The 68,648-nt window shown below is 58.4% G+C and overlaps 4 protein-coding genes across 6 annotated transcripts; 1 reads left to right on the forward strand and 3 right to left on the reverse strand.

Moving 5' to 3' along the window:
* The first annotated feature begins 9,577 nt into the window (after positions 1-9,577).
* On the forward strand, positions 9,578-15,880 carry LOC144278950 (peptidoglycan-recognition protein SC2-like). Its single transcript, XM_077840347.1, is given in 6 exon segments — positions 9,578-9,602; positions 12,409-12,480; positions 14,024-14,225; positions 15,247-15,264; positions 15,266-15,363; positions 15,702-15,880. Coding segments are annotated over 6 exon segments (594 nt in total).
* On the reverse strand, positions 15,592-23,302 carry QPCTL (glutaminyl-peptide cyclotransferase like). Its single transcript, XM_077840346.1, has 7 exons — positions 23,105-23,302; positions 21,797-21,943; positions 20,207-20,494; positions 19,792-19,944; positions 19,495-19,594; positions 18,875-18,991; positions 15,592-18,074 (listed from the first exon to the last, which is right to left on the reverse strand). Exons 1-7 carry the CDS (start codon positions 23,300-23,302, stop codon positions 17,929-17,931), a joined length of 1,149 nt encoding a protein of 382 aa, XP_077696472.1. The 3' UTR covers positions 15,592-17,928.
* Positions 23,303-33,446: 10,144 nt separating this feature from the next.
* On the reverse strand, positions 33,447-52,987 carry FBXO46 (F-box protein 46). 3 transcript variants are annotated; one of them, XM_077840291.1, is made up of 2 exons: positions 52,849-52,987; positions 33,447-37,486 (listed from the first exon to the last, which is right to left on the reverse strand). In XM_077840291.1, the coding sequence occupies exon 2, from the start codon at positions 37,400-37,402 to the stop codon at positions 35,408-35,410; it is 1,995 nt and encodes a 664-aa protein (XP_077696417.1). In that variant the 5' UTR covers positions 37,403-37,486; positions 52,849-52,987; the 3' UTR covers positions 33,447-35,407. The 3 variants fall into 3 exon arrangements, with proteins under 3 accessions (XP_077696417.1, XP_077696416.1, XP_077696418.1); XM_077840290.1 differs by lacking the exon at positions 52,849-52,987 and adding an exon at positions 42,548-42,822; XM_077840292.1 differs by lacking the exon at positions 52,849-52,987 and adding an exon at positions 42,342-42,486.
* A 1,990-nt stretch (positions 52,988-54,977) lies between these two features.
* GIPR (gastric inhibitory polypeptide receptor) lies at positions 54,978-67,953 on the reverse strand. The gene is made up of 13 exons (XM_077840359.1): positions 67,897-67,953; positions 67,428-67,527; positions 66,310-66,417; positions 65,804-65,925; positions 65,315-65,418; positions 64,414-64,570; positions 63,525-63,684; positions 62,832-62,892; positions 61,367-61,436; positions 60,844-60,932; positions 57,626-57,764; positions 57,150-57,191; positions 54,978-55,346 (listed from the first exon to the last, which is right to left on the reverse strand). The coding sequence occupies exons 1-13, from the start codon at positions 67,951-67,953 to the stop codon at positions 54,978-54,980; spliced, it is 1,578 nt and encodes a 525-aa protein (XP_077696485.1).
* Between the last annotated feature and the right edge of the window lie 695 nt (positions 67,954-68,648).

The raw sequence follows: 68,648 nt of genomic DNA on the forward strand, positions 1-68,648 counted from the left end.
TTCAGCTGTGTTATTGACTACAAGCCGGCCAGCGTGTTGTGATCGGATTTTCCCCGCTGACCCAGTGGCGGACCACTCCACTGCTGTTTAGGGCCCTGGGTGGGGACGCAGTGGGGCGGGAAGGCCTGGGTTCCCCTACCACCGCCACGCCACTGTCAGGAGTGGCAGGCTCCGCACCTGGTTGTCAGGAGGCCTGCTTGGTCTGGCACCCGCCTGAATCAGGACGCCAGACGGTTGTGCTGACTCTCCCACCAGAGAGCTAAGCTCCCCTAGACGGCGACGGCTCTGCCGGATTGTAGGCCAGAGCCCCCCTACTTGATTGCTGCCCCGCCCTGATCAAGGGCCAGGCAAATGGACCATCTGCTGCTCTGCCTGCCTGACTGTAGGCCAGAGACCCTACTTGACTGCAGCCCTGCCCTGAATGAGGGCCCCGAGCAAACAGACTCTCTACCATTGCTCGGCTTGACTGCAGGCCTGAACCATTAACACTGGGCTAATTTTCCCCTGAACCAAGGTACCTCTGAAGTATTGTAGCGAGGGGCGTGGTCTCCCGCCCTGATGGACGGGGAGGGAGCCGCGAACCCCTTACAGCCTTTCTTTCTACTTGTTCATACTTTTTCTCGAAATATGTCAAAACACAAGAACACAACCTTCCCCCGGCCAAACACAGAAAACAATACAAAAGAAATGTTCAAAAGGGCCGACGGCGCCAAAAACATACACGACCGGAAACGGGGACGGAGGGTGGGATGTAAATCCTACACAGGGTGCAGAAACCTGTCAGAAAGTACACGGTGATGAAAGCTCTCGAGCAGTTAACTAGTCACGTGCAATCCCCCCTGTACATAGCAATCCCCCCTGTACATAGCAATCCTCTCTTTCATTTTGATGCTTTTTGATGTATTGTTCTGCTTTTATTTGATATATTAAATAACTGTATTTACTGTGATCCATTGAGGTATAAATGATCTACACGCCTTGTCCTGTACAGAGCACACAGACGGCTCCCCTGGATCCCACAACCCACACAGGGAGAAAGCTGTCGCAAGCGTCGGCATCTCCAAACTCGTATCAGGGCAAGAAAAGGCACCTGCTATTTCCCACTCTCGTACAGTGTAGACACGGGGTGAGGGCAAGACCCAGTGACCCCGGTTAGTCCTGCTCCATCTCTCCTGTCTGGGTTTCCATCGACAGCTGTTCACACTCGAAACGCAGGGCGGGGTGAGGTTCGCCCATCAGCCAAAGAACCTTAATGTAAAGCAACGCGCTCCTGCCAGTGCCCGTGGCAGATCCTCCATTCGCAGGGTGTGATCATTTCCGCCCTGAGACGGACGAGACCTCGTGTCCTGGTGTGAGGGGGCGCTGTGCTCTGTACCCCACATATCCCCCCTCTCCCTGCCCCCCAGCCTGGTGTTAGGGGATGCTGTGCTCCGGATCCTACATATTTCCCCAGCTTCCAGGCCCCCTGGCCGGTGTTAGGGGGCACTGTGCTCTGTACTCTACACCCCCCATCTCTCAGCCCCCCTGCCAGGTGTTAGAGGGCGCTGTGCTCTGTATCATATGCATTTCCCAGCCCTCCTACCCGGCCTTAGGGGGGGCTGTGCTCTGTACCCTACACATCCCCAGCCCCCAGCCTGGCGTTAGGCAGTTTCTAGTGTCTGTGAACTTACTGCATGTACCGGAGTCTATCAGCGCATGCTGGGTGCCACGCGCTGTGGGTATGGACAGGGCCCGACGCTGGAACCTGACCTGAAGGTGGGATTGGCCACTGTCCTGGTGGTTAGGACACAGGCAGGAAATACAGGGGCTCTGTGCGGGGACCCGATTCTGCCTTTCTGTCTGGCCGATCCCTTCTAATGAGACTGAACCTGCCCATCTCCCCAGACTCAGCATAGCACAGGATTTGGGGGGCACCTGCTGGCAAAGTGGCCTCAGTCCCCACCGTACAGGCAGGGGTCATTCAGCTGGTGATAGCCCTTCTCTCAAGCCCCCAAGCACCTGTGTGTCATGGCTGCCTGCAGGAGTTCAGGGCCAACAACTGCCTGGGGGGAGGGAAGAGGGCCTGGCTAGGCAGGGGCTCAAACCGGGGAGTGTCAGTTTGGATCCCCAGCTAGCCGTAGGGGTGCAACACGCTGGGGGGGAGGGGGGGAGATCAACTCCAGCCGGTTCATCATAAATCCTGTCCCTGAGGCCTCAGTAGAAATGGGGATGTTCCCCTGGCAGTATGCAGGTGCGAAGGACTTGAGAGGGAGGTGGCAGACGTGCCCTTTTGATGGCGGTCCCTGAGCACACGGGGAGAGCAGGGGGCAAACGTCTGTTGGCAAATGTTCGTTGGCAAACGTCTGCGACTCACGGGCCCTGGGTGCACACACCCCGACAGGGGAACGTGTACAGGCCCAGCCCAGCCTGAAGAACACCAGCTCCTGTGTAAGGGAAGTCACCGTTTTTTTCACAAGAGCGGGAAACTGACGTTGCATAAACCAGGAACTCCTGATGGGCACTTTCGTCCCCCCGGGAGACCAACCCATCTAGCACAGAGAATGGGGGGACATAAAGGCTGAGCTGAAGCTAGATTCATGCTCTCCAGGATGCTGGGGTGCCCTCATGCTTGAGCTGAAGATGTTCTGGGGGTTCCCAGCATTGCCCTCCTGCCGTTTCTCGCTGGGAGCCCTCGCCCTGCACCCTGGCCTGTGTGTTCTCAGGAGGCTGCGTGCTGCCAGGTGCACATCCCCAGTGCGGAGTCCCTGGATTAATGCCAGGGGACGGGGACTGGGAAGGAAATGTACTGCCATGCCAAGACTGGGAACGGGCTGGTGATAATGCCCTGGGGTGCCTGGCCTGTCAGTGCCCAGCGGGGCTGGGAGCCAAGCGCCCCCTGGAGCCATCTGTCAGGCCCTGGGTCTGTCCTGTGCTGGGCTCGCTCCTGCCTGGCATTGGCAACAGTTTTAGGCTGCTCCAGCCCTGCTCCTCGTCCTCCTCCAGCCCTGCTCTCGCTCCAGCCTCGCTCCACCCACGCCCCGGCCTCCTGAGTCCAGCTCCAACCACGAGGCCTGACCACCTCCAGCACCTTTGCTAACACCATCACTTCCAGAGGGAATGGCTGGAGGATTTATAGGCTCCATTTGAGGAGGGCTGGTTGGGTTGAGCCAGCAGTGAGTCCCCAGTAACACAGAGCTCCGCTAGTGAGGGAAGATCTGTTTCATCTTCCCTCCCTAGCACAGTTCACAGCTTAGCACTGACCAGCTGCAAGGATCCTGGCGGGCCCTGGTAAGGTTGTAGCAGCAGACTCAATGTTCGGGAAAAGAGAGATCTATGCAATAGGCAATGTAGCTCCATCTGGGCACCAGCCAGCTCCTGTGCCCCAGAGAGCTCCCACAGCTCCCACTGAACCAGGGACGAAGGGGGCAGGAAGTTGGAAGAGAAGGTGCCATCCCGGGACCCAGGAGACCCATGTTCATTTCCCAGCTCTGCCACAGATGCTCTGTTTGTCTTCAAGCAAGTCCCTTCTTCCCTCTGTGCTGTAGTTAGTTCCCTGTCTGTACAGGGGGAGCAGCCAGGCCCTGCCCTGAAGGGGGCAGTTAGAATAAATGCAATTGAGGTTGGGCAGTGCTCAGATGCCAGGGGGATGAGGGCCAGGATGGTGCCTAAGACAGACCGAAAGCAAGGGGGAGCTACAGAGCCGGTGGTGAGAGGGGTTTGGCCTTTGACAATCGGGGTGTCTGGGCTCCCAGACCCCAGCCAACCACTGACATTACCAGACCTCCCTGATCTACAGTGCTGCTGCTTTCCCTGCTCCTAGGAGTCACTGCCTCCCCCTGGCCCGAGACCCCCGCAGCAATCATCTCCTGGGGCTGCCGTGGCACTGAGCGGCGAGCAAGGCCTGAGACTCAGTTGGGCAGGGGGGACTGCTACTAAAGCAGCTTCTGCGTCATTGCAGCGGTGGGAGAGGAAGCAGAGACGGGACCGTTTTACATCCCATGGCCAAAGCACCCGGCAGCTTGGGACTGTTGGGTTCTATCACCAGCCCTGGGAGGGTAGTGGGGTCTAGTGGTTAGAACAGGGGGGCTGGGAACCAGGACTCCTGGGTTCTATCCCAGCCCTGGGAAAGGGTTTAGGAAACCCCTACCTAGATACGTCACCATATCACAAAACCCACTGACTGTGGCTCAGATTGAGCGTCCCAGTGTGGATGCTGCCTTGGATTTGCATCACCAGGGCGCCATCTCGCTATTATTTTGCACCACTTGCATTTCATAGAATTACAGAATATCAGGGTTGGAGGGGACCTCAGGAGGTATCTCGTCCAACCCCCTGCTCAAACCAGGACCAATCCCAACTAAATCATCCCAGCCAGGGCTTTGTCAAGCCGGGCCTTAAAAACTTTTAAGGAAGGAGATTCCACCACCTCCCTAGGGAACCCATTCCAGTGCTTCACCGCCCTCCTAGTGAAATAGTGTTTCCTAATATCCAACCTAGACCTCCCCCACTGCAACTTGAGACCATGGCTCCTTGTTCTGTCACCTGCCACCACTGAGAACAGCCGAGCTCCATCCTCTTTGGAACCCCCCTTCAGGTAGTTGAAGGCTGCTATCAAATCCCCCCTCACTCTTCTCTTCTGCAGACTAAATAACCCCAGTTCCCTCAGCCTCTCCTCGTGCGACATGTGCCCCAGCCCCCGAATCATTTTCATTGCCCTCCACTGGACTCTCTCCAATTTGTCCACATCCCTTCTGTAGTGGGGGGACCAAAACTGGATGCAATACTCCAGGTGTGGCCTCACCAGTGCCGAATAGAGGGGAATAATCACTTCCCTCGATCTGCTGGCAATGCTCCTACTAATACAGTCCAATATGCCTTTGGCCTTCTTGGCAACAAGGGCACACTGCTGCCTCATATCCAGCTTCTCGTCCACTGTAATCCCCAGGTCCTTTTCTGCAGAACTGCTGCTTAGCCAGTCGGTCCCCAGCCTGTAGCAGTGCATGGGATTCTTCCATCCTAAGTGCAGGACTCTGCACTTGTCCTTGTTGAACTTCATCAGATTTCTTTTGGCCCAGTCCTCCAATTTGTCTAGGTCACTCTGGACCCTATCCCTACCCTCCAGTATATCTACCTCTTTCCCCAGCTTAGTGTCATCTGTGAATTTGCTGAAGGTGCAATTAATCCCATCATCCAGATCATTGATAAAGATGTTGAACAAAACCGGCCCCAGGACCGACCCCTGGGGGACTCCACTTGATACCGGCTGCAAACTAGACATCAAGCCGTTGATCACTACCCGTTGAGCCCGACAATCTAGCCAGCTTTCTATCTACCTTATAGTCCATTCATCCAATCAATACTCTTTTAACTTGCTGGCAAGAATACTGTGGGAGACCATAACAAAAGCTTTGCTAAAGTCAAGATATATCACGACCACCACTTTCCCCATATCCACAGAGCCAGTTATCTCATCATAGAAGGCATGATTTGCCCTTGGTGAATCCATGTTGACTGTTCCTTATCACCTTCCTCTTCTCCAAGTGGTTCAAAATGGATTCCTTGTGGACCTGCTCCATGATTTTGCTGGGGACTGAAGTGAGGCTGACCAGTCTGTAGTTCCCCGGGTTCTCTTTCTTCCTTTTTTTAAAGATGGGCACTACATTAGCTCTTTTCCAGTCGTCCGGGACCTCCCCCGATCGCCATGAGTTTTCAAAGATAATGGCCAATGGCTCCGCAATCACATCAGCCAACTCCCTCAGCACCCTTGGATGCATTAGATCTGGACCCATGGACTTGTGCACGTCCAGCTTTTCTAAATAGTCCTTAACCTGTTCTTTCACCACTGAGGGCTGCTCACCACCTCCCCGTACTGTGTTGCCCAGGGCAGCAGTCTGGGAGCTGACCTTGTCTGTGAAGACCGAGGCAAATAAAGCATTGAGTACTTCACCTTCTTCCACATCATGTGTCACTAGGTTGCCTCCCCCATTCAGTAAGGGGCCCACACTTTCCCCGACCTTCTTCTTGTTGCTAACAAACCTGTAAAAACTGTTCTTGTTACCCTTCACATCCCTTGCTAGCTGCAACTCCAATTGTGCTTTGGCCTTCCTGATTACACCCCTGCATGCTCGAGCAATATTTTTATGTTCCTCCCTAGTCATCTGTCCAAATTTCCACTTCTTGTAAGCTTCCTTTTGGAGTTTAAGCACCAGCACATGGGGGCAGCCCAAGCAGAAATCCCCTCACTCCCCCCCTCCCCCCGACACACACGAGAGGTGCTAGGGGCCGTGCTAGGGGCGATGACAATGGGGTCAGGCATCAGGACATGTGGCTGTTGGGTGTGTTGCTGGATTCTGAAGAGACCTCCCCTTCTGCCACCAACCTGCCCCATAGGAACCCAGCACAGCGCCCTCTGCTACCCTTGTCTGCCACCGTCTCTCCGCTACGCGGAGCTCCCACGATCTGCTAGCCTGGGGCAGTGACAGACCCTCTTGCTCCCCAGTTATAATACCTGGCCCTGAGCTATCCCCTTTCTCCAGCAGATCTCAACGCCCTTCACAAAGGAAGTTGGCATCACTATCCCCACTTTATAGATGGGGAAACTGAGGCACGCAAGGGGGACGTGACTTAACCAAGGTCACTCCGCAGGCCGGCCATGTCTGTATGCAAAAGCCTGAGGACTTTAACTGGACGGGTCTAGTTAAAACATTACAACACCCTCCACCCCCTCCATGGGGATGCCGTTATACCAGTGTAAGCAGTGTCAGGATGAGCTCCACCCTGACATCTGGTGGTGAGGTGTGGCAAGTTGTGGAAAAGAACTTCAGGGGCCGATGTCATTTGCATAGGCACACCCACCACGCCTAGAATGAGGCCATAGCTGCTCAAATGGTCACTTTGGCTGCTGTGGGATCCCCAGCGTCTCTGTTATTGGGGCAGGAAGAATAAATTGTTATTACCCTGATTATGGGAACTGTGCTTGGAACTGTACGTGGCCTTTTGTTATGATGGAGGGATTCACCATCAACTAAGTAGCACTCGCTAGGCAAGGGTCATGGGTTCCTAAACTGTGTGAATAAAGAGAGGCTGGGGACAAGTATGAATACTTGGTGGCATGGGCCCCTTGGTGAGGGCCTTACATGCTAATTGCACTTCCTCCTCTCTCCACTGTGGAATATCAGAGCTAATTTTGATTTTATTAGAAGTCTAGTTATAGGCTGCTGAGCTCACTTTGGGCTGACAGTGCACCAGCACTGGGGCTCCCCTACTACAAGCTGAATTCACCTAAGAGCTGAAATTACTGAGTGTTGTGTTAAGTAGTGGGGGAGCCTGAAGATATATTGTGGAGCAGTTTGTGGGACGGCTGGTGAAGCAGTTCGACGCGGAGCAGCGTGTGGATGGCAGGAGCTGCTTGTGGGCCGTGGAGCTGAGCGAAGGAGTTCGTGGGGCGGCTGGCGGAGCGAAGGAGTTTGTGGGGCGGCTGGCGGAGCGCAGCTGAGCGAAGGAGTTCGTGGGGCGGCTGGCGGAGCGCAGCGCAGCGGAGCGAAGGAGTTCGTGGGGCGGCTGGCGGAGCGGAGCGCCGCTATGGAGCTATGGGGCGGTCAGCTTCAGATCATGTAAGGTGCCTCTTACCCCCGTCCCATTTCCACCCAGGTTGGGAGGTAAAGCTCCGCAGATAAACTTTCGAACTCTGGGGCTGCCCTGACCAGGGACAGAGACTTTTGGGGCATTGGACTTTTGGGACTTTGGGTGATTTGGGGTTGCTGGACTCAAGAACCAAAGGGAAAAGGGCATGCCCCAATTTGCCTGGGGTGGGTTTTTTTTTTGCTCATGGGTTGTGTTATGAATCCTGTTGGTGGTGTTTCCCCAACATAATGCCACATTGTTTCTCTCTGTTATTAAAAGGCTTTTGCTACACTCAGACTATGTGCTTGCGAGAGGGGAAGTATTGCCTCTTGGAGGCGCCCAGCGGGGGTGGTATATATTTGTCCCAGGTCACTGGGTGGGGGCTCGAGCCGGTTTGCATTGTGTTATTGGAATGGATCCCCTAGATATTGAACCCGGCCCTTGTTGCTGCCAACTCTGACGGGCAGAAGGGTTACACCAGTACAAAGGTTTGTTGACTGGTAGGTCAAATTACGATCAGACCTCAGGCCTACTGGTGACCCAAACTCCCAAGATGCTTTGGGAATGCTGCTAAACTCTCACAGGCTGTGAAAAATGCCAATCTGCTAAAATTTTTGGCCTCGTGCCCTGTTATTTGCGTTGCCACGCGACTGTGCGAGAAATGTACCAACCGCAAACAAATGGAAATGTATAAATAACATATTGATGGTAGGTTTCAGAGTAACAGCCATGTTAGTCTGTATTCGCAAAAAGAAAAGGAGTACTTTTGGCACCTTAGAGACTAACCAATTTATTTGAGCATGAGCTTTCGTGAGCTACAGCTCACTCATCGGATGCATACAGTTTCCACAGTATGCATCCAATGAAGTGAGCTGTAGCTCACGAAAGCTTGTGCTCAAATAAATTGGTTAGTCTCTAAGGTGCCACAAGTACTCCTTTTCTTATAGTGATGGTAAAAGTTTATGCTTAAGCAGCAGATGTGTGATTGTGTGCTGGGAAGTCTATGAAATTTACCAGACACAGATGGATTTGTAGCTTTGCATTGGGAAAGAGGAAGTGATAAGCTGGAACTAAGTTACCTATAAGTAGTCCAAGCTGTATGCAAGCAGTGGCAAAAGACATCACGGGGATCAATGTGTCGTTTACGTCAACAGCTGCAAGGTTTGGTTCAGCAGACTCGGTAATGGATCTGCCTTTCTGTTTTGGCGCTGTACTAATAACTAATAAATACTGGCTGGGGCTTGGGTCCTTGAGGTCTCTTTAAGTAGGAAGTAAGATTGAAGCTGAATTGGTAATAAATCTGCTTTCCTGGGGGATCCTCTGACCCAAGTTTACCGGCTGGAACCGGACCGGGCAGGGTCACAACCTCTGTGTCGGGAGTAAAGACCTAGCCGTGTGTGGAGACTCTGGCTGGGACGGTCTAGGGGCCTACAGGGGAGGGGAAAAGTTTGAAGAAGAGATGTAAGACTAGATCCAGAGAAACGTTAACGCCATCAAGAGTAAAATGAGGGGTTGGATTGTTTGTAAAGAAATGTGCTGTTATGCATGGAGGTTCTGGGGCCGCACCGCGTCCGGCCGGCCCGTGGGATCACACGTGTGCGCTGCTTGTCTCTGAGGCTGACCAGAGAATGGAGGGGAAAGCGTGACCCGGGGCGGCAGCTCAGCATCGGGCGCGCGAGGCTTTTAATCAGCAGCTTAAGGAAGTGACAGAAAATGCTCAGAAAGGAAAGCCGCAGAATGGGGAAGTCAATGGGCGGCTGGTGAGCGCCGCAAGGAAAGGGTAAGGCAGGCGAGAGGGAGGAGACGGTGGAGACGTGGGGTTGTCAGAAACGGGCGGAGGACGGTGAAAGCGGTTGCAGTGATGCTGGGAGCACCGGGGAAGCCAGCTGAGTGCAAGGAGGACCCGGAGGATGTGATGGAGCAGGACAAGCCTCAGCGTTAATAAGGCAGCCGAGCCGTGTCGCAAGTTAAGAAAATGAACTGCGTGCTCGAAGGAAAAGGTTTGGGGGCACCCAGGGTAAGGAGGGGCGTGGGAGAGATCAGCCCAGGGGTTCTAGAGAGAACTGGGGCAGGAGGCTGCCAGCTGACCGGGCGGGTTTGTGAAGGCCGGGTGCTGGCGTGATGGCAGAATGCTTCTTAAACGCAACGTTGAAACGTGACATTGTGACAGGCCATGGCAGAAAGGCCAGGCAGGGGAGAAACCTGTCCAGGCACTAAGTCAATGGGTTCCCCAAGGGTGCCGAACAGCACCTGGTTCCACCCAGTTCTGTAGGGGGAGATGGGCCAGAGACGGCGGTTCCCTCCCAGACCCTGCACAAAGCTGGTTGGACGAAGTGTGGGTATTTTAGGAGTTCATTGTATTACAAATGCGACTGGGTCTGGAGTTTGGGACGTGATTCCTCTGGGGGAGACGTGACTCCATCAAACCCTGGGAAGGGTCAGGAATATCACAGGACACTTGTAAAACAACCGACCGGCCAAGGCAGGGATGCAAATTCCCACCTCTGCCCCCGGCCTTTCGAAGCGATGCCCTGAGGAGTGAGCCACTGGCTGCGAATACCTGTTCCCAGATCGAGGGACCGGCCTGCAGCACTCACAGATTCCCAGGGGACGTGTTCACAGAAGAAGCTATGCTGAGCTTGGAAGCACTGAAAAGCCCCTGGGTGGGTTTGACGGGCTGCACCCCGGCCGGAGCCCTGGCTGGAGTCGGGGGAGGGATCCCTGGTAAGCCTAGTAGCAGGCGGGTGGGTTCGCTGATTGGTTTAACCCGTGTTCTCGGCAGTCCTGTCACCGTAAGCACCGAGGTGCTTCTTGGGGGGAGCTTGGTGGGGACGGAGCTGTGGGGCTCATGGGGCTTGTAGCCTCGGAGGGGGCAGGAAAGCGGCCGGCTTGGCCAGTCTGACTTGCTGGGGATATCACAGTGCCAACAGGAAACCGGGAAGCCTGGAGCACCCGGCAGGAGGGAGAGCAAGGCGGGTCCTGCCCACGAGAGGTGGCGGCTGGCGTGCCAGGAGCCCAGGGCGGGTGCCCTGGCTGGGCCACGGAGGGGCAGGACCAGTGCAGTTGCCCTAAGCGGTGACACCATCATCGCCCCTTCCTCAGCTACATGGAGCTCCGGCCATCTCCTAGCCTGGGGCGGCTACAGCCCCCCCTGCTGGGCCGTGAGGCTCACAGCACCTGGCACTCGACTGCCCTTCTCCTCAGCAGATCAAGGAGCAATGGTCTCAAGTTGCAGTGGGGGAGGTCTAGGTTGGACATTAGGAAAAACGTTTTCACTAGGAGGCTGGTGAAGCCCTGGAATGGGTTCCCTAGGGAGGTGGTAGAATCTCCATCCTTAGAAGTTTTTAAGGTCAGGCTTGACAAAGCCCTGGCTGGGATGATTTAGTTGGGGATTGGTCCTGCTTTGAGCAGGGGGTTGGTCTAGATACCTCCTGAGGTCCCTTCCAACCCTGATATTCTATGATTCCCCACTTCGGAGAGGGAAACTGAGTCACTGGGCAGGGCCGGGACTTGGCCAAGGTCACCCCGCGGGCCGGCCACTTCCCACACAAACGCTGTAGGAGTGTAACTGTACCAGGCTAGTTAACACATTACAGCCCCGGTGGGGGGTACAATTATAGCCCTGCAACCGGGCTAGAACTATTCCCGGACGAGAAGGGTCGACGGGTCTGACCCTGGTACCAGGCACCTGCATCCTGGTGTCACCGGACACACACTGCTGTTGTACTGGTATAACTATATCATCAAAACCGACCCCCCCACCCCACAGTTACATCGGGACAAAAGCTGTGCGTAGGGTAGACTGGAAACTTTGGGGCAGGGACTGGCTCTCGCTGCGTGTGGCTGCAGCATCTGGTATGACAGGGCCCCAAGCTCAGTCACTGGGTGTCTGTGGAGCACTCGGCACGACGGGGCCCCGATCTCGGTTGGGATCTCCAGGCGCTGCCTTAGTGCCCTGCAGCTGGAGTTCAGGGGAGCTGGGGCAGGCGGCGTGTCTGGATCGGTCGGAGCAGGAAATGGCGGCCCGGACGGTGGCTGACGTGCTGTCCCCCCGGTGCGGCGTTCCCCAGCTCCCCAGGCTGGGTTGTGCTCTGTGCCCAGCCTTGCCCACGTTGGGATGAAGGTTCTGCCCCTGGGGTTGCGCTGCCAGGCCAGAATCGCTCCCTCCCCTCGGCGCGCAGTCTGTCAGCCCCGGTCGTGCTACGGACCCCTGAGCCCTGCTGCACGAGCTCTGCTGGGTCTTCAGCAACTGCAGCCCCCTGGTGAAATCCCCCCCGACTCCTTCCTCCTCGGTGGCTGGGCTCCCAAACAGCATTGGCAAGACAGTTTATTAACCAGCTACCTGGCCCCACGCCCTGTCGCCTGCCTAGGTGCTTATAGAGAGAAGCAGGTGCTGGTGCCCGGAGCTCACTCTGCTCCCAGCTCTGCAGGAACCCAGGAGGGCACATGCCAGCCCCTCTCTGCACCCCACGGGGCACCGGTCTCCATGGACCAGCTCTGCCCCCCAGCACGGCTCTTCTCCCCACAGCTCCAGCTGGGCAGGGGGCTGTTAGTACAGCCAGAGCCACCCCCAAGCCTGCTGCTCAAGGGGCTGCCATAGGGACCGGGGAGCTCATAGGGAAGTGGGTGGGGGATCTGGACGGGGATGGGATGCTGCCATCAGGCAACAGTCTGGGCTTGGAGCCCGGGGCAGCCTGAGCACAGGGGGATCTCCTACCCAGGGGCTCTGGGGGTGTTTGGCTCCGGCCCAGCAGCGCCCCCTCCTGGGGGTGGCAGGCCGGCTGTGACGGGCGCGTGTCCCCACAGGACTGAGCGAGAGGAAGATGTTGCTGCTGACGCGGGTCGTGTGGCTCTCAGTGCTCTGCGCCGTGGCGCTTGGTGAGTTCGGATCCCCCCGGGCCAGGGGGTGGGGGGCAGGGCTGGGAATCCCTGAAGCAGCTGAGAACGGAGGGAGGGGGGGAAATCAATGATGGAGTCACCCATCAAACCTGCCCCCTGGCCTGGTGCCTTGGGCTGGACCTGCCCCTGCAGAGCTGGAGACGCCCCTCAGCTCCCGTCCAGCCCATCCCTCCACGTGGGAGGGTTGGGTCATCCCCTGTCGCCCGTTCCCCAGAGCCCTAGTGTACATTGGCCCAAGGGACAAGGCCCCTGGCCCTGCCCGTGGGGAGACGATCCCAGAGTGTCGCACACCCCCCCCGCCCAGGCCGTGTCCCCTGCCAGCCCAGCGCCATCCGAACTGCCCTGGGGCACCCAAGAGCCAGAAAGTGCCAGCTCCCAGCATGCAGAGGGGCAGCGAGCTGAGGCTGTGTGGGGAGGGCAGGGAAATGGGGGCTGGGGAGGGGGGAGCAGGGGCAGAAAGAGGGTGGGGGAAAGCACGGACAGAGGGGTGGGGTGGGGGGAGCAGTAACAACACTAGCTGGTCCCCGGCTCCCACCAAGGCCGTTAGGAGGATTCGTGCTGGGAATGTCCCTGCAGCCTAGACGTCGCCCCCTGGATCGGAGCAGGGCCCATCTACCCCGGTGTCCCGGCTCCAGCAGCGGCCAGTGCCAGATGCTCCAGAGAGAGCTGCCAGACACCCCCTAGTGGCCCATGATGGAATAACCCAGCCACAGGGGAATTTCCTTTCTGTTCCCATCAGTTAGTGGCCCCAAGTCCCGGGGCGGGAACCCGTCCAGTCCCACCCACTGTGACGCTGGCTGTCCTCGTTCTCCATAGAAACCTCTGATCCGTTGCTGGATCCTGCTCTTGGCCCAGTGACAGCCAGTGGCAGGGAGTTCCCCAGGCTGATTGTGCCCAATGAGCCTTTTCTCGGAGTCAGATGTTCTGACCTTCCAGTTTCTGGGGCACTGGACTCCATCCTGTTTGTCCCGTCTCTGAAGGGACCTGGCCGAGGGGTGGCGGGGGGGTCAGCAGTGGGAAACCAGAATGATCAGGGGCCTCCCGGATGCAGAGAGACCAGAAAGGCAGAAAGGCTGCGGAGTGGAGGGGAGGCTGGAGGGATCCAAATGACCGGAGGGGGCCGACGAGACAGACAGGCTCAGAGCCGCACAACCTGGGCAAGAGCTTCCCCAGCCCAGGGTGACTTTGGAGCACCAGCCCCACCCGCCATCTCCAGCCCAGCCCTTGCTTGGCCTCCCTCCAGCCTGGCCTGGCTCCCCGTTCACCCCTTTGCTGCCACTGGCTGGTGGTGCTGCGGGGCGAGCAGGCTCCCGGCCATGCCTCTCTCCAGCCCTGTCACATTTAGCGCAGGGCTGCGCATCCCCCCTGCACCATGCACGGCCTTTGCTGGCCCCCACCCCACCCCCACGGCTCCAGCCCCACTCAGAGCACCAGCTCTGGGCCCGATCCTGCTGTGTGGGCTGGGGCCGGTGGGGGCACCCCCATTAATCCAACCCTTTCTCCCCTCCCCCGCATGGCACAGGCTGCCCCACCATCGTCTCCCGCTCCCAGTGGGAGGCCCAGGTCCCAAGAAGCAGGGACCCGCTGGGGACCCCAGTGCCCTACGCCATCATCCACCACACGGCAGGGAACCATTGCACCTCACAGGTCTCCTGCAGCCGGCAAGTCAGGGGCATCCAGAGCTACCACATGGACAAGAAGGGCTGGTCTGACATCGGCTACAAGTGAGGGGGCAGGGTGCGACTGGGGCCTCCTTTCAGCAGATAGACAGACTCCAGGCCGCTGCCCCGAGGTAGCCACGGGGGGGCAGCCGAGACCACACTCAGGGGGACAGCTGGGGGAGGGGGGATTCTTAGGGTGGCCAGATGTCCCGATTTTATAGGGACAGTCCTGATGTTTGGGACTTTTTCTTATATAGGCACCTATTACCTCCCACGCCTGTCCCCATTTTTCACACTTGCTGTCTGGTCACCCTAGGGATTCTCCAGAGAAGAGATTTGATTTTTATATTTAATATTTTGGGCGGAAAAGATGGAATTGGGGAGGGTGCGCCCAGAGACCCAGCTGTGGGGGGAGATTGGGACCCTGGCAAGAGGGGAGGGGGGCGGGGGCACAGAGCCCCTAGCAGGGGGAGATTGGGGGGGCAGTGACGGAGCTGGTGGGGGGATGGAGGGCCGCAGGGAGCCCCTGGGCTGTGCCAGGAGCTCAGCCGACAGACGCCGCGGGGCCTGCGCCCTCCTCGTCTGTGACATCACCCCGTGCCGGCGTTATTGACACGTTTCCCTGCAGCCGGCCTGACGCCCCGCAACGAAAACCTGGCCAGAGATTTTGCTCCGTGAAATGCTTTGAGATGGTGATGTCGGGAGATGGAAACCCAGCTGGGAATTTCCTGCAGGGCAGCGGCTCACAGCGCTGTTCTCCTGCCCCACATCTGGGCCCACTACAGCCTCACTCGACCCCCAGCTCTGTCCAGGTGGGGCCCTTGGTGCCTTCCATAAGGGGTGTTACACACAGCGCCACCTAATGGCCAAACAGTGCAATACAGGTTAGGGCCCCTCCATTCCAGTCCTTTTCCTCAGTGGGTCTTTAGCTCCATGGCAGAGGATTGAGCTTCTAGCTCTGATGGTCCCAGGTTCAAACCCAGGCGGGGCCAGCGACGACCCTGGGGGAGCTGCCAAGAGTGATGGGGAGGGGAGGGTGCGGCCGACGTGCCCATGTGGGTCTCACACTGCGCTCTGCCTGCAGCTTCCTGATCGGTGAAGACGAGAGTCTACAAGGGCAGAGGCTGGAGCACCATAGGGGCCCATGCCAAGAACTGGAACGATAAGTCACTGGCAATCAGCTTCCTGGGCAGCTTCTCCAGTACCTGATTCTTCGGTCTGTACAGATTTCCCTGCTAGGCCCCCAGGGGAACTAGGAAGTTCACAGCTGCTCTTGGTTCCACCACGGTGGGGCACTGGGCTGGGGCACAGGGTCAGGAAAGGGAGGGGGAGGGGAAGCGTGGCGAAGCAAATGTGTGTGTGGAGGCGGGGAGATGCATTACCAAATGCAGTGGGGTGGGGGAGAGAGACACTGACATGGTCAATCAAGAACGGGGCTAGAGGGTGTTTATTTACTCAGACCACATTCACATCCCCTGAGCAGCAGAGAGGGGCCAGGGGCGTGTGTGAAATTAACAGGGGGCTGCTGGTGTCCTGCAGAAACAGCCCCTGACAACACCACCCTGACCGCTGCCAAGAGCCTGATCCAATGTGCTGTCTCCGGGGGCTTCCTGAGCGAAAGCTACACCCTGAAGGGGCATCTAGACGTGAAGTCAACCGAATGCCCCGGGGACGCCCTCTACGACGCCATAAGCCAGTGGCCTGAGTTTGAAGCCTGAGTCCCTGCAGCCTCGAGGCAGCCCCTGCGCCCATCGCTGACCGCTGCCTGTGACTTCTGCCTGCTCAAGCAGCACCTCTGCCCCCCAGCAGGGGGCAGCCTCCCGCTTCTCGCCCACCTGCTGCCTCCTCGGAGAGCAGGGCAGAGTTGGGGTTATGCTCCCGTCTCCCCTGGGCTCTGCTGCCCTCCCCCGGGGCTCAGATTTCTAATAGCACCTGGGAGCCACCTGCCTCCCCCAGACTGCTTCCTTCGGCAGACGCCAGGCCGAGCCCCTCGCTCCCGCCCGCAACGGGCATGTCAGCTTAGCCCGGGTCCACACACAGCCAGGCCCAGGGTCTTACAGCGTCCGGGGGGTGGGGCCAAGCCTCAGCCGAGCTCCGTGGCAACGGCCCTGCCAATCCCTGGGCAGCTCAGGAAACGTCACCTCCATTCCCGTGTGAAACGACCGAGCAATTCTCAATCCCAGAGTCAAATCCGCCTCTGCCCCCAGCCCCCCAAGCTCTGCAGTGAAGATTTCATCTGGAATCCCCCAGAAACCGGTCGCTAGTTAACCCCCCACAAAGGGAACCCAAGTGTCCCCGAGCCCTGACACTCGGCTCTGCCTGGCCCCCGCAGGGTCTGGCTCTCAAAGCTTTCAGCCCTCGCCCCTTTCGCCCCGACAGTCCGTTCCCGCGAGCCTCTCGCACCGAGGGGGGCAAAGTGTTGGATCTTCACACAGCAGGTGCCGGGGAAGGATCCGTCGGGTGGGTCGCAGAGTCCCACAAAGGGGTTTTTAGTTCAAGTGCAATTTGCCTTTACCCCAGCGCCCCGCGGCTTAGTGCTTGCTTTGCTTGGGAGCTACTGAGCAGTGACAATAAACCAGCTTCTAGCACATGAAAAGTTGAAGCGCCGGGAATCATTTCATCTCCTGTTAAACCATCACCACCACCACCCTGCCGCTGGGCTGGGCGAGCTCAGAGGGTGTGATTATGGTCTGTCAGATTAGCACTAAGAGGCCCCCTTGGGCTAGGTGCTATACACACAGAACATGAGACAGACAGTCCCTGCCCTAAAGAGCTCACAGTCTAATTAGACAAAGGATGGGAGGGGAAACGGGTTTTACCCAAACTCACAGGGCCAGTTAGTGGCAAAGCGTGGAACAGATCCCATGGGTGCAGTCAAGTGCTCTGCCCACTAGGCTGTGCTGCCTCTCAATCCAGAGGGAGGAGGTGGAGAGAAACCAAGGGAGCACTGGTTCCGCATGGGTCACACACAGTCAGGCCGGCAGCCCTGAGCTGAAGGAAGGGGAGGGGAGCTGGGGTTTGCGCCTGCTGATGGGAGCTGGGGCTGCGGCTGGAGACTGGCAGGAGGGGCCGGAGCGGAGGGAACAGCCATGCCAGGAGCAGTGTCCCAGCCCCACAGTGCCCAGGGCTGCCCAGCATGTGGGAAGGGGGCAGCAGCACTGAGGGGGCAGCTCTTTGTTACGAGAGTCACTGTGGAGCAGCCCCCGAGCGAGGCTGGGAGCCCGGCACCCCAGGACTGGATGGGCCCCGTAAACAGGAGCAACCCCTGGTGGGCCGGCAGCTGGAGGCCGCGCTGCCGAGAGTGCAGGTCTGGCCCCCCCGCAGCCCCCGGTGTCCTGCCCCTGGCACAGTCCAGGTTCAGCCCAGTTATTCCGGCTTCTGAGCCGTGGACCCCGGGGGACGCGACCAGCTGGGATCCAGGCCCCGCACTAGGAAGAGGCTATTCCAGGCCCCAGCGGCTGGAGCTGTGGAGGGCGTGCAAAGCCCAGGAAGGCCCAACCTCAAGGGGCTCAAGCAAGAGGTTTCACTCCTGGGCTGGCCACAGCCCCAGAACAGACTCAGCACAATCTCTCTTCCCATCCTCCCAGCATTGTAACACCTCCCCAAGCCCCTGCGGGGCTGCCACAGCCTGGGCCCCCCAAGCCACCTTGCCTGGTTCCTAGGGTGTTTTGGCTGCTGGCCCCATGGAGCTCGGCCCAGGAGGGGCAAAGGATCCTGCGAGGCCCAGGGAGGGGTTGGTCCCCTCACCAGGAGAGGCTCTGGGCAGTCACAGCCACAGGTACTCAGCCAGGAAGGCAGCCAGGATCTTGCAGAGGTTCTCCACAGTCGGGGGGTGCAGGTTCTGCTCCGTGTCCTCCATTGTGTGCCAGACCCACGGGAAGGGGGTGGCGATGAGGTGCAGCACCGGCACTCCTGTGGCCGGACAGATACATGGGTAGTCAGCAGGGATCCAACCCAGGCTCTGCATCACTGCAAGCACCAGCCTCTACTGCTGGAGCTACAGGAGTAATTCCACTATTGTCAGCAGTAGTAGACTATTATCCCTGTGTGGCCCAGCCACTAGCGGGCGACGGGCGACATTCTAAATGCGCACACTGTCTCAGTAGATGGAGCCAGGCCCTCAGGCACGACCTGACCTTACATCTAGGAGCCGTGTGCTCCCCTGACCTAGCAACAAGCAGCTGGCCCAGGTGCATTATGGGAACCAGATTGGCCAGAGACATCAAGCGAGTCAGGGCCAAGTGGCTAGATAGCAATGATATGTTTATAAAGTCTTTCACCCCCAAGGATCCCAGAGCCTAAGTTCAAAATGCAGCCACCTCTGGGGTGAAGCGTGCCAGGCAGGCAAACATCATCTATAAAGCATTTTACCCCTGTAAATAACACCTAGCTCTTGCATAGCCCTTGTCCTCAGGGGATCCCAAAGCACTTTACAAAGGGGGTCAGAATGATTCCCCCCACTTCACAGATGGGGAAACTGAGGAAGACAGCAGCAGAGTCAGCCGGCAGGGCAGTGGCAAAGCCAGGACCTGAACCCAGGTCTCAGTCCCTTGCTCCACTCACGAGGCCAGGCTTGTGTGGGAGCCTGGGGGAGTCTCACCACGTTTTGTCTGCACACATTCTGCCCTGGCTCCTCTGGGGAGGCCTCCCCAGCTGTCCATCCCACACTGCTCTGCACCTGGACGCCCAGTAGCAAGGGGCAGGACTGGTACCTTTGCGAAGGAAGGGGACGTGGTCATCTTCGACAGGCCCATAGGCAGGCTCCCGCTGGAAGTACATCTGCTCCTGGGGGTGAGACTGCAGCAGGCCCAGCCGGTGCAGACGCTTCTCTGGGCGACACAGAGCAGAGGGTGAGGAGTGAGCTGGTTCCTGGGACCTGCCCGGCTGGGGGCGCGGCAGGATGAGCCCAACAGGGGGCCACACCTGGCCGCTCACAACAGAGCTCCCTGAGGACACGGAGACGCTGCTGTCTCCGGGAGCAGGAGAAAACGCCAGGGCGGGAGGGAGGGGGGATTTCAAACCTGACAAGTCGTGTTTGAGAGAAATAAAGTGTTGGTGAAAGATGCCAGGTCAACAGCCCCAGGGACTGAATCCCCAACTCCCAGCTCTTTCCCACAGCTGAGGATAGAACCCAGAAGTCCTGGCTCCCAGCCCCCCTGCTCTAATCACTAGACCCCACTCCCCTCCCAGAGCTAGGGCTAGAACCCAGGCACCTTTATTCATTGTCAGACAGATGCAGGACCATCAGGACTGGCGGGGGGTAGCTATCCCACTACAGGTGCCTGGGGGGGCAAGCCCCCTCCCACCCCTGGAAGAAAGGAAGGTTTGGTACCGATACCGACGAGCCGGTCGAACCAGGAGGCAGTGAGGGGGAAGTGGTTCTGGATGGTCGGGTGGCGGGCCCCCAGCAGGTCCAGCAAGACAAACAGGCTCTGCAAGGAGGCAACAAGGGGTTAAATCTGTAGGGGCCCAGTCACCCCAGGAGGATCTGAGGTAGGGATTGGTACAAGATCCAGTGCAGACAGATTGAGCCCCCCGCCTACCCCGGACAGGCACCCCCACCATCTCCCTCCAGCCTGAAAGATCCCCCAGGCAGAACTCCCCAGAGGGGCAAGCGGGCGGCTCTCACCATAGCCTGGAGCTGGCTGGTGCCCGGCTGGTGCTGAGCCTTGGCCATGTGCTCAGCCAGGTGGCGCGCCCCGTACAGGGAATCCCTCTCACTCCACTCCCCGAAGGCCTCCTCGCCGTCCAGGAACAACAGCTGCAGTGTCACCTCGGAGCCCTGGGGAGAGACACGGGGCTTGCTCAACACCTGGCACTGCTGGACAGGTGAGGGGACTGCACCCAGGACAGCAGCAGAGCTAGGGATAGAACCCAGGAGTCCTGGCTCCCAGCTCCCCTGCTCTAACCACTAGACCCCATTCCCCTCCCAGAGCCAGAGATAGAAGCCAGGAGTCCTGGCTCCCATCCCCCCCGGTTTTACACACTAGACTCCATTCCTTCCCCAAGCCAAGAGTAGAACCCCCAACCTGGGAAGCTCTCACCTGCTTCTTGGCCTTCAGCAGCTCCGCGTCCAAGGCCGTGGCCAGTTCCAGCAGGATGGCACAGGGCATGGCCGAGTCGGTGGCCCCCAGGAAGGTGCGGCCCTGCCGGTCGCGGGGGAAGTACTTGGAGTCATAGTGGCAGGCCAGAACCAAGCGTCGCCCGGCAGCGGGGTCCAACGTGGCCACCACATTGGCAAAGCCTACGACACCCCGCGGTGTCCGGTCCTCGAAGGCATCCAGCTCTACCCGCCAGCCCGCAGTCAGCGTGGCCAGGCTATCCACAACGAACTGGGACAAGACAGAGAAGGCTTCAGGGTGCCGTCTGGGGGGAGCGTCAGGGGCAGCGGTTTTGGGGATATCAGCAGGGAGGCCAAGGGGCTGCGGGGGGGTGGGAACTGTCTCACCCTTCTAAGGCAAGGGGCAGGGTCGGAGAGATGCTCACCATCTCCAAAGGGATCTGCCCAGTGCAATGGGGCTAGGTCAGGTTCGACAACACTCCCGCCTCGAAAAAATGTTTCGACTGTGCAAATGAAACGTTTCGATCGCTTCAAACAGTCCCGTTTTCTGGGTCAAAACAACAACGTTTTGTTCTGAAATTTCAGCTAAACAGACTGAAAAAAGGTCAAAACTGAAATTAAACATGGCAAACTGACCAAAACGAACCGTTTCCATTGAGCCGAAATGGCAAAGAAAAGGTCTTGGGGTATTGCCAATATCTGAAATTTTTGTCCTGATTTGAGACAGGAAAATATTTGGAACTTGCAAAAATATTTGCAGAAGGGGAAAACCAATTCTCAAGGGCTTGAACCCCCGCACGCTGGGTCTGCAATGGACATGTCTCTGGCACAGACGCTTCCAAAATGCACTGAGCTTTCGGCACCCACTTCAAACCGGGTGTAGCTTCCCCAAGAGGTCCTGCAGACCCAACCCCAAAGATCTCCCGCATCCCTAGTTCAGGCCAGGGCTACTCCACAAACCCAGCACAGCTTTGTTGTTTGGGGTGTGGAAAGAAAAAACACAGCCCCTAGCTGCCATAGCTACACTGGCAAAAAACCCCGTGTAGATGCAGCTGTCCATGGAAGAGCACTTCTGCTGGCACAGTGCCGTTCAGGGAAATTGTTCCTACACGGGCAAAACTCTTCTGTCAGTGTCCATTGGGTCTACACTAGGGGCGCTGCTGGGACAGCTATATCAGCACAGCGATATCCACAGGGCTTGTGTAGTGTAGACAAGACCGCAGACTAACCCTGCCCCCATTGCAGCCAGGGCCGTATCCGTGCAGATACCGATTTAGCTGGTCTCTCGCGCCCACTTCGCACCAAAGGCAGTGACTGCCCAGGGTCCCCGGTGCAGGGAGGCAAAGCCGCCGTTTGCACTGGAGCCTGAAACCAGACAAAGCTGCCTCAGAGCAATTCCTGGCCTTGAGCCACTGGCTGCAGCTGGGGCAAACCTCTTGGGTTTTCAGGGCCCAAGCTAACTCTGGGGTCCCACGTTCCAGGGTGTCCTCTGAGCCCAGGATGTGCCCCAACCTCCGGCACAGCACAAGGACCGCACACCCCAAGGCTTCGCCCGGCCACAGCCCCCACTCACCTGCCGCACCTTCCTGTTCCCTGGGCTGCCCGGGTACCGCTCGATCAGCATGGGCTTCAGGAAGGAGTTCCAGAGGCGCCGGAGGTTCACCAGGGAGGCCAGCCGCTTCACCTGGCTACTGGAGAGGCTCCGGGGCTTGTGGCCAAGCTGCGGAAAGGAACAGCGCTGGAATCCAATGGACCGTTCAAAACACCCCCGGCACCAGGAACGGACCCAGGGCATCCAAGCGAGAGCAGAGGGGTCCTGCGGTCCGGGTCTTGAGCCAGCGGTTACCTCCTTCCTCATGTTCGTACAGCACCCAGCACAATGGGGCCCTGCTCCGTGACTAAGGCTCCCCGGGCATCCTGTCCCCAATACAGGCAGTGGATGCGAACTGGGGGGTGCCCTCCCGCTGCGTCCCCCTGTGCTGCACGACCCCGCTAGGGTGACGGAGAACAGAGCACAAGAGCCAGTGAGAATTCAAGGGCCTCTTCCTGCCCCCACTAGTGTCAGTGGAGGGAGGGGTTGGGGGTAGATGCCAGCGCTGGTGTTCCTACTGCCTCTCCGAGGGCTCTGGGCACCCAGGGCCTCCCCCCAGCCCACCAGCCCCAGACGAGCATCCTCCTGGACTCAGCGACACTGCACCCCATCTTAGCTCTACACAGCCGTACCGTCGCCCAGCCCCCCCTGCCCATTCCATGCCTCAGTGCGACACCCCCCTCACCCCCGGACACCCTGCCCCCACACCCCATCCCTCCCAGGCACCCTGCCCCTTCCATGCCTCACTGCAACCCCCATTACCCGGCACCCTGCCCCCACGCCCCTCCCCCAGGCCCCCCCATCCCTCCCAGGCACCCTGCCCCCACGCCCCTCCCCCAGGCACCCCCCATCCCTCCCAGGCACCCTGCCCCCACGCCCCTCCCCCCAGGCACCCCCCATCCCTCCCAGGCACCCTGCCCCCACGCCCCTCCCCCCAGGCACCCCCCATCCCTCCCAGGCACCCTGCCCCCACGCCCCTCCCCCCAGGCACCCCCCATCCCTCCCAGGCACCCTGCCCCCACGCCCCTCCCCCCAGGCACCCCCCATCCCTCCCAGGCACCCTGCCCCCACGCCCCTCCCCCCAGGCACCCCCCATCCCTCCCAGGCACCCTGCCCCCACGCCCATCATACTCCCTTCCCCAACTCCCCTGCCCCCCCATGCTCCCTACCCCAACTTTCCTGCCCCTCCCTGGGCACACTGCCCCCCATGCTCCCTACTCCCGCGCCCCAGACACCCTGCGCACCTGCCCCCACGCCCCCCGTCCGCACCCCGTGCCCCGCGCCCCTCACCTGCGCGCTGGGCGGGCCCCGCGGCTGCCCCCCGCCGGCCCCGGACCCCCAGCCCAGGTACAGGCCGGCGCCGGCCGCCAGCAGCAGCAGGAGGAGGAGGAGGAGCAGGCGCGGGGGGGCGCGGCGCGGGCGGGCGCTGGGCTCCGGGCCGCCCCCTCCCCGGCCGCGCCGGGCCCCGGCACCCGGCCCTTTCCGCATGGCGCCGCCGGCCGAGAGACAGCGAGCCCCGCCCACGGGGCGGGGCATGACCAGGCCCCGCCCACGGGGGAAGGACCTGAGGGGAGCGCACGGCCAGAGGGGCGGGGCGAACTGAAGCCACGCCCCCCGCGCGGCGCGTCCCAGATAGAGTCCCCAGCCGCTTGAGGGCGGGGCGATCTGCAAGACCCACCCACAGGAGGCGGAGCCACGGCGTTGTTACGGCCTGCTGGGGCGGGGACTCGCCCTTAGGGGTGGGGTTACCACAGGACACACCCACAATGGGGCGGGGCCGGGTAAGGACACCTCATCACATAACGGCATATTGAAAAGGACAACCCCTCCTCCCCCATGCACCCCTGGGTCCAACACCCCCCCAGCACAGCCCAGGGTCTGACCAGCCCCAGCCCTAACACACCTATGGGTCTGACCCCCACCTGGGCACCTGGGTCCTAACCCCCCCCCCACCATACCCTTTGGTCCGACCCGCCATTCCCCTAACACTCCCCTGGGTCCTACTCCCTCACTGCACCCCCTGCCCTGGCTCAGACCTCCCTTCCCATAAACCACCTCTGGATCTGACACCCCCCCCAACACACCCATGGGTCTGACCCGCCTTCCCCTAACAAAACCATGTGCACAACCCCTCCCAACACACCCTTGGGTACAACCCCCCACACACACACACACACTGAACCCATGAGTCTGACCCCCCTTCCCCTATTACACCCACTGGTACAACCCTGCCGTGCACCCATGTGTCCAACTCCCTTTCCTGTAACACACCCCTAGGTCTGACTCCCCCGCACCCATGGGTCTGACCATCTCCAGCACACCCCTGGATCCAGTGCCTCATTCCTCTAATACACCCATGGGTCCAACCTACCCCATACACCCAAGGTCTGACACCTCCCCCCGCCCGCCATGCAGCTGACTCCTCCCAACACATTCCTGGGTCTGACCCCCTCCCTACACCCAAGGGTCCAACTCCCCCCCAACGCACCCATGGATCTGAATCTCCCCTTTCCAGTGCACCCAAGGGTTCGACCCCTCTCCGCACTGGGCCCCGATGACATGGGGATGGGTGCACATGGATGACAGGTCCATATGGAGAGAGCAAGCACATGGAAGGACAGACTGACTATTGCAGCTGGGCCTGGAAAGCCGGGGGCAGGGGAGCGTACAGGGATCAGTGGGTGACTAGATAGAGAGTGCCCCTGCCCCCTGTGTCCCTCAATATACCAGCGAGGAAAACAATGCTTAGAGCCCACCTGGCAGCAGCTGGAGTGACATCCCCCCGCACCCTTTGCAGCTGGCACAGGGCCCATCTGCAGCACTGATGTCACTGGGTCAATAGTGCTCACGTTCTAACCTGATGGGTCCTGCCGAGGGTGGTCCCTGCATTTGACCTTTTTCCTGGGCTGTATAATAGGGTTTATCACAGGATTTGCCCCTCACTTACATGGCCAAGAGCACAGTGTGTGAGGTTGTGTGACACAGACAGGGTGTTGCCAAGTGGCCAATGCTTGTGGTTTCATCACAGTTCCCCTGGTATTTGGTGTGTCTCATAAAGCACCAGCTCCCAGAGTCATGGGATGGAGTGAGATACTCAGCTTCCATTGAAATGTAAGTTTCTAGCCCTAAAGGCTGACAACTCCCTGACACAGTGAAATGTCCCAGGCAGACCGGCTCATGGATCCAAAAGTGCCAGAGAACAAGGGGAGGGGGCAAGTGGAAAGGAAGGCTGGATATCCTGGAGCTCTCCGGGCCCATGGGCAGGCTGTCCCTGGCTAAGGCCTTAGTACCGCACAGCTTGGTTCTGAAGCGGAGGAGCATGTCCCTTGAATAACCAGACGTGGTACGGTTCGGTTTACACTGCAGACCAGAACCGTGCCGCAGCCAACCCAAGTGCAACCAGCTGCCTCCTTGAAATCGTTATTTATTATACAGATTATTGTAGTGCCTTAGAGCGCCAGTCCCAGGCTATGACCCCTTGCGCTAGGCGCTGTACAAACACAAAGAGTCTCTGCCCCAAAGAGCTGGCGATCTCCAGATAAGACACGAGCTGACAGGTGGATTCAGTCCTTGCTGGGCAGCACGACAGTCCATATGCTTGGAGCCTTTCTGGCTGCAGCGGCATCTCCCAAAGGGAGCCCTGGTGCTGCTGGGGGATTTAAACCCAGGCTGGACGCTGGGGAATGGATTCTCCCCTCCTGTAGGCTCTGGGTCCCCGCACTCGGCCCCGCAGCAGTGTCGCCCATTGGCTGGCAGCAAGCAGGGTTCCCTCAGCTTCATGCGTCCTAGGGGCAGCTCCTCGGATGTGCTCAGGGACTGACTCCCGCTTCAGCCCTACACGCTGCCCTTTCGTTTCTCCTTCTTACGCCCACTGTGCCACCCAGGGCCACAGGGTGGGGGAATCAACAGCTGCCGCTGTCCACAGCAGCAGCTCCCCCCACACGCACGGTGGGAGGAAAGCGAACAGAGCAGTCAGGATGGGGCAGAGGAGGAATAATGGAGCGGGGAGAGACTGGGGCTGGGGGGAAACAGGGATGCGTGGGTGAGACCCAACAAACTCATCCCACCCAATTTCCAGCTTCTGGCCCTTTGGGCTGGAATCAAACCAGAAGAGAGGCAAGGTCTCCTGGCCTCTGACCCTGCAGGATTCATCACGCCCTTTGGAGGCCTTGGCTCTGGCTTGGAGCCATCTGTCATGGAGCCCCAGGGGTTGGGGCTACACCCCAGCTTTGGAACAGCCTCTCGGAGGAACCTGTCAGTGGGCCAGGCTCCCCAGAGGTCTCACTCATCCTCCAGGGCCATCCATGTGGCCTCCCCACCTCTGAGACTGAACCCCCGGGCTCCAGGCCTCCGGCCGCACCCCACAAGCTCTGCCTAGCCGGACCAGCCAGGCTCCTGGGAGAGTCTTGTCCCCTGTGGGACTGACACCCCGGCAGCACTTGCAGGGATGTTTGGCAGCGTTGGCAGACCAGTCGGGTTTATTGGTCCCTGGAGCCCAGCACGGGATGGCACCAGGTTAGCGCCGAGACATGGAGGTTAAAACATCGTCCAGCCTCTTCAGTCCAGGGCCAGCCAAGCTGGAGTGACCCCCCCATGGCCAGGCTCTGTGTCTCTCCCCATCTGACCTCCTTGGTAAGTTCCCAGGTGTCCCTTAGCCTGCCCCGAGGCAAACAATCCCTGTCCCCTCAACTAGGTAACCATGCACATGCTAGGGGAAACGGAGGCATGCATAGGCTTCATACCAATATTACAGGAAATCCCCACTTTGTCACACCATCACTACCCGCCATGCCCGGATGTTGGGAGGATGAGCACGCCGCCCCCTGGTGCCAGTTTTGCATTCCCACTGCCGCCTCTCTCTACTTATGTGGCTGGCGTTTAAATGCCCCCAAGCCACACTGGCTTTGGAGAGGATAGCAGCTTCCACCTGCCCTGCTGATACACAGCAACCAACAAATGCTCTGGCTTCCCCGGACTCATCCCGCGCAAGGATCATGAGTTTCAGGGAGATTTGGCCACGCACAGCCACACCTCCGAGTCCTGTGTCACTGCATTCTTGTGCTCAACAACATCAGAGCAGCCAGACTGGGTCAGGACAAAGGGCCAGTTGGCCCAGTATCCTGCCTCTGCCAGTGGCCAGTGCCAGATGCTTCAGAGGGAATGAACAGAATAGGGCCATTATCGAGTGATCCACCCCTGTCGTCCAGTCCCAGAGGTTATGGGATGCCCAGAGCATGGGGCTGTGTCCGTGACCATCTTGGCTAATAGCCACTGATGGACCTGTCCTCCAGGAGCTTATCTCATTCTTTTTTGAACCCTGTTGTACTTTTGGCCTTCCCCTGGCAGTGAGTTCCACAGATTGGCTGTTCATTGGGTAAAGAAGTACATCCTTGGGTTTGTTTTAAACCTGCTGCCTGTTAATGTCCTCCAGTGACCCCTGATTCTTGTGGTAAGTGAAGGGGTAAATAACACTTCCTTATTCATGTTCTCCACCCCAGTCATGATTTTATAGACCTCCGTCATATCCCCCCTTAGTCGTCTCTTTTCCAAGCTGAATAGTTCCCGTCTTTCTAACCTCCCCTCGTCTGGAAACTCTTCCATCCTCCTCGTCATTTCGTTGTCCTCCTCTGTACCCAGGTGTGGGAAAGCTCAATCCCTGCACGCCCAGCATGGGACACCACCAGGGGAGCCCTAGTTACCTCTTCTCCCACCGCACACCCTGGGCCTACACGCAAGAGCCTCTTCTCTTCGGCAAAACGGTGGGGTTGGAAAGTGTGATCTCTCCATGCAAGGGAGCTAAGACGCACCTCAGAGGTGGCTGCCTTTCAGTGGCTGGCAATGTGAATTGTGTGTTGGCTGCTAATGCTCCATCTCAAAGCACTTTTAGCCAAACAATACTGACCAGTGGGTACAGATGACACCTGCATGTTTAGGGATTGCTCCCCCACCCACTGATATGCAGCCACCTCTATGGGATGGCACATCTCTATGTGAGATGAACCAGCTGTTTAGATGGACATCCTTCATCCAGCACTGAAATGCAGCCACCTCTGGAGTGGAACACAGCAGCTGTTTATACAGGGCACAGCAATGCTACATTGCAGTTCTACAGTTTGCCATTCTCTTCCCAAAGTCTGAGGCGCTTCTCTCCTCCCAGATCTTGAGGCTCATACCAAGACTTCCCTTGAGGCAGTGGGAGAAGTTTTTTCGAGTCATCTGGAGACGACAAGGTGCAGGTTATGTTTGTGGCTTGGGTGTGTGGGGAACAGGCAGGGCATTATACAAAGCAGAAGAGCCCTGAGGGCTGATTGAAACAATTCTGCTGCTCCCAAGAAAAGCCCCTAAATCCCCTTGGCCTTTATTGCCCCAGAAAAGCCTAAAATCAGCCCATGTAGGAAAGAATAAACCAAGGTGAAGGGCAGGCTGGCTCTGACGTGCCTAGAGGGAATGGCAGATCTCTGGACCCAGCTGCTGTGGAAGGCTAATTGCCACAAATGGGGACTTAGCCCCAAAAGGGGTGTGTAGGATGGCTGGGTTAGGACCCAGCAGCCATGGATTCTAATCCTTACTCTCCTGCACACTCCTTTTGTGACATTGAGCCACTATATTGCTCTGAGCCTCAGTTTCCCTGTGTAGAATCACCCAGCTCATAGGGCTGTTGGGAGGGAACCCCGCCCTCCCCCCTCCGTGTGTGAGGCTCAGTGACAATGATGGGGGCCCATACAGAGAGGGGAGCTGAGAGCACCTAGGAGCTTGGCAATGCTCTGGGGTGAGGGTCAGGGCCCTGTGAGGGCTAGAATGTGCCATGCTCAAGGGTGAGCCAAAGGGTCCCCTGTTCTTTGCAAACTCTCCCCTCAGACCAGACACACTCATTACATCAAATACATTGCTTGCAGGGTACTTGCTCATAAAGGGTAACATGGGAGGTCTCTACTAAAAGCTGGCAACTTATCAATGCTCACAATCCTGGCATGATGTGCATAGGGACAAGAGGGATAAATACCAGGAAGGGAGAGGAATTATTTAAGCTCAGTACCAATGTGGACACAAGAATAAATGGATATAAACTGGCCATCAGGAAGTTTAGACTTGAAATTCGACGAAGGTTTCTAACCATCAGAGGAGTGAAGTTCTGGAACAGCCTTCCAAGGGGAGCAGTGCAGGCAAAAGCATATCTGACTTCAAAACTAAGCTTGATAAGTTTATGGAGGGGATGGTATGATGGGATAGCCTAATTTTGGCAATTAATTGATCTTTGACTATTAGCAGTAAATACGCGCAATGGCCTGTGATGGGACACTAGATAGGGTGGGATCTGAGTTACTACAGAGAATTCTTTCCTGGGTATCTGGCTGGTGAATCTTGCCCACGTACTCAGGGTTTAGCTGATCGCCAGATTTGGGGTCGGGAAGGAATTTTCCTCCAGGACAGATTGACAGAGGCCCTGGGCATTTTTCGCCTTCCTCTGCAGCATGGGGCACAGGTCACTTGCTGGAGGATTCTCTGCACCTTGAAGTCTTTAAATGACAATCTGAGGACTTCAGTAGCTCAGACATAGCTTAGGGGTTTGTTACAGGGGTGGGTGGGTGAGATTCGGTGGCCTGCGTTGTGCAGGAGGTCAGACTAGATGATCATAATGATCCCTTCTGACCTTAAAGTCTATGAGTCTAAGAGTGGAGGAGCAGTGTCACTATACTGACATTTATGCCCTTCTGGTCTTACAGTGAAAAAGAGGATGGGGGCAGTGAGATCCCTCGGTGAAGGTCTGTTGGGGGGAGCTGCTACCCTCCCTGGCTCACTGCTGGTGATGTAGCGCAAAGTTTGATGGTCTGCCACTGCCCCATCCCAGAACAGTCAATAGAAAGCCACCGAAAACAACTGCAAACAACCCATACCATGTGGAGGTGGAAAGGAACATTGCACCAGATGGGATCTGCCGGTGAATAGAGACAAACAATTGTTCAGTAGAACACCGCGTGGGGAGATGCCCTCTGCATCCATTCACTGAGGAGAGGCTTGGGGAGAGAGGTTTTCCTGCAAGTCTGGATCTCGGGAAGCCAGCCAGCTCTGCAATGGACTGAATGTTGGGATGGGCGGGACTAGCTGTATTAGCTAGGAAAGGTAAAAGCGAAGACCCCGTTTACATTGAATGATTTTGTTTTGTGTTGCAACCGTTTGTTTCTCACCCTCTCTTGCTAGCGGAACCTCTGTCCTTTTCTAAATCAACCTTCCTGGGGTTCATTACAAGCGCTGTGTGTCAACGGAGTGGTAGTTTAAGGTTAAACTGTGGCATGCTGCACCCTTGGGGGGCAGAGGAGCTGGGATTCCTGGGGGTAGCCAGAGCCAAGGACTGGATATCACAGGAGGGATGCAACAAAGGGACTCGGGGGCACCGAGAGTTATCCTGCAGGGTGAAGCCAGGGCTGGCATAGCTCGGAGGAGGGGGCTGGAGCAGCTCATATCCAGTTACCATCAGCCAGGCTCCCTCACGCTGGAGTTGGGGGGGGGACTCACTGTTCTGGGTACCCCGAGAACTGTCACATCAAGTGGAAGGTTTTTCATCTCCCAGGGGGCACTAGGGGGCTGGGTGCCTTAGAGAGGAGATGGGGAGGCAGAGCTGCTGCAGTTCAACCCCCGGTGCGCGGCAGCCCCCAACCCCCTTCGTTCCGCTGTCCTGTCGCATTCACCCCCGGGGCCCCGTTTTCCTCGAGGTGGGCGGATGGACACGCAGCTGATGCCATGATGAATCAGGGCACCCAGCCCCCGCAGGTCGCTTGCTGCCACCTCACACACAGCAGGGGCAAGAACTTTCCCCCATGCCCAGCCCGGGGCACGGCACGTGAGCCTGGCAAGGGTCAACGCCTCGACTCTATGCAGCCACGTGTGTCCATCCACTGGTAGGGAGATTAGAAATAGTCCACCCCCCGCCACTCCCTGTCAGCTTTGATCCAGGTTGGTTCTGGAGCCCAGATGGGGAAGGGGATTGTGAGACAGGCCAGGCAACCCATAGAGATCACGGGCACCAGCATGGCATGCTGCCCTCTGCTTGGCTGGGTAGTGCCGTCTCCAAAGGCAAAACCCACCCCTCAGCATGGAAGACAGGTGGCTGCATTCTTATGCTGAGTGGCGCACGGCTCAGGCCGCGCCTGCTCTGCAAGGAGCCCAGAGGCGTTTCCACCCCCTAGGAACCTCGTCAGACCCATCACGGGGGCCACACCCAGCCGGAAGAAACTTTTTTCATCCATTTCCACCCGCCCAGAGCACATACTCAAGGGCCTGGAGCGTGGCTCAGGGACACGTTTGGTGGAAGCCCACTGCCTTGGAAGCAGATGAGCGGCGGTTGGGTTCCAGGGCGGTTACATAAAGTGCATTGTGAGCCTGGGGGAATATGGAGATGGTTCTAGGCCATCGGCCTGGCTAATGGCCAGGTGGTCCGTGCTCCAGAAAGACCCTGCACTTCCTAATGAAACTGCACCACCTGGTACAATTGCTCGACTCCAACGCCAGCCGGGAGCATGGTGATCTCCCAGCCTGACCTGCTGGGTAGCACAGAACTGGCCCCAAACCATTCCTAGAGCAGATCTGTTAGAAAACCAGCCAACCGTGATTTAAAAGTGGTTTGGGGCCAGTCCATACATTAGATAACACCTGGACGGGGTGTCCTTAATTTTGCATGGTTCTTTCCATGTCACAAGTGGAGCTTGGAAAATCACTCCCCAAATGTTACATGGTTTAGGGACAGCCCCTTACTCTCACTGCTAAAATATCCAGTCTCAATTCATCTAGCTTCAACTTCCAGCCCTCAGATCCTGCCAGACCTTTGCCTGCTACACTGAAAAGAGCCTATAAGCAAAGTTTTGTTCCCCTGGTAGGTTCTTCTAGACTGGGATCAAGTCACCCCTTAACCTTCTCTCTGCTGAGCTGAACAGATTGAGCTCCTGGCGTCTTTCCCTATAAGGCAGGCGTTCCAGTCCCTCAAGGCCTCTCCCACCTGTCCAGCAACTGCTGGGCATAATAGGACCAGAGAGGGGGTTCATGAAGCTGGGCCCCAGACCCTGTGCGTCCAGCCAGCCTGGGGCAACCTACCCACAGGTGAGCAGAGCCACCAGGCTGCATTGGACCAGCCTGTCGGTGGCCAGAGGAAGGTGCAAAGATCCCTGCAGGGGCGCAGTTAGCGGATAACCTGCCCTCTGGGAATTCCCTCCGGCCCCCTAGCAGTGGCTGGGTCCTGCCCGGAAGCAGGCTGGTTCACAGCCCTTCGGGGACTAGTTCAGCATTTGCTATTCTGATTCGAGATGTTTGTTAGCCATATAAGCTCCCAGTCCTTTTCAGGATGCCCCTCAACTCTTGGGCCTCTGTAGCATCATGTGGCAGGGAGTCCCACTGGCCAACGGAGCAGCATGGGAAGCAACCTGGCCTAGATCAGCTTTGAGTTGGCAGCTTTAACTTACAGTGACCCTCCCCTCGGGCCAAACGTTAGGAGGGCGGGTGGCAGCTTACCCTGAGAAACACCAGTTGGGCTAACATTCACATTAGCACAACTCACACGCCCTACAGTGCGGATGCAGGCAAGCTCTGGACAAGCGCGGCTAGTCCTCCAGCGCCTTCCCACCATCATCCCAAGGGCCCAGCCTGGACAGCGAAGTCCCCCCACAACACACTGCGAACAGGGGGCATTTCCCAGAGCGCAGGGGACGTGAAAATCTAGCCAGGGCGGGGGCAGGGACAGACCTCGCTGGCCACAAGGGAGGCTTGGAAATTTCCCCCAAACCTTGTTTTTTGGATGGGTAATTGGGTTAAGAAGTAAATGTAATTGTTCACAGAAGGCATCTGCTTCCTGCAGGCAACTTAGATTTGGTTCATCAGAAAAACCCAGCCCCCCCAAATAATTTCAAGTCAGAGAGGCTCATGGGAGCCGCACACGGCTGCCTCGTTTGCCCATTCCCCTTTATGGGCCAGACTTCCCAAATGAACTTCATTTCCCGCATTGCAGCCAGCGGCCCCTCTCCATGAGCGTGGTGCATCTTGGAAGCCATCACCCAGCCAGGGTCCTGAGGGACGAGGAGCAGGAAGCACCCAAACTACAACTCCCATGAGGCACTGCAGCAGGACAGGGCTTTCTGCCCCCCCAGCCTTCCAAATTGACCACAGCAAATGTTGGCCAAAACAATTTTTTTCATTCTTATCCAAATTTTCCCACCAGTTTGCCTCAAGCGACAAATGGCACCGCAGCTCCAGCTGCTCCTCCAACATGGGACCTGAGGGGAAGTGAGGCAGCCGCTGCCTGAGTTTGCAGAGAGCCTGAAATAACAGCTCCAGGCGGCTGGACTGCCTGCATCACTTCAACAGGGGCTGCCTCCCACACAACTCTGAACGCCACTAACCCTTTCAAGCCCGGCAGAATGGGGCAGGAGCACGCTCTGAAGAGCTATCAGAGGAAAAGGTCAGCATTAAGATGATGAATGCATTACCAGTCTTTAATGCCACACGGCTGGGTGGCGGGGGGGACAAGATTCATTTTATTCTGGAGGAGGGAGCCAGCTAAGTGGAGGAGGCAATTTCTCTATCTTTCAAAAGCCCTTTTTTGACAGGGAAGGGGACGAGGAAAAAAAAAGAAAAATCACCTCCCGAGTCAGTTTTCCTGTTGTTTAATTTGTTTTCCACTCAACAGTCATTTGAAAAGTCACACATGCACAGAGACAGGCGTATAAATACCAGGCGGAGCTGTGCCCCTGCCGGGGGATCCGGAACCAGATCGGCACCTGGGGACTAGAGCACCACGGGCCGACGGCCTCCTCAGGGCAAGAGGGTGGGGATGCAAATGGGCCCGACCGGGAAGGCAGGGAATGGCCCCCTGATTTCGGACCATGATGCTAGCCGAGAATTGAGGTGTAGCCATTGGCCACATGAGCCCAGTGACACAAGAACTGGTAGGGCCCCACCATGCTCGTGTGTAAGCCAAGAGACTAGGGCTAGGATTTCAAGGCAACTTGTGGTGGGGGGTGGGAGGAAGAGGGGATAAGATCTGTGAGTTCAAATTAAAAGGCCGCAAAAAGGGAGGGAGTGGAACAGCCAGCAGCTGGGGGAGAAGCGCCCCCGACCCTGTTGGTGGGAGCCCAGCACCCGGCTGGATGAGGTTGGAACAATGAGGGGATAAGGCCGTGTGTAGGGGGAAGGAATCAGGACCCCAGGGGGCAAAGAGGCAGGGTGAAAGGCTGCTCTGGCCATTAGCCCCAGTTCCAGGCACGGGTGGGGAGGCTGAGGGCCAGACCCCCAGTTAGCATGTCATTTGGCACTACTGAAGCCATCAGGCCAACTCATTCCAGCTGTGGGGCTGGCCTGGCGGTTACAGAAATGCCCACCCTCCCCTGGAACTGGGCCGCTCCGGCCTGTGGGGAGTGGAGAGCCGGGTTCCTTTGCCCACCAGTCCATACGGGGGTTAGAACTACAGGACGGGACCCCAAAGAGCCGGTGACACTGGCCGATAGCGACCGGAGCCAGGCTGGGGCCAACCCCATGGACAATCCCCCTTCCCCCAAGCAACGTGGCTAGAAGAAAAGGGGAGGAACCAGCCGACGGCCAGAGGGAGGCCAGCAGCCACCACCCCCTCTCGCTGAGAACCCAGGTGTCTGAGCAGCTTGGCAAAGTCAACTGGTGGCCATCACGCTAAGAAACCCACGGCTACGACAAGCTGCCACTCGGCTTCAGAGAGGCTGCTGCATGTAGGCAAGGATGGGGACAAAGGGGGCTCTCTCGTGGGGGGGGCATCCCCTCCAGCTCCCTTGCTGCTGTGACCCACTCGCTGGCTCTGAGCAGGGGCAGGGTTGGCTGGTCTCGTGACGGGTTCTACCAGTGGGCCTGCCTCTCTCTCCAGAGGCTGATTTCTTGTCCCCCGATGTGTGTTCGTGTGAGCAGCTTGGACTGGAAACGGGACCCCCAGCTGGCGTGACGCTCGCCATGCCAGCCCGCAGGGCCGGGAGCCCTCTCTTGGAGAGACTAATCAGTGATCAGAACGGGTGCGGTGCCCCCCCCCGAGCAAGGGCATGGGAGGAGCGAGCCCTAGCAGCGGTGAGGGTTTCACAGCTTCAGACAGCAGAGCCTGGCTCCGATCACACGCTCCTTCCGGTAGGCGGGGACTGCCATGTGGCCGCTGGCAGCAGGACAGATGGGCTGAGGGGAGCTCTGCTCCAGCAAGGGGGGAAGGAGATTGGGGATGAATCCACCGATGATAACCTACCAGTGCTCACCAAGCAGGTAGGAGCGGCAGATGAGAAGGGCTGGACACGAGGCTAGCAGGAGAATTCACAACCGCTCCCCCCGAAGCCACCAACAAGCTGCAAAGCCGGGGCACAGCAAGGACCCCCTGCCCAGGCAGGCGGGCGGGGCTGGATGCCGTAGTGGCTGGGGGAAGAGGCGATCTGGCCCCAGCCCAGTATAGTTTTGCAGGTGGGTGAGTCGATTTCTTTTGGGATGGGCTGCAGCCAAGATCAGCACCAGACAGCCAGGCAAACAAATCAAACCCCACACACACACACACACACGCACACGCACGAGACCTCGTGGGCTCCCGCCCCAGCGCCTGTCCGCCCCCCCTCACCTCCCGTCCTCCCGCCTGGCCGCTCGGTCCCTCAGCATGTCGCAGGGCAGCACCCAGTTGTTATCGTGTAGCCCCACCCGGCAGCCCGGCGTGTCCTTGTCCGTGCGCCGACAGCACATCCAGTAGGAGCGTCCGTAAGGCAAGTCGTGGTGGTAGGGCTTGGGGTGCCAGCGGCATAGAGACACGTCCCCCTTCTCGTAGTGCTTCTTGCACTGCTTGCAGGGGTCGTCCCGGTACAGCGGGTCCCTGTTCCAGCGGGAGTCTGTGGCCTGCACGCCGAACGTCTCGATGATGGATTTGAAGTAGTGGCAGGTGCATTTCAAGGCGGCCAGCGACTGGGTGGGGAGGTAACTGAAGATCTTCACCATGATGTGCTCGGGGAGCAGGAGCATGTACTGGCGGGGCTCCAGCAAGCGCTGGATCTTGAAGCGGATCTCCAGGAAGTCGTGGGAGACGTGCCGGTAGAGACGGCACAGCGAGGTGTCCGAGGCCGCCGGCTCCAGCCCGGGCCCGTCCGGCCACTCCACGCCCCCCTCGCCGTTGTTCTTCTTGCTGTCCAGGAGGGAGCCGGCAGCCTCCCGGGTGTCCTCGGGCCGGGGGGCCTGGGCGTGAAGGAAGAAGAGCTGGCCGGGGGGCGGATCCTCGCAGGCGGAGCACAGCCCATCCGGGGTGGGGGTCCCCACCGTCAGACACACCGTCTCCTCCTTCATGTTCTTGGTGCTGTCCTTGCCGAAGAAGACGCACTGATCCACCACGCCCGTCACCACCACGTCCACGTGGAAGCCGGCCACGCAGTCCCGGGGCGTTGCCGCTGGCCCCCCCAGCTTCTCCCCGGCCCTGCCTTCGGGGCCGGCGTCCAGCTTGCCCGGCAAGGCCTGGCTCTCACCGCAGCTCATCTCCAAGTCGGGCGGCTCGCTGGCCCCATCGCCCTTGGGCGCGGCACTGGACAGCAGGAAGTCCACGTTGTTGGGCAGGGAGTCGCGGGAGGGGCTGATCAGCTGGTAGAGGTCACAGGTGATCTTGTCCTTGGCATGGGCGCCGGAGCCGGTGGCGGGGCCCCCGGTGCCGCAGCTCATGAACATGCAGTTGGGGCGGGTGCCGGAGCCCACCTCGGGGGGCGAGCGGGGGTCCCGGCTGCTGGAGATGCGGAAGGCGATGCGCACCTCGCCGGGGCTATGCTGGGAGTTGGCCACGCACTCGGCCGTCTCGGAGCACAGTCCGTTCTGCCGCAGGACGCTCCGCTCCTCCTGCTGTGACTCGAAATGGGCCACCGCCTCGGCCACCCGGCTGCAGTCCTGGCCCCCCCCTCCGCCCACCACGGTCTTCTCCCCGTCCGCCTGCTCCTGATCCGCCGAGAGGAACACCACGGGGGAGGGCGGGGCCGCCGGCGCCCCCCCAGGGCAAGGCCGCGAGTAGCTCTGCAGAGCCAGCGCCGTGCGCTGCTCCACCAGGGCCACCATCTCGGCCACGGAGAGCAGGTCCGTGTCACCGCCCGGCTCAGCGTGGGCCTCCGGGCACAGGTACACGTCCTCCGCCTCCTTGCTGCCCTCCTTATCCTTCCCCGGGCACGGCTTGCCCTTGCTGGGGTCGTGTGAGCGCCGTCGGCGCTTGGCCTTGGAGCTGTCGCTCCCCCATTTGCCCTTGACCTTCATGGTGCTCGCACGGCTGCTGCTGCTGCACTGGTGGGCCACGAAGAAGGCGATCTTCTCCTTGGTGTTGCCTGGCTTGATGACGTACCAGGTGTCCAGCAGCACCCGGCCCTCCTCCCCCTGGCTGGGGCTGGGGGAGACCAGGGGAGGTGGCGGCGGGGCCGGGGCGGGCGGGGTGTTCTCGGAGCAGGCCTCCCCGCTCTCCTCCCCCTCCTTGGCTTTGCAGGCAAAGTCCCCAAAGGGCTTCTTCACCAGGCTGCCGCCGCACGGCTTGTTCTGGGAGTAGGTGCCGAAGGGCCGTGGGCACCACAGCTGGATGTGCGAGAAGGTGTTCTGATCCATCCCGGGCTCATGGCACAGGCGGTGCCCCCCTAGCTCATGGCGCTCTGGTGCCGGACGCCGAGATCTTCACCGGCTCGGAGCCACCTGGAGAAAGGGAGAGAGACACACTGATCAGCGAGGCTGGATGGAAACGAATCGGTCTGCCATCCTGGGAACCAGCCCAGGGGTTCGCCCACTCCAGACTCAAGGATCTAGGAGTATGAGCCAGCCCATAACTAATGCCACATGGCCTCCACCACAGCCCACCGGCGGGAGGGGAGACCGACGTGTCCTGGCCCAGCACCAAACCCCGTTGCTGAACCCCCTGCCCCCTCCCATCCTGGCTGCCCATAGGCCCTGGCTTCCCCCACAGCACAGGTCTCTGCTGTCAGTGCAGGTTTCTGTAAGGGGAGGGGTGGCACTGGGGATCGTCCCCTTTAAAGATGGAACAAGCACGCTAGGGGAAGCGGGTTGGGGGCTTCCATTCGCCCAATCTCCTGAGACGAGGAGGAGGGGGCAGCTGGCCAAACGGAAAGGCAGCAAGTTCCTAAGGGGGCAGAGGGAATACATGTTCTCACAGTGTGCCGTGAGCCTGCGGAACTCTCTGCCACAGGACACTGTTAAGACCAAGAGCAAAACAGGATCAGTTGCTACCACGGGGAAAAAAAACAGTGCCCAGAGCTAAAACAGCAAGTAATGTGCAAAACAGGACTGGGGACAATCAACCCTTGCAGCTCAAGTTACTGTAACAAAGCTCGCTTGCAATGAGCACTTTGCAGGCATCAACAGCTCAGAAGATGCCCTCCTACCCCACACATGCTGCCCACCCCATCTCCCTGCGCTATGGGGCCTTTCACCCTCCAAAAGTCCCCATGGTGCCTCTCAGTTCAAGTCCTGCTCTTGGTTACAGGCACTACACATCACCACTGAAACACAGCTGCCTCTGGGGCGGAACGTGGGAGCTGTTTAACCGCACACAGCCACAGGACAGCGGTGTGGGACAGGAAGTGAAGTATCCCCCATCACACCGAAATGGCAGGACAAGCTCCCAGAGGCACAAGTCTGAATTTTGCACAGACACTGGGGTTAATCCTTCCACTTAGCGCAAAAAACGAAATGGATTTTTTTTTCCAATGGCCACAGTGTCAGTGTCACGTATTATCGGAAAGACGGTGTCCCCGGCAGCACAGCACAGGCACTGGGGCCAGCCCTGACTGCCAGGGGAGAGGCCCCTACTGAGCCCCCCCTCTGCTCCCTGAAGCACAGCGCCCCCTGGGGCTGGCACTGGGCTCAGCACTGACTGCCAGGGGTGAGCCCCCTACTGAGCCCCCGTCCCGCTCCTTGCGGCACAGCGCCCCCTAGTGCTGCGCTGGGGCATTGGGGTCACCATTGACTGCCAGGGGAGAGCACCAGCCGCGACCTCCTACCCACCTACTAACCAGGCAGACCCTGCCTAACTTGTGACCCCCTCTCTGGGGTCAAGAGGCCAGACGGGGATGAGGCAGGAACTCAGGCCCCAATGAGACTGTACCCCGACGCTCATGCCCACAGTCTGCCCCTGGAGATTCGCTCCCACCTGCCCCCAGGGGCTCATGCCCACAGCCTGCACCCCCCCTACCAGGATGCATTCAGGTATGAAGGAGGGCTGCATCCCTTCCTCTGCAGCCTACAGCCCCCAGGGAGGCGGGACAGACTCACAGGCCACGCCCTCAAGGGAGGACAGGCTACAGGGCCCCCTCCCCGACGCCAGCTCTTCCCATTCGGCCACGCCTGGGCACAGCACAGCCAAGGACCCCTTGCTAGCGAGGACAGCCAGGCACAGAGCCCCCCCGCCACAGGACTGTGGTTAGAGGCTGGCCACCTGCAAGTGACACCAGACAAGAGCACTGGCCCAGGGCCAGCTACGTGCCAGTCAGAGGCTGCCCGTGGCTGGGCTGGGTTCTTCTTGGAGCCGATGCTGCTCCCTACGTGTCCAGCGGAGTAAGTCACTCGCTTCCTGCGAGCACAAGCACAGCCCAGCATGCTCCACAAGGGAAGGGAGACAAGACTTGGCGCAGGGACACGGTGACTCCACGGCAGAGCCGGTAGAACCCAAGAGTCCAGACACCTGCCCCCCCCCACAACTAACCACTAGGCCCCACTCCCCCTCCAGAGCCAAGAAGGCAGGAGTCCTGACTCTCAGCCCCAACAGCTCTAACCACTAGACCCCACTCCCCCCATCCCAGAGCCAAAACCAGAACCCAGTCCTGACTCCCAAGTCCCATGTCTTCACCCCCATTTCCAAATGCTGTGGAAAGAATGGGGGTGAGTTATCCTCAGACCTGATGGTATCTTCATTTGACAAAATAAAATATGAGGGGGACCTAGGAGTTCAGGGCTGGGGGCAGCCAAAGTTGCCTGCTGGACCTAATCTGTTCCTGCAGGGCGGGCCATAGATGGGGTGAGACGCTTTGACCCACCAGAACCAACTGGCTCTTTCAGTATCTCTGGGGGAGCCAGAGCAGGCAGGTGGGGAGGAGAGAGGGGAGGCGGTTTGAAGACGGGTTCTGCTCCTGGGGCTGCATCAAGTCTCACTTATCCCGGGCATGGCCGCAGAAGCGATTGGCGCATCTACCAAATGCCCGCGTCCGAGGCAGCTGCCTGTTCGTTGGGATGAGTTTCTGGGAGACAGACTGAACAAAGAACCCACTCCCTGGGCCAGCGGGGCTAGAGATGCACAGAAGAATTAATCAGACCAGGAGCCCATCTACCCTGGTATCCCGGCTCCAAGAGTGGCCTACACCGGCTGCTTCACAGGGAGGTGCAAGAAACCCCCAGTGGACAATTATGGAATAGCTGCTCCCAGAAGACTATCACGGCTGCTCCCAGAAAGTTTCCTCCTTCCACCAACCCACCAGTTAGTGGTCAGCTCATTCTCTTAGGCACCAGATCTTAGATCCCTCCGAAACTTACACCTATATACTACCACATCTATCTGTAGGCGGTGCCTTTATCCACACAGACACCTAGTCCTTGTCTGGAGCCATCCAAACACTTGCCTTCAAGGGGATCATGTGGCAATGAGTTCCACAAGCTCATCAGGCAAAACCTAAACTCCTTTCATTACACATTCAGTTTCACTATCCTGCCCCTGCTAGGGAGGGGTGGGACTGGGGAAAAGAAACCTGCATTTGACGATCCACAGGTTGGGGGCACTGCAGGAGCCGTGGGGACAAAGCTCTACTGAGTAGCCGTCTCCACTCATAAACTCAGGCAGATCAAGGGGTAGCAGTCAGAAGCCCTTACAGGAGCTTGGACCAGTCAAAGGAAGGTGACTTCAAAGCAAGAATTTGAGGGCACGGATGGGCTTACAAGGAAGAAAACATAATGCCAAAGAAAAAAAAAAATCCGTGTCAACGTGACACTTAAGGTGGCAAATCTGAATACATGGGGAGCCAGGAAAGGCACCCGCCCAGGCTCCCTTGGCCACTCAGCCGTATGGCACGTCCAAAGCACTCAGCGATGGCCAGTTAAACTCCTCCCTGTGCAGTGGGTTACACTGTCAGCAAGACAGAGACCCAGCCTGCCAGGTGTGTGTGGTGGGGGGGGGAGGGACACGCAGAAATCCACGCAGCATTGACAGCCATGGGCATCAGCCCAAGGGGCAGGCCGGGGGAGGGCAGCAAGGAGTCTGATCTGCCACTGGAATTAAAAGAGGGAGATGTCAGAGAGTCATTTAAAAGCAAGAGCTGGGGAGCCAATGGGGCAGCTGGAGCATCCCGCCAACACCCCAGGCCAAGCAGACTGCTCCAGCAGATGGGGCCCAGGACTCCTGGGTTCCATTCCTAGCTTTGTCCCTGACTCAATGTGAGACTCTTAGCATGTCACTGCCCCTCTGTGCCTCAGTTTCTCCATCTGTAAAATGGGGGTATCAAGCCTTTGGAGAGGTACAGCACAGTGGTTCTAAGTACTGTTATGCTGAGGGTCCACAGACCATGCCCACCCCAGCAATTGGAGTCCATGGGACTCACTGCCACTGGCCGGAGCGGCTTGCAAGCCGGCCTTCCACTGGGCTCTGGAGGGAGCATAGCTGGCAGCGCCCTTAGGATCACAGACAGGCGGCATCGAGTCCTTCGCAAGGCCACGGCCAGCACCAGACACTCCCAGAAACCCGAGTGGAGAATGTGCAATACCCGGCCCACGGCGGCAGGCTCTGCCTAACCCGGGGCAGCGCAGGGCTGGCTTTGGCTCTGAAGCCCATACAGCCAGCCAGCCCGGCAGGACCAGGTTTGACTCCCGCCCTTCAGGCAGCGTTATTTTAACCATGCACAGAGCAGCATGATCCTGATGGACAGGGGATGGGACAGGCCCCAAACCTGCTCCCCGAGGGCTTATCTGCTGGGCCCTTTCATCCACACCACCCTAAAACTTGGGAGGTGCCACACTGCAGGCAGGAGAGTGGTTTGGGGGTGGGGGATGAGGGTACCACTTGGACCCCCCCTCAGACCTTGCCCGATTTCCCCCTTGCCTCTCCCAAGCTGACTTGCTTTTCAAGCTCAGAGGGGCCGGTTGTTGCACCTGTCCGCCCCACCCTGAGGGATCCCGGGTCTCAGGTGGGGCATCCCCCCCCCAAGAGGAGCAATGCATTTCCCCTCCCCTTTCGCTGGTTCTGGCACGGATTGGATTTGGGGGGGTGGGGGGTCCCTTTGAAGTTAAAAACAAACAAACGGCTCTGGTACTAAAAGCCAGAATTTGGGAAGAAACCAACCCCAGGGATCAGGCCCATGCCAGAGATCCAGCTGGGCCTGCCTCAGCTTCCCGCCGGGGGCTAATAGGGACCCAGCCCCCGGAGCTGGGGGGCGGGGAGGGGGGATCTGGCGGATACCGCACAGTGCTGGGAGCTTCACCACACAGCCCCCCCCCCGGGGGGCAACCTTGGGCAAGTCACTTAGTCGCCGCGTGCCTCAGTTTCCCCCCTCACCTGTAGAACGGGGCTAATCCACCTTCGGGGGGGGTGGAGCTGCACCCCCACGGCACAACAGGCCTAGGCCGGGGGCGGCTCGGCCCCAGGCAGGAAGAGGCGAGTGAGGAGCCCGGCGTGTGCCCCGCGAGGCGGGCCCCGGCGAGGGTTCAAAGCCCGAGCCCCCAGCGCGCCCTCAAGCCCCCCCCCCCCGCTCCCCCCCTTACCCGAGCCCCCCAAGGCCGGGGGGTCCGATCCGCGCCCGATCCCAGCTGCGGCCCCCTCCCTGCTGGGGCCCGGCCAGCCACAGGTTGCAGCGCAGCCTCCGCGCGGGGCGGGGGGGGCCGGCACCGGAGCCACCCAGGGCTGGGCTGCGCCGGCATCTGCCCCCCAAGGGCCGCCGCGCTCCGGCTGCCAGGGGGCGCCTGGTCCTTAAAGGGGCCGCGCCCCCATCACTCGGGCCCGCCGGTCCCTACAGTACAATAGGGGCCTTTGATCCCGACCTCCCCCCCCTCCGCCCGCCCGCTCCAGCCATTTGTTGACAGACATATGCATGGCGCTGGCAGCCAATCAGAAGGCCGAGTTTGGGGCATGCCCATATATGGCTGACAGCAGAACCTCAGCCTACCCAGCGGCTTCCTGGTTAGGGAGCGTGGCGCTCTTCCCCAGCCTGGCCGCAGGCGCAGGGCCGGGCCGCGGGAGGGTGAGGGATTATCCCAGTAGCGGAACACATGGAGAATCCAGCGCCAACGCCCCCTCCTTGGCCTGGGCGCCAGCCTGGAGACACAGCTTGCCCTGCCAACACCCGCCCTGCCAGGGAGGGTCTGCCTGCCACCCTCTGGCTTCGGATGAAGCCTCACTAGGACGGGGGTCACGCGTCTGCTCACCGCGGAGCGGGGTCGGGTGACCTCGAGGTGAAAGTCTCCGGCAGGAACCCCTCTGTGAGCCATGCGCAGCTCTCAGCGCTCCTGGGTCAGGGCAGAGTTGGAAGCAGGAGCCCAGGGGGCCAGGGACAGCAGCACAGACCAAATCCCAGTTCTGCTCCCACGGGCAGCAGAGGCAGCATCCAAATTTTAGGGTCTTTCCCCGTCTCGGTTTCCTGGAGCTCCCTGGTTCGGTTTGGCAAGCCAGCTGGGGACGCAGCAGGCAAACCTCCCCTGGAAAGCTGGGGGCCTTATCTCTTCATGGTCCACACGCGACCTGATGCCGCAACGTCCGCCTGACTCTGCAGACAGCCTGGGAGGATGGCGAGGTGTGATCCGCCCAGCACTTGCATGCTGGCCCAGTGCATGTTAATTGTAGAAGGGAAGGCCGCTCGGATCACCCAGCCCGACCTCCTGCATAACCCAGAGCAGAGAATGTACCCAGCAGATAGTAATTTTGGGGGTGGTAGAAATAGACACACCCCAGCTGCTGGAAAGACTCCAAGCAAAGGAGAATCTTCCAGCCCGTTATCCTGGTGGTGTGCTAGGGTGTCCTCTTTCCCCTACCAGCCTATCTGCAGCAGCAGACACACTCCTTGGCCTCAAGGCTGATGCCACCTTCATACTGCTTATGCTCATACTCCATCCACGGGGAGCTAGATCCACTGCATGAGCCCGCAAATCTTGGCTGTACGGCAACACCCGGCAGGGCTGGACTCTACGGCACACACCTAGCTCCCCTTGTCCTGCAGCCACCATCCCACCCACGCACGGAGGGAGCCCGGATTAGAATCCTGGTCCTTTCGCTCTGTAAACACTTGACCTCCTGGAGCCGGCAGCAGTAAAATCTCCTTTTCCCTCTCTAGGCCACGCACAAGCCCCCAGTGGGATTACACAGTCTCTGTCCATCAGACCAATCCCTCCAATGTGGCCACACAGAAACGGCAGAGCCAGAGGTAGGATGTACCCTGAACAAGGAGGCTTCCAGGCCTCCGTGCCTGTATTAATTGTACCCCCCGCCCCCCTGGCCATGTCTGGGCACACCTCTGAGCTCCAAAGAAACCCCTGCTTCCCGGGATGATGAAGGGGTAGCGGAGGAGCCGCAGCCAGGCCGGCCTGGCTGGAGAGATGTTGGCGGACATGGAACTTTGCACGGCTTCAGTCCCGATCAGTCTGGGACTTTGGTGTCCCTTTCTGGGCATCTTTCCACTGGAAACTCACCCGAAGAGGGCACAGACTGCGAGCGGGTCCGGGGCACATGCTGCCCCTGGAGCTGCACAGTGGCTCTGTGGAAGGGGGAGACGCTGGCGGCTTGGGGTCGTCACAAAGCAAAGGCAAAGATACGCAAAGAAAGGAGGAGCAGGTCAATTACGGCCTGAACACCAGCTTACGGAGAATTGCCACCCAAGCCCCTTCAGCGCCCAGCCAATGCTTCTAGAGAAACCTCTGCAAAAAATTCATCATCCTCACACCCCAGCTTGGAGGCACCAGGTCCCCCAGCAAGTCCGTGGCCGAGCCAGGATTAGACCCAGTGCCCTCTCCTCCTGAGATTCTCGCCATTACAGTAGCACCCAGTGGTGGTGGATCAGCTCCCCAGCATGGTAGGCAAGTAACAAAGACAGAGCCCTGGAGAGCTCACTGTGTAGCTATGACGGCCACTTGTTTGCCAAGAGGGGCTAGTCAGGAAAAAATCTGAACAGGACACAAACAAAGCCTTAGAAGACATCTCCACTCACTCCCAAATACAACACCCCCTGTGCCGGCTTCCCCCGTTCCAACATCCCCGCTTCCTTTCACTAGTTTTCTTCCTCTCTCCAAGTCCAATTCAAAGTTGCCCTGAATTTTCACTGCTCTCTGGGCTTCCTCCATCCCCAACTTTCCTCCAAGCCGGGTCTGCTCCTGTGCCGTAAGAACCGCAACTCAGAGGAAAGGAACCGAGAAGCAGCTAGGGCTGGAGAGGCAGGCTAGAGAGGAAAGCAGGTGATGGAGGCAAGATGGTCCCAGGTGAGCCTAGTGTAGACGCAGTATTCTGGACCCCCAAGTTTTGAACGCCAGAAGTTATGACAAGGCGCAAGATCTCAGCAGGGCAAGGACCGGGCCAGTGAGTTCTGCGACACCCCTTTAAGCCAAGCTGGTGCCATCTGCCCATCTCCCTTGCCTTTAGGCACCTCCTGAGCGTTTCACTTCTGCAACAGAGTTACCAATTTGAGATGTTCCCTTGCCTTCCTGCACTGATTGACAAGCTGCATTTAAAGGGACAGCAGCTCCTGGTACACAGGCAAGCAACTCAGGGAGGAGTGTCTGGGATGCCTGAGAGGAGAGGGCTCCATAGATCTAAGAACTGAAACACTCCCCCCCAAAAGACCTTGCAAGGGCAGAGCCGACACCCTAAGCTTCCAAGTGAGGGGGATTTACCAGCTCTGCTCTGCACATCTGGCTCCTCGCCAGCCACTCCAGGGCGGGTCCCCCCCATGACCACAGCTGGCTGCTGACACCTGTAGCCAGCTGCATAGTTAGATCAGACAGTAAGCTGCCTGAGCATCCCAGCTCTGCTCTCAAACTCAGCCCAGGTCCCCCCAAGCTCCAGCAATCAATGAATTTCCGGCATGCCCATTGCTGCAGCGTCTCGCTGCTTCTCCGTAGCTGGGCACCCAGCGGGAAGTGGGCTCCCAGCTCTAGGAATGGGGTGGCTGAAAGCAGCAGATGCAGCATGAGAGGTATAGCGCTTTCTGCTGCAGTCCTAGAACAATGCTCATGATTTGCTGTGTTTTCAAAGCCTTGGTCCTGCGGCCACCTCTCCTCAACCCAAAGCCTGCCATTCAGACGACCCACCCCTGAACATGTCAGAGACTGTGATGAAGAGGGTGTTATAAGTACCAGATGGAGGGATAGCGTCATGCCCCTTGCAATTAGGCCTAACGCTTCAAAGCAAAGGGATCCTCTCTCTCCAGTATCTCAGCTGCCCCGAACTGCACGATGACAAACGCCACCTCCTTGCACAAGATCATCTTAGCCCAGAGTTTCGATTAGCCTCAATCCCAGCCACACCTACGGGAGCGTCTGACTCTGCTGAACCTGGGCTGGTCTTGTGATGCTCAGCAGAGGCCTTTCCTCACCAGGTGACAATTGTTTTATAGCCAGGGCGTAGGTAGGAATTTGACATTTACGAACTCCCACCCATTTGATGCACGCATCCGCATGCCCCATCAGCTCCCCAGGCATCTAGCACACAGGGGCTGGAGAGCAGAAGGGTGGTGCAAAGCTGGAGATCAAAAATGGTAACCCCAGGGCATATCTCTGAGCATACTTAACACACCATGTGTCATTCATCTGTGGAACGCACTGCAGCAGGGTATTACCGAAGCAAAGAACTCAGAAAGGGATTAGGCATTTAAAGGTAAGGAAAGCATCCACTAGGATGAAAGTCACAAGGGCTACTGAACTTCGAGTACCAGCGCATTTGCCAAACAGTTTGATCTAGCTCAGGTATTTCCAGGGAGCCCTTCAACACCAGTTTTTTGAGGGCAGGAAGGAGGGTATCCCCCCTCTCCAGTGGGTGACAGTGGTACAGTACTATCTGATTGGTCAGTTGAATAGTGGGGGAGGAGGGGTTTACCTCTTCCTGCACCAATTAGGACAGGCTACCGCTGGAATCAGGACTGAACTGGAACCGACCAACGGTGCAGCTAGCCCAGTGCCCCACCTGCTGCAGTAGCAGAAGAGGCCAAAAGGACATCTAGGTGCAGAAATGTCCAGAGAAATGAACTCACAAGCTCGACTCCGAGCTCCAGGAGAATATGCTGGAGTCAGAACTCCTGGGTTCCGCTCCCAGCTATGGCATCAACTTGAGAAAGCCCCTTCCCATCCCTGAACTTCAGTTTCCCCATCCATAAAAGGGGATAATACCTGCCTTGCAGGAGGCTGGCCAGGCCTGGCTGATGAGTATTTGCAGCAAAGGTCCTGAAGCAGAGCAAATGCTGGTTGCTATTTGGACAGTCTCCTTCCTCCAACTGAGGAGCGGGTTCCCCTTTTAGGCCAGCACTTCCCCAGGGCTTTCCTGGGAAACCCATTAGCATCAGCGTGCCTTCCTCCTTCCAGCTAACCTCATGACCCCAGGCCAAACCAGAGGGTTAGTGCGCGTACGAACCCCGCCTCCAGTCAGAAAACCCGCTTCCCACTAGGAAATGCCCTCAGATCATCCAGCTTGAGCGCCTCAGGACTCGGCCAGAAGGCAGCACCTTTGCCTAGTCTGAAATACAAGCTGGATTCCAGGAACATTTCAAGCTCTTTTGATTTGTTTGTGTAAGGCCTACACAACCCATTCATGCTTCGGGGGCAGCACCCGCCTCTCAAACCCCAGCCCAACTGTGGGGCATGGACGAAGCAAGCTGAGCTATGAAGGAGGAAGCACACACACAAAAAAGTCTAATTTCTCTGTACACGTGGGGTGGAGGAACTGTTTACGGCATTTCTATCCCGCTGATTCTTGTTTGTACCTGAGCAGCTCAGATGAGTTGACCCCCATGTCCCAAGTGGAATGAACTCTGAGGCCAAGATGCAGGTTAGCCTGGCATGAGGCTGTTACCTGGTTCACCTCCCAGTTGTTATACTGAGCTTCTTTCCTTTCGCCTCCTCGCCTGCTGCCTCGAGAACTCACCAGCCATACATCCTCACCAAACGTGGCTACCCCACTTTGGACCCTGGCGCTCCACTTGATCCCACCCTTGTCAATACATTACTAAGCATTAGGTGGTGTTTTTTCAGACAAAGTGCTTCAGGAGGTAGGGCAACTGGGGTCTCCATTATACAGATGAGAGAAATCAATGAGCAGAAATTAAGTGACATTGCCTCGGCGGCAGAAGAATAGAAAGAACCCAAGTGTCCTGCTCTAACCACTGCATCACATTGCCTCTGCTCCATTTCACACTCTCCACTCCAACAGCTTAAAGACCACTTTTTGTGGGGATGGATTACATGTACTCTCAGATTAGAGGGGGCAGTGCAGTGCCAAACAAGGGGTGACAGAAGCTGGAGGGGCCATGTTTGTCTTGGGAATATGGCCAAGAAGCTGAGAGGGAGGGGAGGGTTGCCAGAAGTGGAGGAGGCCATGTTTGTTATGGGCACATGGACAGGAGGCTGAGGTCAGTTTCCAGACTCCCAGGATTTATATAATTACTGTACAGTTATTGAGAAACAACCACACAACTGTCATGCAAATCAGACCTCCACGGCCAATCCTCCCTCTGTCTGACCAGCCACTGGGTTAAAGCCAGCAGGGCCCATCCTGACCCAGACCAGATGGTCCAGCAGCCCAGGTGTGCAGCCCCTGCTCAGGGAACTGCACAATTGGTGTACAGGTAACTGTACAGCCCCTCCAATCATACAATCATAGAATATCAGGGTTGGAAGGGACCTCAGGAGGTCATCTAGTCCAACCCCCTGCTCAAAAGCAGGACCCATTCCCAATTAAATCATCCCAGCCAGGGCTTTGTCAAGCCTGACCTTAAAAACTTCTAAGGAAGGAGATTCCACCACCTCCCTAGGCAACGCATTCCAGTGTTTCACCACCCTCCTAGTGAAAAAGTTTTTCCTAATATCCAACCTAAACCTCCCCCACTGCAACTTGAGACCATTACTCCTTGTCCTGTCCTCTTCCACCACTGAGAATAGTCTAGAACCATCCTCTCTGGAACCACCTCTCCGGTAGTTGAAAGCAGCTATCAAATCCCCCCTCATTCTTCTCTTCCGCAGATTAAACAATCCCAGTTCCCTCAGCCTCTCCTCATAAGTCATGTGTTCCAGACCCCTAATCATTTTTGTTGCCCTTCGCTGGACTCTGACCAATTTATCCACATCCTTCTTGTAGTGTGGGGCCCAAAACTGGACACAGTACTCCAGATGAGGCCTCACCAATGTCGAATAGAGGGGGACGATCACGTCCCTCGATCTGCTCGCTATGCCCCTACTTATACATCCCAAAATGCCATTGGCCTTCTTGGCAACAAGGGCACACTGCTGACTCATATCCAGCTTCTCGTCCACTGTCACCCCTAGGTCCTTTTCCGCAGAACTGCTGCCTAGCCATTCGGTCCCTAGTCTGTAGCTGTGCATTGGGTTCTTCCGTCCTAAGTGCAGGACCCTGCACTTATCCTTATTGAACCTCATCAGATTTCTTTTGGCTCAATCCTCCAATTTGTCTAGGTCCCTCTGTATCCTATCCCTGCCCTCCAGCGTATCTACCACTCCTCCCAGTTTAGTATCATCCGCAAATTTGCTGAGAGTGCAATCCACACCATCCTCCAGATCATTTATGAAGATATTGAACAAAACCGGCCCCAGGACCGACCCCTGGGGCACTCCACTTGACACCGGCTGCCAACTAGACATGGAGCCATTGATCACTACCCGTTGAGCCCGACAATCTAGCCAACTTTTTACCCACCTTATAGTGCATTCATCCAGCCCATACCTCTTTAACTTGCTGACAAGAATACTGTGGGAGACCGTGTCAAAAGCTTTGCTAAAGTCAAGAAACAATACATCCACTGCTTTCCCTTCATCCACAGAACCAGTAATCTCATCATAGAAGGCGATTAGATTAGTCAGGCATGACCTTCCCTTGGTGAATCCATGCTGGCTGTTCCTGATCACTTTCTTCTCATGTAAGTGCTTCAGGATTGATTCTTTGAGGACCTGCTCCATGATTTTTCCGGGGACTGAAGTGAGGCTGACTGGCCTGTAGTTCCCAGGATCCTCCTCCTTCCCTTTTTTAAAGATTGGCACTACATTAGCCTTTTTCCAGTCATCCGGGACTTCCCCCGTTCGCCACAAGTTTTCAAAGATAACGGCCAATGGCTCTGCAATCACAGCCGCCAGTTCCTTTAGCACTCTCGGATGCAACTCATCCAGCCCCATGGACTTGTGCACGTCCAGCTTTTCTAAATAGTCCCTAACCACCTCTTTCTCCACAGAGGGCTGGCCATCTATTCCCCATGTTGTGATGCCCAGCGCAGCAGTCTGGGAGCTGACCTTGTTCGTGAAGACAGAGGCAAAAAAAGCATTGAGTACATTAGCTTTTTCCACATCCTCTGTCACTAGGTTGCCTCCCTCATTCATTAAGGGGCCCACACTTTCCTTGGCTTTCTTCTTGTTGCCAACATACCTGAAGAAACCCTTCTTGTTACTCTTAACATCTCTCGCTAGCTGCAGCTCCAGGTGCGATTTCGCCCTCCTAATTTCATTCCTACATGCCCGAGCAATATTTTTATACTCTTCCCTGGTCATATGTCCAACCTTCCACTTCTTGTAAGCTTCTTTTTTATGCTTAAGATCCGCTAGGATTTCACCGTTAAGCCAAGCTGGTCGCCTGCCATATTTACTATTCTTTCGACACATCGGGATGGTTTGTCCCTGTAACCTCAACAGGGATTCCTTGAAATACAGCCAGCTCTCCTGGACTCCTTTCCCCTTCATTTGGCTGAAAGCATGTCTACACTGAAAACACTGCACCGATGCAGCTATTCCACTGTAGCACTTAAGTGAAGACACTCTGACGCCAACAGGAGAGAGTTCTCCCGTCAGCACAGTTAATCCACCTCCCCGAGAGGCAGCAGCTATGTCAGTGGAAGAAGGTCTCCCGTCAGCACAGGGGCTTAAGGTCAATATAATGACGTGGCTCAAGGGTGTGGATTTTTCACACCCCCAGTGATATAGTTACACTGACGTAGGTCTGCAGCGTAGACCTGGCCTGAGGAAAATTCAGTGCCAGTATCCTGCGTAATCCACTCACCATCCCTTCCCTAGCTACTGTGGGGCTAATTGACACACCGCCACAGCTTCATTTACAGAGAAACGGCAGCTGCCCCAGCACCCCACAGCCCTGCACTCGGTCCTACTCAGCGCCCCATCCTCAGAGTCACAGGGCTCCTGACCACACCATGCTCAGCACAGTCTGCAGCTCACCGTGATGACACCCCTTCGGGGAGCCCACCCACCTTTGCAGCCCTGCCTTTTGAAGATCGGTTTCAAACTCCCTAGGACAGCCTCAGCATAGGATGGGAAGACCAGTGAGTTTGATCACACCTGAGCCATTCCCGCTCCAGGCCTGCACCTTGCAATAGCTCTGAGTGCTTTCCCCAGCCCTAGTTTTAAAGGCCCCACTTGGGGAGAGGCCTCCTCAGTCAGAGACATCTGATGGGTGAGAAGCTTCCCTTCATACTCAACCTAAATTTCATTTAATCCCCTTACCACTCGTTATACCCATCTGTAACAGCCTAAATTAGTCCTTTCCCTCCTTGGGCGTTTCAGCAATTCAGGGCTTAATTCGTAATCCCACCTTGCTACTTTACACTTTTCACGAGTAAATCTCAAACTGTTTTACAGAGGATGTCAGAATCCTTTCCCCCGTTTTACAGATGGGAAACCAAGGCACCTAGAGGGCCGTGACTTGGCCCAAAGTCATCCAGCAGGACAGTGGCAGAGCCAGAAAAAGGCATCCTGACTCCCACTCCCATGCTCTATCCACTAGGCCCCATTGCCCTCCACCCCCCGATCCTGCAGGGAACTCCCTGCCAATAGACCCCTTCATCCGCATGGAGCTGTAGGAAAAACTGAGGTCTTAGTCTTCATTTAGCCAAGCTAAATATTTGATTCTCAGCGTCGCTGCCCCGTACATCAATCCTTTCAGCTCCCTGTGGCTGAATTCCCTCCAATGCATTAATAGCTTTCTGGTAAGGAGGTGCCCAAAGCAGAACAAAGGATCCCAGGTGAGGTCTCCCCAGAGCTGTACACAGGGGGTCCCCCCTGCAATGGGATGGCTCTCTGGGTGCTTAGTACGGTCGTATCTAAAGACCAACCAAGAACAGGGCCCCGTTGTACAAGGTGTTGTATAAACAGATGGCCCTTGCCCCAAAACGCTTAAACTGAACCAGACCAGACAGACAAACCCCCACCTCATTCGCTGCCCACCAGCGGGAAACCACTTGCCAATGAGCAGGGGTGAGAGGAGGTTCGGGTTTCTGGAGGCACAAGTCCCCACCACACCGTGCATTACTGATGGAAACCAGTGACCGGGTCATGTGGGGGCGGGGGTAGAAAGGGGCTTGCAGGCCACCAAGGAAGCGCCAGCCTGGTAGGGCCTTGACCACAGGATGCTCAGTGAGCGACACACGTAAGGGCAAGCTCATGCTCAAATAAATTGGTTAGTCTCTAAGGTGCCACAAGTCCTCCTTTTCTTTTTGGCACAGTCCTTGTAACTCACCGTCAAAAGTCAGACCCTCCCCCACCTATCCCCCTCCTCTACCCCGTCCCCCAGGAGCCCCTCCCCTCTGCCCCAGATCCCCCACAGCTCATCCCTTCGGCCCATAGCCCCATGAGCCCCCACCCCCACAGCCTCTAACCCCAACCCGGCCTACCCTCCCAGCCCCCTCCCTATACGCCCCTCCCCCAACCCTCCCAGCCCCATCCCCTATATCCACAGCTCCCACCCCCACAGCCTCTAACCCCAGCCCAGCCTGCCCTCCCTATACGCCCCTCCCCCACCCTTCCAGCCCCTGGCCGCCCCTCCCCCACAGCCCCCACCCCTCTCCTCGCTCCCCAGCTCTTACCCCTGGGCAGGGGCCAGGCGCGCTGCCCCCTCCCCCAGCAGCAGCTCCTCCTCCTCCTCCCAACGCTTCCGGGTTGCACTGCGCAGGCGCTCCCGGGGTCTGCAGACCCAGGGGCTCCCCGCCGCCGCCCCGCCCTGCATTCTGGGGGCTGTAGTCTCTGGTCCAACCAGGGGCATTCTGGGGGCTGTAGTCTCTGGTCCAACCAGGGGCATTCTGGGGGCTGTAGTCTCTGGTCAACCAGGGGCATCCTGGGGGCTGTAGTCTCTGGCCCTCTCCTCACAGCCCCTCCCCATACTGGGCTACCTCGAAGCATAGAAGATCAGGGTTGGAAGGGACCGCAGGAGGTCACCTAGTCCAACCCCTGGCTCAAAGCAGGACCAATCCCCAATTTTTGCCCCAGATCCCTAAATGGGCCCCTCAAGGATTGAATTCGATCTCTTTCATCAGCCACAGCCAGGGGTTTCCTCTCCGAGGTGGGGGCATGGCGGGGCAGATCCCACATCCTGGGGCCCACTGTCTCACCATCGGGCGGGTGGGGTGGGGAAGTGGCCGGCACAGGACACCGGAGAGCCACGGTTGGGAATCTGCCGGGGCACTGCAGCTGTGAGCCACGCCTGGGGAACAAGGCTTAGATCCCACCACCTCCAGACCCAGCTCCCCCCGCACCAGGCCCTGCTGCTGGAGCTAAGGATGGAGCTCCCCAGGATGCCAGGAGTAGGCCTTGTATCCTCCCTCTGTCTGACCAGCCACCGGGTGAAAGCCAGCAGGGCCCATCCTGACCCAGATCAGATGGCCCAGCAGCCCAGGTATGCAGCCCCTGCCTTTTGGGCGAGCGAGAAGGCAGCACCACGCCCTGTTGCTGCAGTTTTGCTGCCGTGGCAATGAGCCGCTGTCGCCATGGTTTCATTTTATTCCGTTAAATACCGCGGGGGCAGGTGAAATTTCTGGAGGCTCTTCCACACACCCGCCCCCATGTCTGAGGCTCTGGAGTACGGCACATGAATAGAGTGGGGGTTGGTCGCAGGCTTGCCCATTGCTTGTCTGAGCTACTGCAGGACGTAGGACACCAGGCGAGATAAGCTAATCGTCCTGGTCCAGCAGGAGACAGGGATAAACTGGTGACCAGCCCCCAGCACTTTGGGTTGGATTCCCCTCCCACTCACCTCTATAAGCCTTGCACTTACACAGGCAGCACCCCACGCCTCTGCGAGTTCAAATCCCATCAAATTCAAAGGCAACACATACAAGAAAATCAATGCTTTTTTAATACCACACGTAGTTTACCTGTGGAACTCGCTGCCAAAGGGTGTCACCGAGGCCAAGAGCCACAGACCATTCAAAACAGGTGAACACATATCAGGGGTCTGTTTCCCCATCTCTGCACTTGAGGCAAGGATGGCGGGAGGTGGATTTAAGCTCCAGTGTACTCTCTAGGCCCTGCCTGGCCCTATTCTCTGTCAGGTAGACCTTAGGGGTGATCTAACTGCTGCTCCACGTCCTAAGGGCCCGATATCTACAGCACAGTGGATTCCAGTTCCATACTCTATCTGCCCCTATAGGCCTGGGGGGAGGAGCAGAGAATAGCCACAGCACAGTGCTTTCTGGCCATGCCCCGATCCACTCACTATGGGCCCCGGTGTGGGGGTGGAGAATAGCCACAGTGCAGTGATCTCTGGCTGTGCCCTGAGTCTCCTCTACACAGGAGGTTGAGAGCAGGGCCCTTATGCCAGCTCCTGCAAGGGAGGTGGGGAGCTGGATTCCCAGGGGGCTTGGAGGGTGTGCTCACCTCAGGCCCATGGAGACATGCCTCTGCACTGACCCCAGCTGAATGTCCCCAGAGTCTCAGCAACAGCTGTGGGCCACAGTGGACTCATATGCGCCCACGTCATTTGTCCACGGGCACTCCAGGGGGGCACTGTGCCCTGCGGAAAGGATACCAGGTGGTGGGGGTTTGCTGGTCCTGCAGGTCCTGTGCACCATGCCCCACCCCCAACACCCCCTTCCCTCCATCCCTAGTGGTTCAGTGACTGCTCCTCTGCCCAAGGCCGGGAAAGTCTGAAGGAGTCCACAACCCGGCTCCTCTCTCCTGGCCCCTGGGCCAGCAGGTGGGAAGGGCCCCGAGTTTGATTTTAGCAACAGCTCTCCGAGATCTTGTTGTCCCCAGACTCCCTGGCACCGGGGAGCAGCTCCTTGCCCCCCAGCCTGCCTGCTGGCTGCATCTGGACCGGGATGTAGCAGTAGGATTTGCTGCCCATGGTACCGGCGTAGGGGAGGCGCTGCTGCTGGGAGCCACCCGTGGAGTTCTCCGAGCTGCAGTTGGAGTCCGCCTCGGCCCCCCTCTTCCCCAGGTGGCTGGGGCGCCGGGGGCAGCCCACCTCAGAGGCCTTGCCGTGCTGGCAGCGGCAGGACGGCCCGTGGCTGCAGCTGTGGCCATGTTTCTCCAGCAGGTCCGCACTCAGCTGGCACCTCTGCCACTTCCTCCTGATCTCAGACTGGACCTGGAGCAGGGCAGAGAAAAGGAGGTTGGAGGGGAGGGTCAGTTGATGCCCAGGGGACGGGATGAGACCCTTGGTTCATGAGGGGCAGAGGGAGACCATAGCAGTGCAAGAGGCTTCACACAAACCAGTGTGGGGTTAAATGATGGTGTGATATTGATATCCCACTGTGTCTTGTAAATGGAGAGAGAGCGAGCTGTACGCAAAGAAAGGGGTTCGCTATCAAAGGCCAGATCCCAGCTGGGGTCACAGAATCATGGAATCACAGGGTTGGAAGGGACCTCAGGAGGCATCTAGTCCAACCCCCTCCTCAAAGCAGGACCAATCCCCAACTAAATCATCCCAGCCAGGGCTTTATCAAGCCTGACCTTAAAAACCTCTACGGAAGGAGATTCTACCACCTCCCTAGGTAACCCATTCCAGTGCTTCACCACCCTTCTAGTGAAAAAGTTTTTCCTAATATCCAACCTAAACTTCCCACACTGCAACTTGAGACCATTGCTCCTCGTTCTATCATCTGTCACCACTGAGAACAGTCTAGATCCATCCTCTTTGGAACCCCCTTTCAGGTAGTTGAAAGCAGCTATCAAATCCCCCCTCATTCTTCTCTTCTGCAGACTAAATAATCCCAGTTCCCTCAGCCTCTCCTCCTAAGTCATGTGCTCCAGACCCCTAATCATTTTTGTTGCCCTCCACTGGACTCTTTCCAATGTTTCCACATCCTTCTTGTAGTGTGGGGCCCAAAACTGGACACAGTACTCCAGATGAGGCCTCACCAATGCCAAATAGAGGCAGATGATCATGTCCCTCAATCTGCTGGCAATGCTCCTACTTATATAGCCCAAACTGCTGTTAGCCTTCTTGGCAACAAGGGCACACTGTTGACTCATATCCAGCTTCTCGTTCGCTGTAACCCCAGGTCCTTTTCTGCAGAACTGCTGCCGAGCCATTCGGTCCCTAGTCTGTAGTGGTGCATGGGATTCTTCCGTCCTAAGTGCAGGACTCTGCCCTTGTCCTTGTTGAACCTCATCAGATTTCTTTTGGCCCAATCCTCCAATTTGTCTAGGGCCCTCTGTATCCTATCCCTACCCTCCAGCGTATCTACCTCTCCTCCCAGTTTAGTGTCATCTGCAAACTTGCTGAGAGTGCAATCCACACCATCCTCCAGATCATTAATGAAGATATTGAACAAAACTGGCCCTGGGACCGACCCTTGGGGCACTCTGCTTGATACCGGCTGCCAACTAGACATGGAGCCATTGATCGCTACCCATTGAGCCCGACGATTTAGCCAGCTTTCTATCCACCTTATAATCCATTCATCCAGCCCACACTTCTTTAACTTGCTGGCAAGAATACTGCGGGAGACCGTGTCAAAAGCTTTGCTAAAGTCAAGTCAATGGGCCGTAGCTTCATTGGAGTCAACGGGGCCAGATCCCAGCTGGTGTAAATGAGCAGAGCTCCCTTGCAGTTCACCAGAGCTCTGCTTATTTACACCAGCTGAGGATCTGGACGAAATAGATCCACTTCAGCCCTGCAAAGGGGTCATCACTGAGACCACCAGCCCCTCTACCCCCCATAAATAATGCATCAGCTCCTGTGCAGTGCCTTGCCTCCACTCCCCAGCCCGGCTCTGCTGCCTGCTCCCCGTGGCATGCCTGCACCATGTGACCCCTCACCCACCACTCTCTGGGAAGGGCGCTGTCCCCCACCCTTTCACCCGGGAGCCAGCACTGCGACGTGGGAAGGGTTAAGGGGAATCAGAAACGGCTTAGCCCCTGTTGGGGTGTGTCGGGGGGAACCTACCTCCTTGTTGACAAAGCAGTAGAGGATGCTCACCAGAAGACCCTGCAAGACAAGAGCAGATAAAGGCAGGGCTGGGCCCAGCTCCCCTGGGACACACAAGGGGCGGAGAGGTGGGGTGTGGCTGCCTTTGGGGGACTCCATGCCCAGGCGGGATCCCATGGCTGCTCAGCGTAGAGCTGCCCTCGGCCGACTCCCTACTCAGCCAGCAGCACCTGTGCCCCGCAGGCCTCTGGGTGCCATGGGGCAGGGCTGACCCTACAGCGCCCCACATGGCTTGAGTGGGGGATGCTGGGGACACATCTCTGGCTAAGGGCCTCGGGCTAAGGGGGGCACCTGCAAACAATCCCCAGAGCTGAAGCCCAGCTGCTGCGTAGGGCATCCCGTGCCCTCACCCCCATCCCCCCGGGGCACGGTGGCCCCGGCACCCCTCTGCCCCGGACCCCACCCCGCCAGCCCTGGGGGCCTCTGCTCCCTACCTGGAAGGAGCTGAGGAAGAGCTCAAAGAAGAGCTTGACGTAGCGCAGCGTGCCCTGGGCCTGCTCCTCCGTCACCAGGGCAAACACCACCTCATGGATGCCCAGCAGTGGAATCAGGGTCAGTGTCGACTTGGCTAACCTGGGAGAGAGCAATAGGGAAGCGGGGGAGTGAATTGCCCCCCTGCCAAGCCCCACAGCCGTCCCCCGGGGACAATGCCAAGGGAACCAGCCCTGGCCCCAACTGAGCCCCCGCCCCGCTCCCTGCAGCACGGCACCCCCTGCTGAGCCCCCGCCCCGCTCCCTGCAGCACGGCGCCCCCTGCTGAGCCCCCGCCCCGCTCCCTGCAGCATGGCACCCCTGCCCCTGCCCCCTCCCTGCAGCATGGCACCCCTGCTGAGCCCCTGCCCCCCTCCCTGCAGCACGGCGCCCCCTGCCCCTGCCCCCTCCCTGCAGCACGGCGCCCCCTGCTGAGCCCCCGCCCCTCTCCCTGCAGCACGGCGCCCCCTGCTGAGCCCCCGCCCCGCTCCCTGCAGCATGGCGCCCCTGCTGAGCCCCCGCCCCGCTCCCTGCAGCACGGCACCCCCTGCTGAGCCCCCGCCCCTCTCCCTGCAGCACGGCGCCCCCTGCTGAGCCCCCGCCCCCCTCCCTGCAGCACGGCGCCCCTGCTGAGCCCCCGCCCCTCTCCCTGCAGCACGGCGCCCCTGCTGAGCCCCCGCCCCGCTCCCTGCAGCATGGCACCCCTGCTGAGCCCCTGCCCCCCTCCCTGCAGCACGGCGCCCCCTGCTGAGCCCCCGCCCCCCTCCCTGCAGCACGGCGCCCCTGCTGAGCCCCCGCCCCTCTCCCTGCAGCACGGCGCCCCCTGCTGAGCCCCCGCCCCTCTCCCTGCAGCACGGCGCCCCCTGCTGAGCCCCCGCCCCCCTCCCTGCAGCATGGCGCCCCTGCTGAGCCCCCGCCCCGCTCCCTGCAGCACGGCGCCCCCTGCTGAGACCCCGCCCCTCTCCCTGCAGCACGGCGCCCCCTGCTGAGCCCCCGCCCCCCTCCCTGCAGCATGGCGCCCCTGCTGAGCCCCCGCCCCGCTCCCTGCAGCACGGCGCCCCCCAGCACCACACTGGGGCATAGGGTCAGCACTGTCTGTGAAGGGAGAGCACCCTGAACTGAGCTCCTGTCTCAGTCTCTGCAGCACAGTGCCCCATAGTGCCCCCCTGGTGCCAGCACTGACTGCCAGGGAAGAGTGCTGTGACGCTCGGTGCCTCAAAGCAGCACCCTGGTACCCCCACATTCACCACTGTGAGATGATTGTGATGTGTTTGGGCAATGCCTTGTGAGGTATCATTTTAAAAGCACCTCCCAGCTGGCGCCTGCATCCCTCACCCTCTCCTGCACCCCAACACTCTGCCCCAGCCTGGAGCCCCCCCGCGCCCAAACTCCCGCCCAGAAAGAAATTAATATCAAAGCGGTTCTAAGGTAAGAAATAGGCTATTTTGAATTAACTTAACTATATTCTACATATTTTAAGACTGAAATGTAACCACAGAACGGCTTTATGGTCATTAAAAGGCAAGTTTAGTCTAGCGTTAATAGCCTCGATGCCATAATTGTGCTCATTTTGTTTTAAATTAGGAAAAAGACTTGTATCCAGGGGCCCACAGGAGAGTTAATCCGGCCCTGACGCCAGTGGTTCTCAACCAGGGGCACATGTACCCCTGGGGGCACGCACAGCTTTCCAGGGGTCCATCAACTCATCGAGATGTTTGCCTCATTTTACAACAGGCTACACAAAAAGCGCGAGCAAAGTCAGCACCAACTAAAATTTCATACAGATGACGGACTTGTTTCTACTGCTCTATGTACTACACCCTGAAATGTAAGTACAATATTTATATTCCAGCGGATTTATTTGAGAATTGTCTGGTAAAAAGGAGAAAGTCAGCAATTTGTCAGTATTAGTGTGCTGTGACACTTCTGTATTTTTAGGTCTGAATTTGTAAGCAAACAGCTTTTAAGTGAGGTGAAACTTGGAGAATGCAAGACCAATCAGACTCCTGAAAGGGGTATAAAGTCTGGAAAGGTTGAAAACCACTGATGTACTCAAAGGAGACTGTCTGACCCCAATGTCACAGAAGGGACAGCTGGAAGAAAGTGTAAAAGAGGGACAGTGACATCATCACTTGGCCTCTTCCCCCCCTCCCCTCATCTCAACACCTGGAAGATCATCTGGAAGACAAAGACTTTGAACTGGGGAGATTGGTCCCAGGCTGGAAGGAAACCCAGTCTTTGTATTGAGGAGCTGTGAACTGCCTGTAACATCTGTTAGGGTTGAATCAAGAGACACTGTTTGATTCAAATCCTGCGTAGTTTGTTAAAGTTCGAATTTAGACTGCGTTTCTATTTTTATTTCTTAGGTAACCAACTTGGATCTCTCTGCCTGCTACCTATAATAATTTAAAATCTGTCTTTCTATAGTTAAAAAATCTGTTTTATATTTTACCTAGAACAGTGTGCTTTCGGTTGAAGTGCTCAGGAAATCTCAGCTCAGATTACAAAGGCTGGTGCTTGGCCACTTTCCTTTGACCAAGTGGCGAACTAATTAATGAGTTTGCACTGTCCAAGGGCGTCTTGAGCTGGTATATTTCCAGAGTGCCAGGCTGGGGTGACTGGCTGGTGCCTCTCTCTGTAGGATTCATGAGTGGCACAGGGAGCATTCATGCAGTTTGGTTGGGTGTAGGCTCCACAGGCTGGTGGCTGGGTGATCACGATGCCTGGAGGGGTTTTGCTGTTTGCCACTGGCATAGCTTTGTGTGACACTGCTGGGTGGACAGTTAAGGGGGCACCACGGTCCCATAGTTCCAGGTTGTACCACGGGGATCCCATCACAAGTGTCCCCTTCTGAGCCCCCACCCCACTCTGCAGCACAGCACCTCCTAGTGCCCCACTGGAACCCTGGGGTCAGTACTGACTGCGAGGGGAGAGTGTCCCTAGTGAGCCCCTAGTGAGAGCCCCTAGTGAGCCCCCACCCCATCTTGTAGCACAGCGCCCCCTAGTGCCCCACTGGGACATTGAGGCCAGCACTGACTGCCGGAGAAGCGTGTCCCTAGTGAGCCCTTGCCCTGTTCCCTGGATCCTCACTTAGCTTGCCAGATCTAAGAGCCAGAGTCAATGCTGCTGCAGGGAGCCAGGGCGCCCAGCTGGGGGCGCCGCAAGGGGTAGCCCCTGCCTACCTGAACTTGTAGTCCGTGTAGCGCATCTGGTGAGCCCGGAGTTTGGAGACCAGGATCTTAATGATGCGGACAAATATGACAAAGTTAACCTGGGGGAGAGAGAGTAAGTTACCCGCAGGGAAGTCAGGGGGCACCACTCCCCACTGGTACCCTCTGCCCTGGGGATGGGCTGGGAGCCCCTGAAGCAGGGCTGGTGTTTACATAGGGGAGGGACAGTGGTTCTTTATACATGGGGAGGAGAAAGCATCACCCCCCAGGTGCCAGCGTTCCCACCCCGCACCCCATAGCGCCGTGTGCTGGGCAAGACCAGGACTGGAGTAGCCGGGAGCTCTCCTCACAGCCAGAGCCCTCACCTTGCTCCCCACAGCGCCCCCTTCTGGGTGAGACTGGGAATGGAGAAGCCAGAAGTTCCCCCCACAGCCAGCGCCCTCCCCCTTCCCCACAGCACCCCCTGCTGGGCGAGACCAGGACTGGAGTAGCTGCCTCTTGGCTGTCTGAAGAACAGTGGGTGTTTGTAACTCACCAGGATGGCCAGCAGGATGGGGCAGCGGATAATCCACCAATAGGCCATGTTATCATTTCTCTCCCAGCACCTGGAAAACCAACTCACATCAAACTGGCTGGGAGGGAGGAACCTGCACAGCCAGGTAGGGTGGTGACAGGGACTTAGCAGCCTTCCAAGTGGCACCAATCTTCTCTCTCCCCCTGTGAGCACAGTTCTGTCTGTGACCCAGATCCGCTGGGGGCCGGCCTTTGCTCCCCACCAGTCCAAAGAATTTAAGGACAGAAAGGGCCACCAGATCATCCGGCCTGAGCTTCTGTGAGCACCCACCACTAAACCCCACCCAGCTGCCCCCGCCCCAAGCCCGACAACCTGCGTTAGATCAAAGTATTACAGCCCCCAGGAGACTAAACGCTCATGGGCCACAGGCAGAGAACAGCAGGGACCGATGGGCATGGGGGTCCTGCCAATGTCAGGGGACTGATTGGGCAATCCATGCCCCACACTGCACAGGAAGGGGAAGAAGTCCCCCAAGGCCACAGCCAGTCTGACCTGGGGGCAAATTCCTTCCAAACCCCAAATCCGACCCTGATCAAGAACCAGCCAGCCAAGCACCTGCAAGGGAATTCTCGGCGTCGCCCTGAGCCACCCAGTCCAGGGTCCCATCGCCAGCTGTCTACATGATGCTTCAGAGGAAGGAGACTAAAAAACCCCAAATCCAGAATCCACCGGAGGGAGGGGGGAAATCAGGTGGCTGGAGCCAGTGGTTCTCAACCAGGTTTCAGGGGGTCCGCCAAGCATGGTCAGCATTTGACTCATTAGGACCCGGGGCAGAAAGCCAAAGTCCCGCCATGCAGGACTGCAAGAAAAAGGTCGAGAACCCCTGGCTGGAGCACGTAAGAGCCTCGGACCTGTTACTCGTGCTGGCTAGCAGAATTAGCCCGTTCGCTGAGACACCAGAGATGGCTGGGTCAAGCCCTCCAAGCGACGCTCACGTGTGGAGCTGGGGTCGCAAAGTGCTGTAAATGCAGCGAGGTCACACGCTCACGTTTACATGGGTGTGGAGCAGGGGTGGGGAAACCGGCGCCCGTCTTGGGCTGGAGTCGCTCAGGGCATTTGAGTCGACATGGGGTTTTGGACAAGACGTGACTTTTCCATCAAAAATGGAAACGTTCGTTTTTAGCCAATTTCCCCCCTTGTGTTTTTGGCAACTGAAGGCTGAGAAATTTTGGCTGAAATCCTAAGCTCGTTCCTTTTTTAAACATCAGGGTTTGGATTTTCGATGAAAACCTGGACTTTTTTGAAGAAAACAAAAAACGGATTTTTAAACTTTTCCCCTCAAAATGTTTCCTGGCACCAAACCCCTCGTTTCCCGCCCTGCTCCCCGGAGACTCCTCTGACAAGGTCACCCCAAGTTTGAGGATTTCCAAGCACTTTCTTTCTGTGCTGGACCCCAAGCTGGAGAGATTTCGCTGACCGGACTTACTGGTTGTTTTCATAGAGGTATCTGATGATCACCCAGGGAATGACAAACAGGATGGGGGCTCCTAGATGGACAGACAGACGCAGCAGTTAGGGTTTTGTTCTCCAGCCCCACCCGCGAGATTTCCCCCTGTGTACAGCGTCATGCACTCTAGGATTTTCCCTCTCTTCTCCGGTGGGCGCATCTCTGCCACGGGTACGAGTGCTAGTGGAGACAGGACTCCGGCGCGTTACCCACCAGGATGCCTCGACCTGCTGTGAAACACCACAGGAGTTGTGGGTGGAGTCCCATGCTGCCCTTCGCAGTGGAGCGGGGCCAGGCTGGGGCAAGCATCTAAAGGGGATTCTTTCAGGGGACTGCCGGATGCAGACGTACCCTGGGGTCTTTTCCAGCTCCCAGCCTGCGCTGCCTAGGGCAGTGGTGGGCAACCTGCATCCCACGGACCACTTGCGGCCCATCAGGGTCATCCACTGGCGGGCCGTGAGACAGTTGTTTACATTGACCGTCCGCAGGCACGGCCGCCCGCAGCTCCCAGTGGCTGCGGTTTGCTGTTCCCGGCCAACGGGAGCTGTGGGAAGCAACGCGGGCTGGCCGCCACCGGCCTAGGATCACCAGAGGGGTCTTCCTATGTCCCGGCCAGCACTGCAGTACCTCCACCATGCCCCTTCCCGGCCGTGCCCGCGCGGCCCCACTCACCCCATCCGACAAGCAGGTAGCCCACAAAGCAGCTCTCCTCCGAGATGGCCATCAGCACAAGCAGGTTGTGGAGGTAGAGCCCTTCCACCAGCAGCCAGTAGTAGTTGGCCCCCACGCAGTACTGGGTCAGGACCTGAGCCAGGCGGCAGCCGGCAGCAGCCTGAGCTCCCGGGGAAGGGGGGAGAGGAGCAGAGAGAGGGAGGGAGAGATGGGAATGCTGGAGGGTGGCGGATGGAGGAGCCCCATCAGGTCACAGCCAGCCCATCCTCGCTCTGGGCAGGGGCGTCCCCTACAGTCAGTCCCCCCATGGCTTGGCCCAGATTCCCATGGGATGGGCTCCCAGCCCTTCCTCTGGGGAGCAACTCCCCTGCCCCACAGATTTTCGAGTCAGGAAGCTTTGCCCAGAATCCAGCCTCAGTTTCCCTATACTGCCTTTCGTCCCATCATTCAGAGTAATTCCCCTTCCTCTGTGGTGGGGACACTGTACGGATACGCAGGTGGATCCCTCCCACCCCCGGATTACCTCGCTGATCCCACGCCTAACCCCACTGCCCACGGTCCCTGTTGGGAGTGGGTCAGCCTGGGGCCAGGTCCCCAGCTGGTGTAAACGGGCCAGAGCTCCACTGGGGCTGGATCACAGCTGACTCGGCTCCAGGAATTTCAATGCTGATTTAAGCCAGCTGGGATATGGCCCAGACTGCCTAGCTGCTGATCTTGGGGGTCCCCGGGCTTTCACCCCCGATGTACGGGGTGCTCCCTGCAGTGCCCTGCTTGGAGGTAGGGATTCCCCCCAGCCCTGCCTCCCCAGGGTCAGAAAGGGGCTCAGCTGGCTGGATCGGCCCCCTCTGGGAGTGAAGCTGCTGGAGCCATGCCCAGGGCCAGGCAGTACCTGGTCTCCGAGGAGATGGAAGAGCTCCCCCTCGTGCTGCAGGTCCTTGGAGAAGCGCACGCGGAGCAGGGCGTCCCGGGTGAGGATGGAGACGGCCCGCAGCATGAACGAGAGGAAGAGGTTCACGTGGATGTAGTTGCGGGTACACCTCAGCTTCCTGCAGAGAGGGTGGGACCACCAGTCAGGGGGATAGGGGGCTGCCTAGGGCTGCATGGGCAGCTGCACTCCAGCATTGAAACGAATCAGCTGTGGCCGTCTACACCGAGCGCCTGGAAGCCTCACTGGGCTCTGACCCCGGGCCGGGCCCTTACGCCGAGGGAGCCGTGCAGCCAGCCCTCGAGGGAGCCGTGCACAAGCGCTGAGCCAGCGTATGAAGACAGCTGGACTGCACAGCGCCGGGCTCTGTGCATCACGTAACCCAGCGCTGGGGCCCTGGGCATGACGCCGACTAAGCAGGAGTGAAACTGGCCAACGCCAGAAACGGACAGCCCCAATAACTAAAAATCAAGAGGAGCCATCCAGGCCTGATCCCAGTCTCGCTCACTCCGGTTTTATACTGGGCAACTCTGCAGGCCCAGCTCCATGCGCCCCATCCACACGGAGCAAACCAAGAGCAAATGGAGCGTCAAACAGGAGTGACTCCTCCAGTAAAGGGAGTGTCAGACTGGGGACCGGCACCCCATCAGGTCCAAATCCAGGATCAGGCCCTTCATCACTAAAGGAAACTTGCTTTTTTACTAGGCAGACAGTACAAATGAAACCCAACGGGTCCGTACCCTGCCCCGCGGCCTGGGTGCAAATCCCGAATGACCTCAGTGCATGACCATCTGCACTTCCCCAAGAGCCACTGACATCAGGATCTGGAGCACGAGCTCCATCATGCCCATCGGCTCTGCAGTACCTGAAAGCCAGGAGCAGCACCAGGGCGAGCAGCAGAGAGACCAGCGAGAGGGAGTAGCCCACAGTATACATCAGCCGGAACTGCTCCAGGAGCCGCACCTGCTTCTGCAAAGGGACGCGGCGGAGGGTCAGGTCCAGGCTCCTTGCCCCTTCCTTCGACCCCTCCCTCCGCCCCACCCCGGCCACTCGGAGAATTTACAGGGGAGGGCGCCCCCTGCTGGGACAATCAGGGACTGGCGCAGGCATTGATCTGCAAACCGAGAGCGGGGCCCCACGTGCCGGCTCCTTCCATCCAGCGCCGCATCCAGCCAACAGATCCCTCCGGCGCTGGAGGGACGGAGCCAGCAGGAGCTCGGAGGGAATCTGGCTCAGGAGGGAGCTGGAGGCTGGGTTGGGAGCAGCAGGAGAGAAAGCCGCGTAGCCGGGGAGCTGGGACTGGAGGGCTGAGAGCCAGGCTGGGAAGCAGCCTGTGGCTGGCAGGGGCACTGACCTGGAAGGGGTGTTCTGTGCTGAGATCCTCGCACTGCGAGTGGTCCCTCCAGGGCAGCCCCGACTCGTCCGTCACCCACTGGCCAGCCGGGCCGCAGAGCCGCATTACGAACCCGCCACGAACTGCCGGGGAGGAGACCAGAGGGAGCCAAGTGGCAGGCGGAGCGGGTCAGCCACAGCCATGCCACCACCGCCCACAGAGGTCCCCCGCCCTGCCCTTAAAGTGGCCCCTGCAGCCTCCGTAATGGGGGTGTGGGGACGCAAAGGTTAACGTCCCCATACCCTGCGTGGGCCTGAGCTCGGAGCTGACACCCGCAGGCCTGGCCCTCTGCAAAGCAGCCCCAGGCCCCTACCCTGGAGCCCCACCAGCATGTAGCTTAGATCAGCATCGGGCCCCGTAGCTCAGGGATGGCTTCCACCCAGGAGGCAGGTCCCAGCAGGCGGCCCGAGGGGGTGGGCGGGGAAGAGGGTGTGGCTGCAAGGAGCCCCGGAGGAAGGGACATTTACCGTGGTGATGCCAGGGCAGGTACCACGGGCAGGGCACCATGGCGGTGGTGTTGGGCAGCGTGTCCCTCCAGCAGGCGTACATGTCGAAGGTCCGGTTACACACCAGGCCTGGGAGGGGACGAAGATAAGAGGCTGTTTAAAACACTCGCACGTCACAGAGCCGGGCAAACGCCAGGCACGGAGGCCTGGGCAGCCGCACGCACACATGTGCAAATCACATTCACGCGTGTGTGACCCATGCACGGCAAGTGGGCCTAAACGACCACAGACATGGGCAAGTCACGCCATAGGCGCCAACTCCGGGGGTGCCCCGGGGCTCAAGCACCCACAGAAAAAACCAGGGGTCAGCACCCACCAGCCACAGTGGCTCTGGCCCGGGAGCTGGCCTTGATCAGCTGTTCAGCGGGCGCAGGGGCCGGCCGCGAATCAGCAAGTAGCTGGCGGGAGGCACTCAGGTTGGGGGGCAGAAAGGAGCGAGTGGCGGGAGGGGGGACCTCCGGGAAAGGGGCAGAGCAGGGGCGGGAAGAGGTGGAGGGAGAGGGGGTCACGGAGGAAGAGGCCAAGTGAGGGCGGGGCCTCAGGGCGGAGTGGGGGCAGAGCACCCACCGGGAAAAACCACAGTCAGCGCCTGTGAGTCACACGCACGTGTGTAAACCACACACGCAAACTCACCTACACAAATATGTGCAAATCATGTGCACGTGTGCAACTCACACACACAAACTTCCCTCTGCAAACACAGACACGTGCAAATCACATGCAGGTGTGCAAACCACACACCCACAAACGTCTCTGCAAACACAGACACACACAAATCACACACACGCATAGAAACGTGCTTGCACAGACATCCCCATCCAGGCAGCTCCCCCAGGCACATGCCAACCACACGCATGCACACGCAAAACAGGGTACACACACAGACGCGACACTCAGGCATGCACGTGGGCCACACCAACACACTATCCCATGGAAGCACACACAACGTGGGTTCGCAAACGTGGCAGCACGTGCCGAGAGGAGGAGCTGGGATGCACGAGCGAGTGCCGGGTGCATTCATGAGACCCGCTGGCCCCCACCCCAGCCCCAGCCCAGGAGGAACAACCCGCTCCTCTCACCTGCGGGATACGGCTCCTCGGCCATGCTGCGCTCACAGTCCTGCTGGTACTGCCTCCAGGCCGCAAATGTATCCTTGGCTGACTTCTCTGAGGAGCTCGCCTGCAACGGGATGGGAGTCAGGGCAAAGGGCTCGGGGCGCAGCCGGGTCCCTGTTCCCCTGAATAGACTGCAGCCCAAGGGCTCACGTGGGGGAAAATACAATTCCTAGATACTCCAGTCCCAGCCTCTCCCAGCAGGGGGAGCTGTGGGGAGCGGGGCAGGAGCTGGATGTGCGGGGAGCTCCCGGCTACGCTAGCCCCGGCCTCTCCCAGCAGGGGGCACTGTGGGGCGGGGCAGGAGCTGGCTGTGGGCCGCCTCTCCCAGCTGCGGTGGGAACTGAGATGGAACAACGGGGGTCTGAGGTGCTGCCTGGGGGGGGCACTGAGCTGAGCGCCAGCCGTGGGGGGGGGCACTGGGGCACAGTCTCACCTCCACTGTTCCCTGGAGCGTCGCAAGCAGCAGGAAGAGAGTAAGAGGCTTCCACATGCTTCGGCGGCAGTGCAGACATGAGGCCAGCGAGCGGCATCCGGCTCAGGGATCCTGCAGGCGCTGGCAGCTGTCTCTGTCCCTCTCCAGCGGAGCTGGGGTGCACCCGGGGAGAGGCGCCCTAGGGAGAAGCAACCAACCCAGGGATGGATTGGCAATGGGGCTCCCTGCTGGTCTCAACTGCAGAGCAGAGGCCAGGGCACCTGTCTCCCTCTCCAACAGATCTCCCATCGGAAAAGCCAGGAGCTCTGCCCTCCCGGCCCTCAAGCAGAGGGATCTGATGCCACGGGGATGGACACAGATAGATCCCACCCTCAAGCAGGGCTCTCACCCCCTCTGCTTCCCCCCGCCCTCCTGAGCAGGACCTGGTTCCCGTGAGAACCTGCAGGCAGCAGCAGCTGGTGGGAAGGGACTATTTATAGGGCACATTAGACGTGTCGTCCTGCTGCGATCCAGGGCCCTGACGGAGTGAGCCGGGTTCGGGCGGGTGGGACATTCAGCAGGGAGCCCGGGATAAATACAGTGCCTGAGACCTGACAGTGGGAGGAAGCTCCCCGGAGGGAGGGAGATCGGGGAGGGGAAGTGTCTCCAGTACACTGTCCACAGATAGGCCTGGGGGCAGGGGAGCAGGCCGCTTCTACAGGGGGCAACAATAAGGGGTTTTCCTCCCAGTCTATAGGGTTTCGGGGAACCAT

The sequence above is a fragment of the Eretmochelys imbricata genome, chromosome 23 (assembly GCF_965152235.1).
Source record: "Eretmochelys imbricata isolate rEreImb1 chromosome 23, rEreImb1.hap1, whole genome shotgun sequence".
In the NCBI taxonomy this organism is placed as follows: Eukaryota; Metazoa; Chordata; order Testudines; family Cheloniidae; genus Eretmochelys; species Eretmochelys imbricata.

What these genes read in the sequence shown, in the direction of transcription:
- QPCTL (XM_077840346.1), bottom strand. Translation starts at nt 23,302, where the DNA reads ATGCGGAAAGGGCCGGGTGCCGGGGCCCGGCGCGGCCGGGGAGGGGGC. An exon ending in CCAGCCAGCTCCAGGCTATG is followed by an intron (nt 19,595 to 19,791) that starts GTGAGAGCCGCC and finishes GCCTCCTTGCAG; the next exon opens with AGCCTGTTTGTCTTGCTGGA. An exon ending in CGTCCCCTTCCTTCGCAAAG is followed by an intron (nt 18,075 to 18,874) that starts GTACCAGTCCTG and finishes GTCCGGCCACAG; the next exon opens with GAGTGCCGGTGCTGCACCTC.
- FBXO46 (XM_077840291.1), bottom strand. Translation starts at nt 37,402, where the DNA reads ATGGATCAGAACACCTTCTCGCACATCCAGCTGTGGTGCCCACGGCCC.
- GIPR (XM_077840359.1), bottom strand. Translation starts at nt 67,953, where the DNA reads ATGTGGAAGCCTCTTACTCTCTTCCTGCTGCTTGCGACGCTCCAGGGA. An exon ending in CGAGGAGCCGTATCCCGCAG is followed by an intron (nt 66,418 to 67,427) that starts GTGAGAGGAGCG and finishes GTCCCCTCCCAG; the next exon opens with GCCTGGTGTGTAACCGGACC. An exon ending in TACCTCTATGAAAACAACCA is followed by an intron (nt 61,437 to 62,831) that starts GTAAGTCCGGTC and finishes TTGGTTTTCCAG; the next exon opens with GTGCTGGGAGAGAAATGATA.